General features: G+C 38.2%; 2 protein-coding genes across 2 annotated transcripts; one reads left to right on the top strand and one right to left on the bottom strand.

Annotated features, from left to right (window-relative positions):
• Positions 1–20,586: 20,586 nt before the first annotated feature.
• On the bottom strand, positions 20,587–21,033 carry LOC142162783 (uncharacterized). Its single transcript, XM_075219542.1, has one exon. The coding sequence runs from the start codon at positions 21,031–21,033 to the stop codon at positions 20,587–20,589; it is 447 nt and encodes a 148-aa protein (XP_075075643.1).
• Positions 21,034–39,688: 18,655 nt separating this feature from the next.
• LOC107768045 (uncharacterized) lies at positions 39,689–44,236 on the top strand. The gene is made up of 4 exons (XM_016587151.2): positions 39,689–39,810; positions 39,955–40,029; positions 40,236–42,860; positions 43,721–44,236. The coding sequence occupies exons 3-4, from the start codon at positions 40,364–40,366 to the stop codon at positions 44,071–44,073; spliced, it is 2,850 nt and encodes a 949-aa protein (XP_016442637.1). The 5' UTR covers positions 39,689–39,810; positions 39,955–40,029; positions 40,236–40,363; the 3' UTR covers positions 44,074–44,236.
• Positions 44,237–72,089: the final 27,853 nt, after the last annotated feature.

Genomic DNA, 72,089 nt, shown 5'->3' with positions numbered 1-72,089 from the left:
GTTGTCGATTTTAAAACCTTTTATAGACATGGTAAAGAATGCAGAAGCCTTATAGACATGATATCTAGATGCTGAATTTTTGTTTAAGACCTATGAACATGATTGCTAGATGAAGAATAGATATACGGGATTTAGAAGGACCTATAAGCATATTTCTCTATATGCATATACAGAATTCAGATTTCCAAGTACTTATGGGCATGATTTCTATATGAGAGCGTGCAGAGTTCAGAAATACTTATAGACATGGCATCTATCAGAATACCTATAGGCAAGATATCTATGTGAGAATGTAGAATTTTAGAAATACCTATAGGCAGGATATCTATGTGAGAATGCAGAATTTCAGAAATACCTATAGGCAGGATATCTACCCCTTTGCATACATAGTTACCCCTCCTTTTTTCACTAGCCATCCCCAAGAAATTATTACAAATTATTACATCCCAGAAAAAAAAAGTAAAAGAATACATCAGAAAATTGAAAAGTACAACCAAGGAGAGCCTGATTTTGGTTTAATTTCTGAAATATGAGGTAAACCAACTCCAAGATATCATGATCCAAAGCCTTTCTCCCATTTGGATGTGTCAAAGTTCCCTAAGATCCTCAAAAGGGACTCCGAGCAATGCTCACACCCAAATACATTATCAGATTAGGACAAGTGCAGTGCGGAAGGGCCAACCCTCAAGTGTCCAAGTTCAGAGGCAGCTTAAGGTCCCAAGGCAAGGCTCACAAGAGGGGGGCAGAACTTAAGGACTAAGAGAGTGTACAAGTGCAGAAATAGAATTTTGAAAGAGGGAAAGGGAAAAGAAAAACAGTTACAAATAATTACACATAGGGGTACAAGGGGAATAGGGAAGTTGAAAAGACTAGGCAGGCTGTGGGTATACCCAGCAATGGAGAGTGCTGATACACCCAGAAGCCTACTAGAACACATTATTAGAGGCTAGGATCCCGAGGGATCAAGTTTAGTTCATGGGCAATAATTTGAATATTGTCATGCCTTAAACCATAGCTCAAAAACATAGGGGGCAGAAGTTTTGGGATTCATAATAGCAGCAGGTGAAAGAAATCAGCATGTTAATTCAAGTACAGAAACAGTAAGTAGACATGGATACAAAAGCAGTAAATAAACACATTGTTGTGGTGCTAAAGCTTAAATGGACATACCAGTTTCAAAGAAACAAATAGAGAAAAGCAGTAGGTCTTGTAAACAGGCCACAGTGCATACAAGAGAGAATACTATTGTGCATGAATGTGAGTTCAGAAAGATTGTGAATGAGTGATGGTGTATTTGTGAAAGAGTCGTGCATTTATAGTGTGAAAATCAGGCAGAAATAAGTTAAGGAAACAGTTAAGGAACAGATTATCAATTAAGAATCAATTACACGAGACTTCCTTTAATTTAGAAATTCATATTCAAACGGGAAAATTACTTAAGGGAAGAAGTCCAATAAACCATTTGTGCAAAGCATGCAATTAGGGGCAAATACATAAAAAGTTATTTAAGGGACAAAATTTTGAAATACACTGTTGTACAAATAAGGTAAGAAAATCAATTAGTAGTCAGTAAATCAAGAGTCAGAGATTTTGTAATTATTGGTCTATGAATGAACCAAGTCAGAAAAGCTAAGAAAGGTTTTTACTTAAGTCGAATCACAGGGAAATCGGCAAACAATGGAAAGAAATCAATCAGACTTATTAAGAAGGAAGTCTGAAACTAATCAAGATTTGAAAGCCATTTTAGAGGGAAGTTCATCACATATAAAGAGCATACAGACATGTTAAGCTGAAAGAAGATGTCATGTGATTGCAAAATCAGTAGATAATGGGATACAGGAGCATGGTTGTCATATTGGTTAGCAATGTAGAAGAGAAGTAGCAAAAAGATCCAGGGTAAAGCAAAAGTCAGAATCTTATGAAAAACAAGGATTTCAAAACTCAGTTCAGAGACTCGAAACTGGTCTGAAAGAGTTTAGGGTTTTTGAAATAAAACTAGTTCAGGCAAATCACATAGCCAATGGTTTCCAAACTGGACGAACCCCAAATTCTAGGGTTTCTATCATCAATCGAGTGTAGAGATGAGAGGACAAGTAATTGAGTTGGAACAAGTTCAGAGGTCTCAGAAAAGAACTGAAACCTTTAACATGTTCCTTTCAACAACATCAACTTATGAGAAACATGGCAGAAGAGTAGCATACAAAACATAGTAGAAGAGTTCAAAGAAAACATGGTAGAAGAAACTAATACGACACATACTGGAAAGACTGATAAAAATAGTAGGAGAAACACATTAAGACATATTAAAAGAAACTTAACTAGAACATAGTGTAGGAAACTTAATAAGACACACTCAAGAACACAGTAGGGGAACATACAGTAGAAGAAACACACAAGAATCACAATAGAGGAAAATACAGTAGAAAAAACATGCAAGAATAACAGTAGAGGAAAATATAGTAGAAGAAACACACAAAAGAAAGAGAAAATCAGAGAAACATCTAAATATTTTAGAAAAACCCTAGATCGGAAAAAGAGATGGTTTCGAAAGTAGTTTTTTGAAAGAAAATCCAAAAAATCATTTAAAAACTTAGGGAAAGAATAGATCTAGAACAGATCTAAAGAGATCAAAAAAACCTCAAAGCTAGGGTTTTTAGAGGAACCCAAACAGTGAGAAAGGCTTGGATCTAAACAGAAGGAGTCGTAACCTGGCTAGAAACAGACATAGCTTGCCGGAGCAGGGCCGGATATGGCCGTAAAACTTGAATCAATAGAGGTCTGGACCCAAATCTTTGTGGTCGAGTCATGAAGCTTCAGTTAACCAAACTTGAGAAGCCATAGGTGGCTTGGTGGGTGGTGAGGCCACCATTGATTTAGGTTAGAAGGTGGCCGGAGGAGATGAACAGAACTCATCGCAGAGGAGAGGAGGGGGAAGGTTCTAGAGAGAACCAAAAGTAGAGAGATAGAGACGAGTGAGGAATGAGAGGAGTATTGGGGGGTCGTTCGATTAAAAGAGGTAAGGGCGGATCTAGACCGTTGATCAAAATTTATCAACGGCCAAGATTTGATCCGGGTTGAGTCGGGTAGTATTAGGATTGGGCTTGGGTCGAGTTTTAATTGAAATTAGGCTGAAATTGGGGTCCAATTAGGAGTCAGATTTTAGGCTAAAATTATAACGGATTGGGCTATTATTTAAATAGCCAGTTTTTCCCTTTTAAGAATTAAAAAAATAGTAAATTAATTTCTGGAAATAAATTAAAAGTATAAAAATGATTTATAATATATAATTATCAATTTAAAAATATAAAATCTCATTTTATGAATATGAAAAGAATTTAAACCTAAAAAAGGCTAATATTGCAATTATGCAATTCTATCCTTTAAAGTACCAAATAAATTGATAAAAAAATGTGTAAAAGATAAATTAGCTATATTTTAATATAAACATGAGACTCCAATAAATGAATCACCAAAAATGATAATTTTGGGATAATTATTGGGTTTTTCATGATAAAATAGGGCAGTAAATTGATTTAAAAATCTTTGAAAAATTAAGAAAACAAAATGTAGCCTTGGGGTATACTTATATATGCATATAGATGCTATTTGAAAGGTATTTTGCATATAAAAAATATAGGAAAAAAATGGGTATCAAAAGCTACCCCTCTTTACCCGGGAAGGATAAAAGAGTTGTCGGGTAAAGATATGATGGCCAATTTTGACCGAACGAAATGGTTTGAAAAGGCTAGTCGTGCCCTGACTTCTGAGCTACCTACATATCCCTGGTCTTATAGGAATCAGGCCAAATGTAGTTCAGGATCCATCGGCGGAGTATGCTGATAGAGATTTTTCAAGAACGAACGCAATATTTAGGTTGGGTGAATGGTTAAGGTCTAGTAGGGGTGCGGGAACTAGAGAGAGATTGCTCTTGCTGAGATAGCCATTGCTCGCTGGTTTACCTGCAAATAAGCAATACAAGCATAAATTGTGCGTAAATTTAAACATGATGCAAGTTCCCGTCGGACCATGAATGTTGTCTTTGGATGGTGAGGATGACGTCCTCAGACCATGATGTCCTAGGCCATGAAGTGTATAATAAAGGATCCGCAGGCCATGAAATGATGCTCTCTGGCCATGAGAATGATGCCTCCGAACCATGATGCCTTTGAATAATGATATGCAAAAGATTAAAAAGGGGTCCTCAGGTCATGATATGGTGTTCTCGGGCTATGAAAATGGTACCTCCGAACAATGACGCCTTCGGATGATTTGGCGATCTTTCAGCCCATGAGATGTAGTAGGTGGCGATCTTTTAGCCGATGAGATGAAATGGGTGGCGATCATTTACCCATGCAAATGCAAGTAAGGTGGCAATCTTTCAGCCATGCAAATGTAGAGGTGGCGATCTTTCAGCCATGCAAATGTAGAGGTGGCGATCTTTCAGCCAATGCAAATGTAAAGGTGGCGATCTTTATGCAAATGTAAATAAGGTGGCAATCTTTCAGCCATGCAAATGTAGAGGTGGCGCTCTTTCAGCCATGCAGATGGAGGTAGAGCTTAACCTCAGAAGGAAGAATGGTAGCCTTATACAATGCAAGAAAATGCAAATGGAGGTAGAGGTTAACCTCGGAAGGCAGAATGGTAGCCTTATGCAGTGCAAGAAAATGCAGATGGAGGTAGAGCTTAACCTTAGAAGGCAGAATGGTAGCCTTATGCGATGCAAGAAAATGCAGATGGAGGTAGAGCTTAACCTCGGAAGGTAGAATGGTAGCCTTATGCAATGCAAGAAAATGCAGCTAGAGTTAGAGCTTAACCTCGGAAGGCAGAATGGTAGCTTTATGCAATGCAAGAAAATGCGGATGGAGGTAGAGCTTAAGCTCGGAAGGCAGAATGGTAGCCTTATGCAATGCAAGAAAATGCAGATGAAGGTAGAGCTTAACCTTGGAAGGCAGAATGGTAGCCTTATGCAGGAAGTAAAAAGGGCAAACGACAATAGAGTTTTCTTAGCTGATAGCGGATTGTGGTATCATGATTGCTAGGAATATTGTGCCTGCTGGGAACACTGTTGTGTGCGGATTTTACAGTTGCGAGCAAGTGCAACGGTTCATAGAGTTGTATTCCTGAACTATGTGAGTGAGCGTATAGTATATTTGATGATTTTTCAACTCAAGTGCCTGCATCCAAAGAAAAATCGTGAGTTTTGTAAAGGGGGAGGTTAGTTTGTATCCCTGGTGGCTCTGCTTGACTTGCTTGGCTCTATTTCGGTGATATTGTATGTATCATTGGGGTAGCATTGCTAAACAAAGCAATTTCGGTAACAGACATGCATGATTTAGTAAAAATATAACATAAATACATAATCGAGAATAATTTTCTTTAGATGAACCAACGACTGCGATGTGGTTCAAGACATTGCAACTTCTCTTGCTCCAGAATTTTGAGGGTCCTCCTCAAAATTGTGCCCCAGTTTACTAGGATGCTACTTCTGACTGCTGCTGGCGGTGACTGGCTGAAATTAACTTCGGAATTTTGAGGGTCCTCCTCAAAATTTTGCCCCAGTTTCCAATTGCGGGGGGAAATGGAAGTTTTGTTGAATTGTGACTGAATCCATAGGGCTGCCTACATACTCCCTCTTAAATGGGAATTAGGTCAGGCGTAGTTCAAATTACATCATACGGGAAAGCATAAAGATTACACATAGTAGAGCTTGACTGCATCTGAATTGATCGGTTTTGGCCAGACTTTTCCATCCATTTCCACAAGTATGAGGGCTCCTCCTGTTAGAACTCGGTGAACCATGTACGGACCTTACCAGTTGGGAGAAAATTTCCCTTTGGCTTCATCTTGATGCTGGAAAATTTTCTTTAACACCAGCTGCCCTGGTGCGAACTGTCCTGGATTGACTCTTTTATTGAAGGCTCTGGACATCCTGTTCTGATAAAGCTGACTGTGGCAAACTGCATTCATTCTCTTTCCATCTATAAGAGCTAGCTGCTCGTAACGATTCTTTACCCATTCTGCATCATCTAGCTTTGCTTCCTGTATGATTCTTAATGAGGGAATTTCCACCTCGATGGGAATGGCAGCTTCTGTACCATAAACCAACATATAGGGGATTGCCTCGGTTGATGTCCGGACTGTGGTGCGGTATCGAAATAAAGCAAATGATAGCTTTTTATGCCACTGCTTATGCTTCTCTATCATTTTTCTTAGTATCTTCTTAATATTCTTATTGGTGGCTTCTATTACTCCGTTCATCTGAGGTCTGTAGGCTGTAGAATTCTTGGGTTTTATCTTGAAGGTTTCACACATGGATTTCATTAGGTCGCTGTTGAGATTGGAACCATTATCAGTGATGATTGATTTCGGAATCCCGAACCAATAAACGATACGGTCGCGGACGAAGTCTGCCACGACTTTCTTAGTCACTGCTTTGTAAGCTATTGCTTCGACCCATTTGGTGAAATAGTCAATTGCTAGTAGGATAACCTGTGCCCGTTGGAGGCAGCAGGCTCGATTGATCCAATAACATCCATTCCCCAAGCAGCGAACGGCCACGGTGAGCTTGTTGCAGTAAGCTCGCTTGGAGGTGCCTTTATCATGTCTGTATGTATCTGACAGTGGTGGCATTTCCAGACATACTGGATGCAGTCCGTCTCCATAGTCATCCAAAAGTAACCAGCACTGAGTATCTTCTTTGCTAAGACAAAACCATTCATATGTGGGTTGCAGGTCCCGGCATGGATTTCTCCTAGTAGTTTAGATGCTTCCTTCGCATCAACACACCTTATTAATCCTAAATTAGGAGTCCTCCTATACAGGATTCCTCCGCTGTGAAAAGAATTGTTGGATAACCTCCAAAATGTGCGCTTCTAGGAAGGATTCGTGAGCTCCGGGTATTCTCCTTTCGTCAAATATTCCTTAATATCATGAAACCAAGGTTTTCCATCTGCTTCTTCCTCAACATGAGCATAATAAGTTGGTTGATCATGGATCTTTACCGGAATAGGGCCAATGAAATTCTTGTCTGGATGTTGTATCATGGATGATAGGGTAGCCAATGCATCGACTCATTCTGGATTCTGAGAACATGTTGGAATTCCGTCTTTGTGAACCTCTTTCTCAATTCCTGTACATGATGTAGATAAGGGAGTATCTTGGAGTTCTTGGTCGCCCATTCTTCTCGGACCTGATGTATAAGCAAGTCTGAATCTCCGATCACTAGCAACTCTTAAATGTTCATGTCGATGGCCATTTTGAGACCTAAGATATAGGCTTCATACTCAGCCATATTGTTGGTGCACGGGAATTTGAGTTTGGAGGACACCGGATAATGCTGACCGGTTTCCAATACGAGGACTGCTCCTATGCAACCCCTTGAAGTTTGTTGCTCCGTCAAAAAACATTCTCCAACCGACATAGGATTCTGCAATATATTCTCCTATGAATGATACCTCTTCGTCAGGAAAATACATTTTCAGGGGTTCGTATTCCCCATCCACGGGGTGTTCAGCAGGGTGATCTGCTAATGCTTGCCCCTTGATTGCCCTCTGAGTTACGTAGACAATGTCAAATTCACTCAACAATATTTGCCACTTGGATAGCTTTCCAGTGGGTGTGGGCTTCTGGAAGATGTACTTCAAAGGATCCATCCTTGATATGAGATACGTAGTATAGGCACAAAAGTAGTGCCTCAGCTTCTGAGCTACCCAAGTTAAAGCACAACAGGTGCGCTCTAACAGAGAATACTGGGCCTCGTACGGGGTGAACTTCTTACTGAGGTAATAGATGGCCTGTTCCTTCCTTCCAGTTTCATCATGTTGCCCCAGAACACAACCGAACGCTCCATCCAATACTGCGAGGTAGAGTAATAGAGGTCTACCTGGCTCGGGCGGGACCAAGACTAGTGGTGTTGATAGGTACTCCTTGATTCTGTCGAAGGCCTTTTGGAAGTCATCAGTCCATTTGGTAGCGGCCTCCTTCTTCAACATCTTAGAGATTGGCTTATAGATAACTGTAGATTGTGCTATGAACCGGCTGATATAGTTAAGTCTCCCAAGAAACTCATCACGTCCTTCTTGTTCTTTGGCGGTAGCAACTCTTGAATAGATTTGACCTTTGATGGATCCAGTTCTATTCCTCAGTGACTTACAATGAATCCAAGTAGTTTTCCGGTGGGAATCTCAAATACACATTTTGCGGGATTCAGTTTTAGGTTGTATCTTCTCAGTCTATTGAAGAACTTCCTCAAATCTTCCATGTGATCAGTGGCTTTTTTGGACTTGATGATAACATCGTCTACATATACTTCGATCTCCTTGTGTATCATATCAAATGGTGGTCATGGCCCTCATGTAGGTGGCCCTAGCATTTTTTAATCCAAATGGCATCATCTTGTAATAGTACAACCCCCATGGCATAATGAAAGTCGCTTTCTCAACATCTTCTTCATCCATCCAGATCTGATGTTACCCAGCAAAACAATCTACAAATGTCTGCAACTCATGCCTGGTGCAATTGTCGATCAGGATGTGTATGTTTGGCTAAGGGAAGTCATCTTTCGGACTGGCTCAGTTGAGATCCCGGTAGTCGACACAGACTCTGACCTTCCCATTCTTCTTTGGCACCGACACGATGTTGGCTAACCACGTCGGATATTCTACTACCCTGAGAACCTTGGCTTTGACTTGCTTAATGACTTCTTCTTTGATATTCAAGCTCATATTTGGCTTGAACTTTCTGAGTTTTTGCTTTACCGGCGGACATGCCAGATCAGTTGGCAGTTTGTGTGCCACAATAGATGTACTCAGACCAGTCATGTCATCATACGACCAAGCGAATATGTCTTCATATTCCCTTAGAAATTCTGTGTATTCCTTCTTTTCTGATGGCGATAAGTGGACATTGATTTTCGTATTTTTGACGTTCTCTACATCTCCCAGGTTAACAATCTCAGTCTCGTCCAGGTTGGACTTAGGTCTGTTCTCAAAATTCTCAACTTCCTTAACAATCTCTTCCGGTATTTCATCTTCCTCTGAATCTGTGTCCATTGGTTGTGTTGTCTCAATGCATGTCACAGTCATTGGTTTATCAAGATAAGTAATAGTAAAGTTGTATAAGTAAAGTAATGAGAGAAAATAATAGGAGTAAGATTTATATGGAAAATCAAAATGCTTTGAAAAATTCCATAATTGTTTTGAACATTGAAGATCTTATTGCAAAATTTTTAAAATGCAAAAGGAGAGTCAACTAGTAAAAATGAAAGATAATGCATGATACTTGTTTAGTCTTGCTACCCCGAGTCTTTCTGGGCTCTGGTGGTTCTGATGGTCCAGTTACTGAGGCATGCTACTCTGCTCACTGCCTGTATGGAAGAGCCTTCCTCCTTGCCTCAGCTGTATAGTCCCATGGTATAGCCTTTGTGTGGAATGTCGTCACGGCTGACATTCCTACTGGGAACGGGGTGGCTATCCTCACCCTGAACGGAGCATGTTCCTTGGGTGGTAAAACTGCAACTTCGAATGGTGTATGTGCATTTGTTGGTGACATAAATTCGACCTCAATCGGCATTGGCGTCTTTGCAGAGGATGGCGCTTCAAACTCAAGTGGTATGGACATATTTACCTCAGTGTTCCCAGAAGGCTGAATCTGGACTTTAATCGGATTAAGGGTGATTATTGGCTCCTTTGGATTGTCACCTTCTATTATCAAACCGATCAATCCATTGGGGTCCCAATTATCCTCTATTTTAATCATGTGAATGTCTCCACTCTTATGGTCTGTGTAGAGGGTTATTGCGGACATTTGGAGCAGGTTCCTTTGCCACAATAATTTTGTTGTCAATCAGAGCCTGGATCTTGTCTTTCATGGAGCGATATTCGTTAATGGTGTGTCGTTTCATGCCGGAATGGTATGCACAGGATTTGTTTGGATTAACCCACTGAGAAGCGTTCTCGAGGGTTATAGTAGGGATAAGGGTGACATAACCAGCAACTTTGAGCCTCTCGTACAACTGGTCAATGGGTTCAGCAATGGCTGTATACTGTTTAGGAGGTCTGTGGTCAAAATTTGGTCGAGATCTAGGGAAGTTTTGGCGTGTAGGAGGTGATTGATAAGTGGGTGGTGGAGTTTGGTAAGAGGGTGAGGGTGCTTGGTAATTCGGAGTAGGGTGATATGTGAGTGGAGGCATTGGATAGGCTTGGTATTTGATAGGGGATTTGGTTTTCTGTGCAACCATTACGGCACCTACATCTCTTTTCTTGGACATACCACCGGACTGTAAAGCCTTGTTAGCAGCTTGGAAGGCTTCAAAATTCGTAACCATACCACTTATGATGCCTTCTTTGATCCTTTCTCCCAGCTTGATAATGTCGGAAAATTTGTGGCTCTCAATCATCATCAACCTTTCATAATATTGCAGGTCCTGAGCTCGGACGAAAAACTTGTTCATTTTTTCCTCCTCTAAAGCAGGCCTAACCTTAGCAGCTTCTAATCTCCAGCGAGTGGCATACTCGCAGAATGTTTTCGTGGCTTCTTCTTTAGGTTCTGGATGTAGAACACATCTGGTGCATTTTATGTGTTGAACCTGAATCTGTCCATAAAGTCGGACGCCATGCTTACCCAATTTGACCATTTCTTTGGATCATGGCCGATGTACCAAGACAAAGCATCTCTTTTCAAGCTTCTCATGAAAAGCTTCATGCGAATTCTCTCATCTTTCCCTACTTCAACCAGCTTGTCACAGTACATTCTCGGATGGACCCTTGGATCTCTTGTACCATCAAATGTTTCGAACTTCGGAGGTTTGTACCCCTCGGGCAGTTCAACATCGGGCTGTATGCAGAGATCTTCATAGTTCAACCCTTCAATCCCCTTACTTCCTTCGACGCCCTGGATCCTGCTTGTCAATTTCTTAAGTTCTTCAGCCAGATTCCTGATGAGCAAGTCTTTATCATCAGACTCGGGTGCTCTTGGGATGGGTTGGGGGGAGTGTGGCATAGTCTCCACATAGATGGGGTGGTTATGATGGGTGTGAAAGGGGTCATTTGTGGAGTTCAAAAGTTCTGGGATGAGTAGTTGAGTATTGTTGGAGGTGTGGCAAGTGTTGCAGTGGTGGTGAGGAGTGGGATGGTTTCGTGACTTTGGGATATTTTGTGGAGGTGTGGGGTTCTGAGCATTCGGGAAATTAATGTCGGGAGTGGTGAGGAAAATGACTGATTCACCAGATTCCGAACCTGATCAAGTTTTTCTTGAAATTCAGCAGCTTTTGTTCAAGCTGGGATGCACCTTCTTTGGAAACCTGAGTACCATGAGTGACCTCTACCCGTTCAATTGAGTTTTCCTTTTTGTTCGAATCTTCCATCTTCCCTTTGTTCTTGTTTCTGATAAGACTAAGAGGAGGAGTGGGTGGAGGGCCCCTTGATCTCGTTGAATAAGATGATATTGCCAGAGTACACGAACTAACCTTTGGGAAGGGGAATAAATAAACAAAAAGTAAAAACAAAAAGGTAACAAGTCAGTGAGGATTATAAGAAAATGTTGCGATATTTAAACACATAGTGCAAGAATGTAAATCGTGTCCTATTTGGGAACCTCTTTGTGCCCGAGGTAGACCTAGCGACAAATTGATTTGGAGAACTTAGGATGCTAAATGCCTCATTTTGTTGATAAAAAATAGACGAATCCTAAATCGACACTAAACAAACAGGAAATAAAAATCACTAATGGCCATTGGCCTTATTACATTTCATAAAGCAAAAAGATAAACTCCTATCTACTTGGTCCCAGAAGGACCTTCATCAGGTTGAATGCTCTCATTGATCAAATCCTCCAGCTCGCGTAGGTTCACCAGTAAAAATGCCTTTGCCAGGTGTTCTCCTTCGTTTCCCTCAGCGTTCTGGCAGTCGGCGACTCTCTTCCTCCCTTTTCCTTCCAATTCCAGCAGACTGTATTATAGATATTTCAACTTTTCGCTAGCTTTGGCGGCCCTCACTTTCCACTCAATGATTTGGTCATTTGATGGAAGACTCCTCCACCAGTCTAGCAAAAGTAAGGGCGTGCTAACCATACCGAAGCTGGGGACCTCATTCTTCATTTTCTGCAAAACAAAAAGGGTTAAGTCCATACCCCCACCGAACTCGACTATTTAATATCAACAATTAGCATGAAGCATTTAGTTCTCCAAACAAATGCACAGAACGTGGTGATGTCCGTTTGGGTTTTAGAAAAACCCAATGAACTTTGGACAAGGCTATCTTAAAGAGTCATTATGCGGATAACATAAGTGACTCGGCTAGGTTTGACCATGATGCATGCACAGTTAAATAGAGTAAGGTTTCTATAGGGTTTTAGACCGGTACCCTTGAGCGGACAACTCAAGGGGGAAAGGCACGGAACCATCGACTACACCGTTGATTGACTGGTTTCACCGCAAATATGCCTTTTCCGGATTTAAAGGGGTGATAATATCGGAAGAGCGCAACCACTCATTATAAGCGTTGCTATGGTATTTTATTTTGCACGAGTGGAATATGATGTTGAGCATGATTATGAAATAATAAAGCAGTTTGTCACGTATTTGCACGTTAGGAAACCAGTAAATACAACAGTTTTTCATAATTTAAAGCTGTAGTAAAGGAAAGCGATAAAGAAAAGTAATAAGGGAAAGAAACAAAAAGACAAGTCAGTTTTGCAATCGAAAAGAAAAATTGAATGCTTGAAAGAAATAAACAGATAATTGCGCATAAAGAAGCATAAATTCACAATAATAGTCTGAAATGATAAAAGCCTAAGAATTCCCCAACAGAGTCGCCACGCTGTCGCGCCCCCTTTTTCTCGAGCGAAATCGGGTTTGTGACATTTAGGAGGACAACTCATTCCCTTTTGGGAATAGTGTTTGAATTTGAAGAGTCGCCACCTAATAATTAAGGTGCATTAGGACACCAAGAGGGTTTGATTTGAGTAACCAGAGATAGGGTAAGGGCTTAAAATTATCCCAAGGGGAAGGTGTTAGACACCCCTCAGGATCCACTAGTGTGGTTCCCGGCCATACTATTGTTATGAACTTAGGTTCAAATGATATGTAAACAAATAAAGCTTCAAATAAGAGGGGATTTTCACATAAGGGTTTATAAACAAATAAAGTTGGAAAGAACTAAAAGAAAGCTGATTTTTCTTTAAAAAGAGTTTGAAATCTTCAGAAGAAACAAAGAAACAAAGGGAAAGGGGAGTCCTAGGTGTATTAATAATATGGATCACCCCACACAATATCCGGTAATCACTCCTCAGTGAGGGGATACACATGATGTTATCGCGTGATCATCATATCCATATCTGCCCTTTTCCACCCCATTAAGGTATTAAAGCGCGGAATGGTCTTGTTTACTTATTGTATGCTATTACTCGTCCCAATCTTATCAGTCCCAGAGGTATTTAAGACTACTAATCCTAAAAGGGAGGGATATTAGGCTTATTTGTAGTTTCAAAGGCAGAATTCTAAGGCGACATACAAAAACATTAATAGCAAGTTGGGGAGGAGCACATAACAAGTAAAAAAGTCTCAGATATACCTCCTTCAATCAAAGAAGCACGTAGTTATAATGACTTACACATACTGTTTAGGGTCTGATTAAGAACTTAAAAGCTGAGGCAGACTGATTTATTACATAATTCAGATAAGAAACCTGAATCAGGCCTGCCCGCTGGTTGTAATTAATAAAAACAAATTCTATTTGTAATTTTCACCCTAAAGCTTGCCTAAGTGTTGGACAAGGATCCTATAAACATGGTGTCTAATGAATTCAGAAAGCATTGAAATAAATTGAATGCGTACTGGTTAAGAAAGATTGCTAGATTATTAAAGAAAGACAAGTTTTTAGCAAAAGGGTTATAAGTTCTACAGATGATGACATGTCGTTATTACTGGTTTTAGCCTTATAAGTGAATGAAGCAATTCAGATTCGATTAATAATTCCTATAGACATGTTTTCTATGCGTTGTCGATTTTAAAACCTTTTATAGACATGGTAAAGAATCTAGAAGCCTTATAGACATGATATCTAGATGCTGAATTTTTGTTTAAGACCTATGAACATGATTGCTAGATGAAGAATGGATATACGGGATTTAGAAGGACATATAGGCATATTTCTCTATATACATATGCAGAATTCAGATTTTCAGGTACTTATGGGCATGATTTCTATATGAGAGCATGCAGAGTTCAGAAATACTTATAGACATGGCATCTATCAGAATACCTATAGGCAGGATATCTATGTGAGAATGCAGAATTTCAAAAATACCTATAGGCAGGATATCTATGTGAGAATGCAGAATTTCAAAAATACCTATAGGCAGGATATATACCCCTTAGCATACATAGTTACCCCTCCTTTTTTCACTAGCCATCCCTAAGAAATTATTATAAATTATTACAGCCCAGAAAAAAAAGTAAAAGAATACATCAGAAAATTGAAAAGTACAACCAAGGAGAGCCTGATTTTGGCTTCATTTCTAAAATATGAGGTAAACCAACTCCAAGAGATCATGATCTGAAGCCTTTCTCCCATTTGGATGTGTCAAAGTTCCCTAAGAGCCTCAAAGGGGACTCCTGGCAATGCTCACACCCAAATACATTATCAGATTATGACAAGTGCAGTGCAAAAAGGCCAGCCCTCAAGTCTCCAAGTTCTGAGAGAGCTCAATGTCCCAAGGCAAGGCTCACAAGAGGGGGCAGAACTTAAGGACTAAGAGAGTGTGCAGGTGCAGAAACAGAATTCTGAAAGGGGGAAAGGGAAAAGGAAACAGCTATAAATAATTACACATAGGGGTACAGGGGGAATAGGGAAGTTGAAAAGACTAGGCAGGCTGTGGGTATACCCAGTAATGGAGAGTGCTGATACACCTAGAAGCCTACTAGAATAAATTATTAGAGGCTAGGATCCCGAGGGATCAAGTTTAGTTCATGGACAATAATTTGAATATTGTCATGCCTTAAACCATAGCTTAAACACATAGGGGGCAGGGGTTTTGGGATTCATAATAGGAGCAGGTGGAAAGAAATCAGCATGCTAATTCAAGTACAGAAACAGTAAGTAGACATGGATATAAAAGTAGTAAATAAACACATTATTGTAGTGCTAAAGCTTAAATCGGGACATACCAGTTTCAAAAAAACAAGTAGAGAAAAGCAGTAGGTCTTGTAAATAGGCCACAGTGCAAACAAGAGAGAATACTATTGTGTATGAATGTGAGTTCAGAAAGATTGTGAATGAGTGATGGTGTGTTTGTGAAAGAGTCGTGCATTTATAGTGTGAAAATTAGGCAGAAATAAGGCTAGGAAACAGTTAAGGAACTGATTATCAATTAAGAATCAATCACACGAGACTTCCTTTAATTAAGAAATTCAGATTCAAACGGGAAAACTACTTAAGGGAAGAAGTCCAATAAACCTTTTGTCCAAAGCATGCAATTAGGGGCAAATACATGAAAAGTTATTTAAGGGACAGAATTTTGAAATACACAGTTGTACAAATAAGGTAAGAAAATCAATTAGTAGCCAGTAAATCCAGAGTCAGAGATTTTGTAATTATTGGTCTATGAATGAACCAAGTCAAAAAAGCTGAGAAACGTTTTAATTTAAGTCGAATCACAGGGAAATCAGCAAACAATGGAAAGAAATCAATCAGACCTATTAAGAAAGAAGTCTGAAACTAATCAAGATTTGAAAGCCATTTTAGAGGGAAGTTCATCACATATAAAGAGCATATAGATATGTTAAGCTGAAAGAAGATGTCGTATCATTGCAAAATCAGTAGATAATGGGCTACAGGTGCATGGTTGTCACATAGGTTAGCAATGTAGAAGAGAAGTAGCAAAAAGATCCATGGTAAAGCAAAAGTCAGAATCATATGAAAAACAAGGATTTCAAACTCAGTTCAGAGACTCAAAACTGGTCTGAAAGAGTTTAGGGTTTTTGAAATAAAACCAGTTCAGGCAAATCACATAGACAATGGTTTCCAAACTAGGACGAACCCCAAATTCTAGGGTTTCTACCATCAATCGAGTACTGAGATGAGAGGACAAGTAATTGAGTCGGAACAAGTTCAGAGGTCTCAGAAAAGAACTGAAACCTTTAACATGTTCCTTTCAGCAATATAAACTTATGAGAAACATGGCAGAAGAGTAGCATACGAAACATAGCAGAAGAGTTCAAAGAAAACATGGTAGAAGAAACTAATACGACACATACTGGAGAAACTGATAAGAATAGTAGGAGAAACACATTAAGACATATTAGAAGAAACTTAACTAGAACATAGTGTAGGAACTTAATAAGACACACTCAAGAACACAGTAGAGGAACATACAGTAGAAGAAACACACAAGAATCACAGTAGAGGAAAATACAGTAGAAGAAACATACGAGAATCACAGTAGAGGAAAATATAGTAGAAGAAACACACAAAAGAAAGAGAAAATCAGAGAAACATCTAAATATTTTAGAAAAACCCTAGATCAGAAAAACAGATGGTTTCAAAAGTAGTTTTTTGAAAGAAAAACCAGAAAATCGTTTAAAAACTTATGGAAAGCATAGATTTGGAATAGATCTAAAGAGTTCAGAAAAACCTCAAAGCTGGGGTTTTTAGAGGAACCCAAACGGTGAGAAAGGCTTGGATCTAAACAGAAGGAGTCGTAACCAGGCTTAAAACAGACATAACTTGCCGGAGCAGGGCCGTAAAGCTTGAATCAACAGAGGTCTGGACCCAAATCTTCGTGATCGAGTCATGAAGTTTCAGTTAACCAAACCTGAGGAGCCATAGGTGGCTTGGTGGGTGGTGAGACCACCATAGACTTAGGTTAGAAGGTGGCCGGAGGAGATGAACAGAACTCATCGGAGAGGAGAGGGGAGGGAAGTTCTAGAGAGAATCAGAAGTGGAGAGATAGAGACGGGTGAGGAATGCGAGGGGTATTGGGGGGGTCGTTCGGTTAAGAAAGGTAAGGGCGGATCTAGACCGTTGATCAAAATTGATCAACGGCCAAGATTTGATCCGGGTTGGGTCGGGTAGTTTTAGGATTAGGCTTGGGTCGGGTTTTACCTAAAATTGGGCTGAAATTGGGGTCCAATTAGGGGTCAGATTTTAGGCTAAAATTGAAACGGATTGGCTATTATTTAAATAGCTAGTTTTTCCCTTTTAAAAATTAAAAGAAATAATAAATTAATTTCTGGAAATAAATTAAAAGCATAAAAATGATTTATAATACATAATTATCAATTTAAAAATATAAAATCTCATTTTATGAATATGAAACGAATTTAAACCCTAAAAAAAGGCTAATATTGCAATCATGCAATTCTATCCTTTAAAATACCAAATAAATTTGTAAAAAAATGTGTAAAAAATAAATTAGCTATATTTTAATATAAACATGAGACTCCAATAAATGAATCACCAAAAATAATAATTTTGGGATAATTATTGGGTTTTTCTTGATAAAATAGGGCAGTAAATTGATTTAAAAATCTTTGAAAAATTAAGAAAAAAATGTAGCCCTGGGGTTTACTTATATATGCATATACATGCTATTTGAAAGGTATTTTGCATATAAAAAATACAGGAGAAAATTGGGTATCAACAATGTGTAGCCTTTCACTACAAACCTAGCTTTAAACCTTTCAATGGTTCTATTTCACTTTGTAAACCCACCTGCATCCAATTGCCTTCTTCCCAAGAGGTAGTGATACTAGGTCTCATGTGTTGTTGGCATAAAGAGCTTCAAATTCCTGAACCATAGCTTCTTGCTAAGCAGGATTGATGGAAGCCTCCTCTAAAGAAGAAGGTTCACTATCATTGCATATGCTACTTACCAAAGATTGACTATTATGAACTAGAGTATTAGCAGAAATATAGTGATGTTTTGAAAATAGTGCATTCAGAGAGAAGTCAGAATGTTGAAGTGCAGCTGTTTATTTATGTAAGGCAGGTTGATGCACAGAATATATGTAATCTTTCAGGTATGCAGGTGTTTTATGTTCTCTTAGTGACCTTTTCAAAAGTGGAGTTGGGCCAGGTGTGTGCTATGTTGAAGGTGAATTGTAGATGTGTGGGATGGAGGTATTCTGCATTGGTGATGAGTCTGCAGTGACAGGTGCAGGTGAAAAGTGTAAATGATCAGAGGGAGAAGAGGCATTAGGGGAAGGTGACATAACATTGGGTGTATTGCATGCATTCCTTTGATCACTCATAGTTCCTTCTGAGAATGGCTCTGTGTTGGTATCAACCGTGGTACTGAGAGGAAGTGAATGAAGAGTTGAAGGAAAAGAGGAAGATTTGAAACTGAAAGTGAAGGGGAAAACAAATTCATGAAACACTACATCTCTGGAAATGTGGATTCTTTTGGTAGCTAAACTCAGCACTTTGTAACCTTTTGTGCCAAAGGGATAGCCCATAAAGACATGTGGTGTTGTCCTCGGTTCAAACTTATCTCTATAGATCTTCGGTATTGTTGGGAAACATAGGCAACCAAAGCTTCTCAATTGAGAGTAATCTGGTTTCCTATTGTACAATACTTCAAAAGGAGACTTATTTTTGAGATAGGTGGTAGACAGTCTATTTATGATGTAGGTTGCTGTCAGAATACATTTCCCCCAGTACTTCAAAGGCAATTTGGACTGAAATAATAAGGCCCTGGCTGTTTCAAGAAGGTATATGTGTTTCCTCTCTACTACCTCATTCTATTGGGGGTATATGGGCAACTCTTTTGGTGAATGATCCCTTTTGATTGAAAGAACAATGCAGCTTCAGTGTAAACAAATTCCAGTCCATTATCAGACCTTATGGACTTGATGGAGGTCTTAAATTAGTTTTCAACTAAGGAAACAAAGACTTTGATAGTCTGGAGGGCATTGCTTTTACATGTTAACAGGTGAGTCCAAGTGGACCTACTAAAATCAGCAACCATAGTAATAAAGTATTTTTACTTGTCATGTGTACACTCATGGTAAGGGCCCCACAGGTCCACATGTAAGAGTTCAAAAATTTTGTTTGAAGTGCTAGTCCTTTGGGGAAAGGGAAGCCTACCCTGTCTAGCCATAGGGCAAATTGAACAATTAAAAAGTTGTCTAGAAGATAAAGAAACTGGTATAGAAGTTATTCCCCTCATTTTCACAAAAGGTACATGTCCTAGCCTGTTATGCCATAGAAGGTTAACATCATTGGCTTGAAATATGCAGGAGTTGGAGACAGAACAATGAGTCTTATTATTCAGAGATGGATTATTTACAATTGGACATTGATGTCTCAAGGGTGACCTATTTACAGATGCATGAGGATGTAGGTCGTTCAAGAAATGACTATTTACATCATAAGAATGAGTAGAAGAACAAACAACAGCTTTGCTAGTCAGACTTTTATTTCTTAGACAATGAGAGCACAGCAGGTACAACCCATCATTGACTTTACCAATCTCTAGAGGCCTCTTCAGTGAAGGGGCCTACAGAAGACAAGTATTGTCAATGAAAGAAGTCATACCTCTTAGGTGTTTACTTAACCAATATACAGAAATAAGGTTGAATTTAAATAAAGGAATGTGAAGAACTTTATACCGAGTGACCTCAGGTGCAAGTTTTACATTTCCAATTTCTGTCACCTTTACTTTATAGCCATTTGGTAAAACAACTAAAAGGCTATAAAGCAAGGTTACAATGTCAGACGGTAGGGATTTGTTAAAGGTGATGTGGTTTGAGGCTCCTGAATCTAGTATCCATGTGTCAATCTTTGATTCAAAGCATCTATAAGATAGTTTATCAAAATCAATAGAAGATGTGCAAACAACAATACCTGCAAAGTTCACAGCATTGGTAGGATTTGAGTTGTTAGAGTTCTCTCTATCATTGCCAAGTTGGAAATGTTGAAGCAGGTTAACAAGTTGTCCATATTGCTCCTTAGTCAGGTTTACATTCTGATTCTCATCTTGGGTATCACACTCATCAAGATTGCTTGTCATTGCATCAACTGGCACTCCTTGCACATTTTCTACCATCCTCTTTCCTCTGTTGGGTCTAAAATTTTGATTGGAGTTCTAAGTACTCTGAGAATATCGTGCAGAGTTCTGTCCATTTTTCGGATAACCATGTAATTTGCAACACTTATCCCAAGTATGGCCTGGCCTCTTGCAAAAATCACACATAGGACGACCTCTATTATTTCCAGAGTAATTGTAGCTTGGTGAGAAATTGGTTCTAAAAGGACTCGGTCCTGCATTGTTCACATTCAAAGAGGTGGACTCAATTGAAAATTGATTATTTGGTTTAATTTCCCTTTGCTTTTCATCCTGGACAAGTAAAGAAAAGGCTTGGGCCATTATGGGCAGTAGATTTATCATAAGGATACTTCCTCGAACTACAGTATGCACTTCATTGAGTCCCATGAGAAACTGTATCAATCTTCTATCTTGTTCAGCCTTGTACATGCTTTCCTTTGCCCCACAACTACAAACACAACTACACCGAGTCCTTTTGTTCAGAGTATTTAATTCTTCCCACAACTTTTTCAGCTTAGTATAATAGTCAATGATGTCAAGGACTCATTGAGAGAGATCATCGATTTCTTTCTGAACTTGATACAATCTAGCTCCATTGGTTTGTTCGCGATCCTCCAGCTCCTTCCATAATTCAACAGCATCACTCACATATTCCACACTATCCGCAATCTCTTTGGAAAGAGAGTTTAGAATCCACAAAGTTACCATGTTGCCACATCGTTCCCACTGCCTATAGTTTGGGGATTGTGGATTTGGTTGTTTGTATTCCCCACTGACAAAGCCTAATTTGTTCTTTATGGATAATCTACGAAGAACACTATGTGTCCAGGATCTATACCCTATCCCATCAAATGGGATAGACACATGCATTGCACCAGGATTATCAGATGGGCGCAGATTCAGAGGATCACTTGGATCAATTCCCGTGCTCGGAGGTATCGCGACACTCGTATTAGCAAAATTCGCATCTTGTTGATCAGTGACAGCCATTAGAGTACTGAATTAGTTGAATTTGATAGGGCAAAAATGATCGGAACCAAAAATCTTAGATCTCTACGTGGTAGGTTAACCAAAATCGAAAAATTGATCAAATTTAGGGCAAATCGATCATATTAGGTCAAAAACAGAAAAGGGAAAGGGAAGAGAGAATCAGTAAATGAAAGAGAAGATGTGATGAGGATTAACCTCGCGATTTTAGGAGGATTAACCTCGCTCTGATACCATGATAACACTGCAATTAGAATGAGCTCAGTGAAGCTCAACTTCAGCTCCAATGGCTGAATCTCGAAGCTTCTGAAAAGAAGAGAAAGACGAGAGCAGAAGAAGAGCTCTTTTGTTTGAAGAATGAAGCTTAACAGAAAATGAGAACTGTACAGCACTATATGTACACATGATTGACAACTGTGCATCTTAACCACTAATTACTGCCATGTGACGACCCAAAGGGTCATCGCCTGTTTTCTTATCCATTCTGTACTTCCTAGGCCTTGAAAACCTCATTTAGAGTCACCTCGATTTGGGTGCACAGTCCGGGCGCGTAGCCAAAAAGCTTAAATATGAAATTTTGTAAAAAATGCTAAGTTTTGAGTCTAAAGGGAATAAATTTGACTTCGATTAACATTTCGGGTAAATGGACCCGGACCTGTAATTTGACGGTTCCGGAGGGTCTGTAGGAAAATATGGGATGTGGACGTATGCCCGGAATCGAATTTCGAGGTCCTAAGCCCGAGAAATAAATTTTCAAGTAAAAATTATTTTCTAAAAATGTTTAAGAAAATTGGAAATGAAATTTGATTAGAAAACGATGGTATCGGGCTCGTATTTTTGTTCTGGTGCTCGGTACAAGTCTTATATATGTTTTAAGTCCTTCCTGTAAATTTTGGTTAAAATTGGACGTCGTTTGACGTGTTTCAGACTTGAAATCCTAAATTTGAAACTTGATGAAGTTTTTGGAAAAATTCTTGATTTTGAGGTTTGATTCATTGTTTTTGAGGTTATTTAGGCGAGTTAATCACACGGATAAGTTCGTATGATGTTGTTGAGTTAGTACATATGTTTGGTTAGGAGCCCCGAGGGCTCGGGAGTGTTTCGGAATGGTTTTAGTCTTGTAAAAGTTGCAGGTTTTCTGCAGTCAGTGCACAGGGAATTTGTTCTTCGCGTTCGCGTGGTCCCACTCGCGAAAGTGTAAGGCAAAGATCACAGGTTCCCAGTTTCATCATCATGAACGCAAGCTTTGGGACGCGAATGCGAAGCTGAGGGGGGAAACCCTTCGCGAACGCGGCCCTACATTCGCGAACGTGTAGGGTTCAGGGGAGGGCCACCCAATTTGTTCATCGCGAATGCATTCGTTTGCACGCGGATGCGAGGGCTCGAGAAGCTGTAGCTTCGCGATCGCGAGCCCCTTGACGCAAACGCGAAGGCCAAAAGGCCTGACCCATCACGAACACGAGAGGTCTGTCGCGAACGCGTAGCTTTAAATCGCCCAGTTATTTTAAGTTTTAAAAACAGAATGCAAACGGGATTTCTCAAAATTTTACAAAACTTCTTCTTCTCCAAAGCTCCAAGACGATCCTTGAAGCACTTTTTCACCAAAACCTCTTGGGTAAGTAATGTCCAACTCGTTTTCTTCCATTTTCCTCAACATCTAATGAATTTCTAGGCCTAAAACATATGATTAAGGGTAGAAAAATTAGGGATTTGGGTAGAGTTAGGGCTTTTCGATTTTTCTTGATTTAGACCTCATTTTGGGGTCAGATTTGAAAATAAATTATATATTCGGGCTCATCGATGAATGGGTGATTTGATTTTAGTCCGAACCTCATGTTTTGACTAAGTGGGCCCGGGGTCAATTTTTGGGATTTTGGGTAGAATACTTGGGAAGCTATAATTAGACATTGGATTCGAATTGTTTAGTATTTATTGATGTTATGAAGTCATTTGTGTATAGATACAATTGATTTGGAGCCGAATTCGAGAGAAAAAGCGGTAATTGAGGATTGAATTAGTCGTGGAAGTTTGAGGTAAGTGTTTGGTCTAATCTTAGCTTGATGGATTAGGAATTGAGTCCTATTTGCTATGGGGTAATTGTTGAGTACGACGTATAGGCATGGTGATGAGTATCTATACGTTGGTGTCTAGCATGAACATGAGTCTTTACATTGTAAATATCCTAATTTTGTTGTGTTTTTCATGCCTTGTGATGATTTCTATATGTTGTGAAAAGCTTGTGAAAGAAATTGTGACCTTTGAACTTCGAGGAGTATTGGCTCGAGTTATATTACAAAGTGTGAAACTATATGAAATGATTGGACCCTTTGGAGCATTGGCTCAAGTGGTAAAGTGAGTTAAGAAGTAAAAGTGAAAGAAAGAGAAAGAGTTATTAAATTTCTCTTGCCGGGATTTCTATTATTATTTGTTTACTCCCTTGCCCCTTTGTTTGTGATTATTGTTTAAGTGAGGAAGAGTGTTAAAGCACGAGGGTGATGTTGTGCATTGTTTGCTATTGTGAGGAAAGAGTGTAAAGCATGAAGGGTGATGTCGTGCCGTACAATGTAGCATTCCGTACCGATTATAATTGACTATATGGTGAGGAAAGAGAGTAAAGAACGAAGGATGATGCCATGTCGTACGATGTACCATTACGTACCGATTATCATTGACTATATGGTGTGGAAAGAGAGTAAAAGCATGAAGGGTGATATCGTGGACACTTTTGTTATAAAATATTTTTTGGTGAGGACGAGAGTAAAAGCACGAAGGGTGATGTCATGCACATTGTTATTATATGATTGATTTGGTGAGGATGAGAGTAAAAGCACGAAGGGTGATGCCGTGCAAATTGTTGAGTTCTAATTCTTGATGATATTCTAGTTATGTGGTTACTTTCCTTACTTGATACTTTCTATTCGGAACCGTTATTCCCCCCATAGCATGTTTCCCCTTCCCACATTTACTTGTTATCTCTGTATTTTCCTTTCCGTTGTATATAAATAAATTGCACAGGTTTATTTGGTAGTCTGGTCCTAGCCTCATCACTACTTCGTCGAGGTTAGGCTAAACACTTACCAGCACATGGGGTCGGTTGTGCTGATACTATACTCTGCACTGTGTGCAAATCCTGGAGCAGCTTACAGACATTAGTTGGAGGGCTTCCTTCAGTCCACCCGGAGACCCAAGGTAGACATGCAGGCGTTCGCGGGCCCTGGCGTCTCCCTCTTTCTCTATTCCCTGTTTCATTTTCTTTCGTTCAGAAATAGTTTATTGTATTTTCTTCAGGCCTTGTTTGTAGTGACTCTTAGACAGTCTGTGACACTGTGACACCAGGTTTTGGGTATTGAGGTTTTGAAAGTTGTAATAGACGTAGTCTTGAGTTATAAAAATTGTCAACTTCTGCTTATTTATTTAGTTCTGCTATTTTCATGTTATCGCTGGTAATTGAAAAAAATGTAATTTATTAATGAAAAAGGTAGTTAAGGGTTGGCTTGCCTAACTCTCATTAGTAGGCCCCATCATGACTCCCGAGGGTAGGAAATCCGGGTCTTGACAAGTTGGTATCAGAGCTCTAGGTTACATAGGTCTCACAGTTCACAGACAAGCTTAGGAGAGTCTGAGGGATCGGTATGGAGACGTCCGTATTTATCCCCAGAGGCTACAGAGTTAGGAAAAATTTCACATTTCTTCTTTCTTGTCGTGCGGACTTATTTCTCAATGCTAATTGGATTTATACTCTATTCTTTCGCAGATGGCGAGAACACGCGCTTCCTCATCTACCACTCAGCAGCCCGAGCCCCCAGCAGTAGCATTCACTAGGGGCAAAGGGAAAGGCCGAGGCCATGCTAGAGGCTGAGGTAAGGGCAGAGCTCAGCCCCGAGCAGTTGCACCAGTGGCGGAGCCTCAGATTGATTTTGAGGAGGAGGTTCCGGCCTCAGCAGTTCTGGTGGGCCCAGCTCAGGTCCCAGAGGGGTTCATTGCCACCCCAGTTTTTCAGGATGCTCTGGTCCGATTAGTGGGTCTCATGAAGAGTGTCACCCGAGCAGGTTTGCTTCTTATAGCACCAGCCACTTCTCAATCTGGAAGAGGGGCTCAGACTCCTGCTACTCGCACTTCGGAGCAGGTAGCTCCCCAGATTAAGATTCCAGTAGTTTAGCCAGCTGGAGCTAGCCGGGTGGAGTAGCTCAGACCGACGATGGAGCGGCTATGTCCGCCGATGATTTGTGGAGGCTGGATAGGTTTACCAAGCTCTTCACTTCTACATTCAGTGGTGCATCTATTGAGGATCCCCAGGATTATCTGGATAGTTGTCATGAGGTTCTTCAGAACATGGGATCATTGAGACCAATGGAGTTGATTTTGCTACCTTTCGTCTGTCGGGATCCGCCAAGACTTGGTGGAGGGATTATTGCTTACCCAGGCCAGCCGGGTCGCCATCTTTGACATGGGAGCAGTTTACAGTGTTGTTCCTGGAGAAGTTTCTCCCTATTACTCAAAGAGAGGCCTATCAGAGACAGTTTGAGCGTCTTTAGTAGGGTTCTATGACGGTCACCCAGTATAAGACCAAGTTCATCGATCTAGCTCGCCATGCACTTGTCATACTTCCCACCGAGAGAGAAAGGGTGAGGAGGTTTATTGATGGTCTTATTCAGCTGATTCATGTTCAGATGGCCAAGGAGGCTGGGAGTGAGATCACCTTTCAGGAGGCGGCCAATGTGGCCCACAAAGTTGAGATGGTTCTGTTACAGGGAGGTGGTCATGGGTCGGATAAGCGGCCCCGTCATTCAGGTAGATTTAGTGGTACCTCGTCTGGAGGTAGAGATTCATATGGTAGAGGCCATCCTCCTAGGCCCTTTCAGTCAGCTCTCCAGGTCTCACATGGTACTTCAGGTGGTTGCGGTTCTCAGACACACTATTTGGATCAGCAGCCTTACAGTGCACCACTATGTCCTATCAGTGCACCGCCGCTTCAGAGTTTCCGAAGTGGTCATTCAGGTCGACAGGGCCAGCAGTCTCAGCAGCCGAGGGCTTGTTACACTTGTGGTGATCCGGGTCATATTTCTAGATTTTGCCTTCGAGCACCGGGTAGCTCTCAACATCAGGGTTCTCGTGCTATGGTATATGCACAAGGTGTTCCACAGCCCGCCCAGCCAGTTAGAGGTGGGGGTAGAGGTGCTAGAGGTGGAGGTAGAGGTCCTAGAGGTGGAGCTCAGGCCGCCAGAGGTGGAGGCCAGCCAGCAGCAGGCCGTCCCAGAGAGGTAGTTCAGGGTGGTAGGGCCCAACCCCGATGTTACGCCCTTCCAGCTAGGCCCGAGGCTGAGGCTTTAGATGCATTCATTACAGGTACCATTCTGGTTTGTGATAGAGATGCTTCAGTGCTATTTGATCTAAGATCTACATATTCGTATGTGTCATCTTATTTTGCACCGTACCTGGTCATGCCTAGTGATTCATTGAGTATTCCTATTTATGTGTCTACACCGGTGGGTGATTCGATTATGGTCAATCAAGTCCATCATTCTTGTATTGTGGTGATTGGGGGTCTTGAAACTCGCGTGGATTTATTGCTTCTAGACATGGTCAATTTCGATGTTATATTGAGGATGGACTGGTTATCACCTTACCACGCTATCTTGGACTGTCATGCCAAGACTGTGACCTTAGACTTACCGGATTTTCCCCATTTAGAGTGGAGAGGGACACCTGGTCATTCTACCCGTAGTGTTATTTCTTATGTGAAGGCTCGGTGTATGGTCAAGAAGGGGTGTTTGGCCTATTTGACATATGTTCGTGATTCTAGTGCTGAGGTCCCTTCTATTGATTCTGTGCCCGTTGTTCGTGAGTTTCCTGATGTTTTCCCTTCATACATGTCGGGTATGCCAACCGATAGGGATATTGACTTTTGCATTGATTTGGCCCCGGGCACCCAGCCCATTTCTATCCCGCCATACCATATGGCCCCGCTTGAGTTGAAAGAGTTGAAGGAGCAGTTGCAGGACTTTCTTGAGAAGGGTTTCATTAGACCCAGTGTTTCGCCTTGGGGTGCGCTAGTGTTATTCGTTAAGAAAAAGGATGGTTCGATGAGAATGTGCATTGGTTACCGACAGTTGAACAAGTTAACCATCAAGAATAAGTATCCACTACCGAGGATTGATGATTTATTCGATCAGCTTCAGGGTGTCAAGGTATTTTCAAAGATTGACTTGAGATCTGGCTACCATCAGTTGAGGATTAGGGCATCCGATGTCCCTAAGACAGCATTCCGCACTCGGTACGGGCATTATGAGTTCTTGGTTATGTCATTCAGGTTGACAAATGCCGCAGCAGCTTTTATTGATTTTATGAACCGAGTGTTCAGGCCTTATTTGGAGTCGTTCGTGATAGTCTTCATTGATGATATTCTGATATATTCCCGCAGCCAGGAAGAGCACAAGCAGCATCTCAGAGTGGTTTTTCAGACTCTGAAGGATAGTCAGCTATATGCGAAGTTCTCGAAGTGTGAGTTCTGGTTGAGTTCAGTTGCATTCCTGGGTCATGTCATATTAGCAGAGGGTATTCAGGTTGACTCGAAGAAGATTGAGGCAGTCAAGAACTGGCCTAGACCAGCATCAGCTACAGAGATTCGGAGTTTCTTAGGATTGGTAGGCTACTATCGTCGGTTCATGGGGGTTTCTCATCTATCGCAGCCCTGATGACCAGGTTGACCCAGAAGGGTGCCCAATTCAGATGGTCGGATGAGTGTGAGGTGAGCTTTCAGAGGCTCAAGACAGCTCTGACTACGACACCGGTGTTAGTTTTGCCCACAGGTTTAGGCTTTGGCCAATCGATTTGTGAGGTTGGATATTTCTTAGCCTAGTCGAGTATTAGCTTGCACGGTCGCTCGTTCTTCGTTATTGGAGCGTATCCGTGATCGGCAGTTTGATGATCCCCATTTGTGTGTCCTTAGAGACACGGTGCAGTGTGGAGGTGCCAAGCAGGTTACCTTAGATACTGATGGAGTTTTGAGATTGCAGGGTCGAGTTTGTGTGCCTAATATGGATGGGCTTCGGGAGTTGATTTTATAGGAGGCCCATAGTTCACGGTACTCTATCCATCCGGGCGTCGCGAAGATGTATCAGGATTTGCGGCAGCATTATTGGTGGCGTAGAATGAAGAAGGATATTGTTGCACATGTGGCTCGGTGTTTGAATTGTCATCAAGTTAAGTATGAGCATCAGAGGCCTGGTGAATTGTTTTAGAGGATTGAGCTTCCCGAGTGGAAGTGGGAGCGGATCACTATGGACTTCGTTACTGGACTTCCGCTGACTCGGAAGAAGTTCGACACAGTTTGGGTCATTGTTGATAGGCTGACCAAGTCAGCGCATTTCATTTATGTGGCAGTCTCCTATTCATCCGAGAGGTTAGCTTAGATCTATATCCGGGAGATTGTTCACCTTCATGGTGTGCCGGTATCTATCATTTCGAACCGAGGTATGTAGTTTACTTCACGTTTCTGAAGAGCAGTTCAGCGAGAGTTGGGCACCCAGGTTGAGTTGAGTACAACATTTCATCCTCAAACGGGCGGGCAGTCTGAGTGGACTATTCAGATATTGGAGGATATGCTCTGAGCTAGTGTTATTGACTTTGGAGGTTCGTGGGATCAGTTCTTGCCTTTAGCAGAGTTTGCCTACGACAACAGCTACCAGTCGAGTATCCAGATGGCTCCTTGTGAGGCTTTATATGGTAGGCGGTGTCAATCTCCGGTTGGATGGTTTGAGTCGGGAGAGGCTCGGTTGTTGGGTACGAATCTGGTTCAGGAGGTCTTGGACAAGGTCAGTATCATTCAGGATAGGCTTCATATAGCTCAGTCTAGGTAAAAGAGCTATGCAGATCGTAAGGTTCGAGATGTGGCTTTTATGGTTGGCAAGCGGGTATTGCTCCGAGTGTCGCCTATGAAGGGCGTGATGAGATTTGGGATGAATGACAAGCTTAGCCCTAGGTTCATTGGTCAGTTTGAGATTCTTGATCGAGTGGGAGAGGTGGATTATAGACTTGCATTACCGCTGAGCTTATCAGCCATGCATCCAGTGTTCCATGTGTCCATGCTTCGAAGGTATCACGGCGATCCATCCCACATGTTAGATTTCAGCACTGTCCAGTTGGACAAGGACTTGTCCTATGAGGAGGAGCTGGTAGTTATTCTAGACCGGCAGGTTCGTCAGTTGAGATCCAAGAGTTTCCCTTCTGTTCGTGTTTAGTGGAGAGGTCAGCCTCCTGAAGCATCGACCTGGGAGTCTGAGTCTGATATGCGGAGCCGTTATCCTTATCTATTCCCCGACTCAGGTACTTCCTTCTTCTGTCCGTTCGAGGACGAATGGTTGTTTTAGAGGTGGAGAATGTGACGACCCAAAGGATCATCACATGTTTTCTTATTCATTCTGTGCTTCCAAGGCCTTGAAAACCTCATTTAGAATCGCCTCGATTTGCATGCACAGTCCGAGCGCGTAGCCGGAAAGCTTAAATATGAAATTTTGTGAAAAATGCTAAGTTTTGAGTCTAAAGGGAATACATTTGACTTCGGTAAACATTTTGGGTAAACGGACCTTGACTGGTGATTTGACGGTCCTGGAGGGTCAGTAGGAAAATATGGGACGTGGACGTATGCCCGGAATCGAATTCCGAGGTCCCAAGCCAGAGAGAAGAATTTTTAAGTAAAAATTGTTTTCTGAAAAATGTTTAAGAAAATTGGAAATGAAATTTTATTAGAAAACGATGGTATCGGGCCCGTATTTTAGTTCCGGTGCCTGGTACAAATCTTATATATGTTTTAAGTCCTTCCTGTAAAGTTTGGTTAAAATTGGACGTCGTTTGACGTGTTTCGGACTTGAAATCCTAAATTTGAAACTTGATAAAAAATTTGGAAAAAATCTTGATTTTAAGGTTTGATTCATTGTTTTTGAGGTTATTTAGGTGATTTGATCTCACGGATAAGTTCGTATGATGTTGTTGAGTTAGTACATGTGTTTGGTTAGGAGCCCCGAGGGCTCGGGAGTGTTTCAGAGGTGTTTCGGAATGGTTTTAGCCTTGTAAAAGTTGCAGGTTTTCTGCAGTTAGTGCACGAGGAATTTGTTCTTCGCGTTCGCGTGGTCCCACTCGCGAACGTGTAAGGCAAAGATCCCAGGTGCCTAGTTTCTTCATCGCGAGCTTTGGGATGCGAACGCGAAGCTGAGGGGGGAAACCCTTAGCGAACGCGGCCCTACATTCGCGAACGCGTAGGGTTCAGGGGAGGGCCACCCAATTTGTTCATCGCGAACGCGTTCATTTGTACGCGGACGCGAGGGATCGAGAAATTGTAGCTTCGCGGACGCGAGGGATCGAGAAGTTGTAGCTTCGCGATCGCGAGCCCCTTGTCGCGAATGAGAAGGCCAAAAGGCCTGACCCATCGCGAACGCGAAAGGTCTGTCGCGAACGCGTAGCTTTAAATCACCCAGTTATTTTAAGTTTCAAAAATAGAATGCAAACGGGATTTCTCGAAATTTTACAAAACTTCTTCTTCTCCAAAGCTCCAAGACGATCCTTGAAACACGTTTTCACCAAAACGTCTTGGGTAAGTAATGTCCAACTCGTTTTCTTCCATTTTCCTCAACATCTAATGAATTTCTAGGCCTAAAACATATGATTAAGGGTAGAAAAATTAGGGATTTGGGTAGAGTTAGAGCTTTTTGATTTTTCTTGATTTAGACCTCGTTTTGGATTCAGATTTGAAAACAAATTATATATTCGGGCTCGTGGATGAATGGGTGATTTAATTTTGGTCCGAACCTCGTATTTTGACCAAGCGGGCCTAGTGCCGATTTTTGGGATTTTGGGAAGAATACTTGGGAAGCTATAATTAGGCATTGGATTCGAATTGTATAGCATTTATTGATGTTATGAAGTCATTTATGTATAAATACAATCGATTTGGAGCCGAATTCGAGAGGAAAAGCGGTAATTGAGGATTGAATTAACCGTGGAAGTTTGAGGTAAGTGTTTGGTCTAACCTTAGCTTGAGGGATTAAGAATTGAGTCTTATTTGCTATGTGATAATTGTTGAGTACGACGTATAGGCATGGTGACGAGTATCTTTACGTTGGTGTCTAGCATGACCGTGAGTCTTTACATTGTGAATATCCTGATTTTGTTGTGTTTTTCATGCCTTGTGATGATTTCTATATGTTGTGAAAAGCTTGTGAAAGAAATTGTGACCTTTGAACTTCGAGGAGTATTGGCTCGAGTTATATTACAAAGTGTGAAAGTATATGAAATGATTGAACCCTTTGAGCGTTGTCTCAAGTGGTAAAGTGAGTTAAGAACTAAAAGTGAAAGAAAGAGAAAGAGTTATTAAATTGCTCCCTTGTCGGGATGTTTGTTACTTTGTTAATTATTTCCCTTGCCAGAATTTCTATTATTATTTGTTTACTCCCTTGCCCTTTTGTTTGTGATTGTTGTTTGGGTGAGGAAGATTGTTAAAGCACGAAGGGTGATGTCGTGCATTATTTGCTATTGTGAGGAAATAGTGTAAAGCACAAAGGGTGATGATGTGTCATACGATGTACCATTCCGTACCGATTATCATTGACTATATGGTGAGGAAAGAGAGTAAAAGCACGAAGGGTGATGCCGTGCACACTTTTGTTATAAAATATTGTTTGGTAAGGACGAGAGTAAAAGCACGAAGGGTGATGCCGTGCACATTGGTATTATATGATTGATTTGGTGAGAACGAGAGTAAAAGCACAAAGGGTGATGCCGTGCAAATTGTTGATTTTTGCTTCCTTGTTGATATTATAGTTATGTGGTTACTTTCCTTACTTGATGCTTTCTATTCAGAACTATTATTCCCCCCCACAACATGTTTCCCCTTCCTACATTTACTAGTTATCTCTGTATTTTCCTTTCCATTGTATATAAATAAATTGCACAGGTTTATTTGGTAGTCTGGTCCTAGCCTCGTCACTACTTCGCCGAGGTTAGGCTAGACACTTACTAGCACATGGGTCGGTTTTGCTGATACTACACTCTGCACTGTGTGCAGATCCCGGAGCAGCTTATGGACAGTAGTTGGAGAGCTTCCTTCAGTCCACCCGGAGACTCAAGGTAGACCTGCAGGCGTTCGCGGGCCCTGGCGTCTCCCTCTATCTCTATTCTCTGTTTCATTTTCTTTCGTTCAGAAACAGTTTATTGTATTTTCTTCAGGCCTTGTTTGTAGTGACTCTTAGACAGTCTGTGACACTGTGACACCAGGTTTTAGGTATTGAGGTTTTGAAAGTTGTAATAGACGTAGTCTTGAGTTATAAAAATTGTTAACTTTCGCTTATTTATTTAATTCCGCTGTTTTCATATTATAGTTGGTAATTGAAAAAAAAAAGGTAATTTGTTAATGAAAAAGGTAGTTAAGGGTTGGCTTGCCTAGCTCTCATTAGTACGCGCTATCACGACTCACAAGGGTGGGAAATCCGGGTCGTGACATGCCAGCTGTATTAACTAATCAACTAACTAACTATCTCCTAACAAAATACAAAATGAATACAAAGAAGGATAAATACAATCTCATCTCAATAAGAACTAATAATTATGGGACATGGTTTCGAAAGCATTAAGGATGTTTGGGGGAAGGCTCTAACAGGAAGATCACAAGGTATATGTAGGAAAGAAGTTACTCCAACATTTGTAATTTTTTTTTTTTTTGGTTGGAGGGATTTTTTGGTGAATAAACCTTGAAGGGGGTTTGGTATATGTTCCCCCTGCTCCCCTGTATATTTTTTTGTATGATGATATAAAAGGACTACGCCACCTAACGGCTTAATTAGATTTTTAAAAAAAGTAATTTTTTCCCCCTGAATTCTACCACCTGATATCGTATATGAAAAATGAATATACTCGTTCCTTATCAATTACTCTCTCTATTTTCATTTAGGGGCGGTTCGGAAAGCCACGTGTAATTATCTGATTGTGTAATTATTAGGAAAGCAGTTACATACTCTAGTAATTAATATTTTCTTCGATCCACTTTAATTGATTTTTAGATATTTTCACACATATAAAGAAATTCATCTTTTAACATTAATTAACAATCAAATTGACCATATTAGCCTTAATTTGTTCATTAAAAATATAGCAAATATTCCTAGGTTCTTTAATTCAGGGGCAACTTTGAAAAAAAGAAGTACTTAATTCCTTCTTGATATTTGAAAAAATCAAATATTATGAACCACAAAAAAAAGGTAAAAAAAAATTAATTAGAGTGGATCTGAGGGAGTACATAATATAGTGATTACAATAACCTGTTTGTTTGTTAGAACGTAGTTACAGTATATTCTCATCGTCATGTTTGATTGGACAAGTATAATTATATAGTTAAATAAACTTTTTTCATATTAACCTGTCGAAATACATTCAATAATTATAAATTAATAAATATATCTTAAAATTAGTAAGTATCTTCCAGATAAATAATATTATTACTTAAATTAATTAATTAAAATTATAATAATAATTTAATTTTTGTACTAACTCATTAATGTGTGATAAATACATGCATATATCAGAAATACTATGTATTATTTATAATCAGGTATTTAACTATATTTTAAAAAAATAAAATTATTAAATAATTATAAATTAATAACTAATATCTTGACTATCTTTCAAATAAATAATATATTAACTTAAAAATTAATAAAAGTCTCAACTATGATTTGTTGGACTTTTCAAATAATCAAATATAAATAACTTAGAAGGTATTTTTTCTTAATGAATAGCAAACAAAGATAGTATACCAAATTGTGTTTAATAACTAAGAAAAAAAAAAGAAAAAAAAAGGAAAAAACAAAATATGAGAAGTTGTAAAATTATATGGAAGCACACCATAACTAACACGTCGGAAGGTTAAAAAAAATAAGAATAAGAGCATCGAAAAATAAACATCATAAAAAACTAGTAATTAATATAGTTGAAAAAAGAAAAATAAATAAATTTAGAAAAGTTACATTACTTGTATTTACACAGTATAATTACCAATAATTCTTATCTCCCCTTGAAATTTGGAGAGTGTAATTATACTCTCTTAATTACACCCAGTTTCATGTTGACTACGTAATTATTTGGCCAAACAAACAATGTCAAACAGTGCAATTACACCCAAAATCCAATTCTTAAGTGACTTTTCAAGCATGCTCTTAGTTGTCAGTTCTGTACATTCCTTTGTCACGACCCAAAAATCCCTAGTTGTGATGGCACCTAACTCGATCCGCTGGTAAACCAACTAACAGTCAATACAATCCAAATGAGATTATAGGGAAAATAGTGAAGAATTATCTGAACATTTATAATTTAACCCAAGAATTGGTAGTACAAATCATAAGCTTCTAAGACTTGGAATTTAGAAGGCTGATACAAATAAATACACGATCTATTTGAAAGTTACATAAACAGATTAGCAGAATCTAAAGCTAATAAGGACAAGTGGCAGGTATATCCGGAATGCACGAACATCTTCAGAGTCATCTCCCGACATCACCAGCAGCCCCGCTCCAAAAATCTGCACGCAAGGTGCAGAAGTGTAATATGTGTACAACCGACCCCATGTACCCAGTAAGTATCTTGTCTAACCTCGTCGAAGAAGTGACGAGGCTTTTTAGTTAAAAGATACTAACTGATAAAACCTACACAAAAAACCAGCAATAGAACTATACTACGATATAACAGAAAGGAATACATGAAACGAATATACAAAACAATAATTGAGTGCTAACAAATATCACAATTTAGCTACTTCCAATACCTCGTCCAACCTTTCCCATAGAATGAAAACCAATGAACCACGACAATCACTTGTTAACTTTTGTAGCATGAGGAACGTACTTAGATATCAAGTCAATTACACGGCAATATCCTTCGTATTTTTATCTCATCCTCACCTAATATACGTATAACAGTACCAACCGGATGACAGAAATACCGATAACAAAAATTACAAAGTAGGAAATACGCAAGTAGAAATAATGAACGAGGATATATATATGGGCAACATAAATAGACTAGGCAGAAGGCATATGAATAATGACAGCAAATAGGAGACATGGAATATCAACTTCAACCAACTAGTATAGTGGAGGCTTAGGTACGCGCATAATAATATAAGAACACATGATCTTTACAAGTTAACAAGTAGAGGCATGAATGACTAGCATGGTAGAAGGCTTGTACTAAAGTGCAACAGAATAGATACGACATGAGTGTAATTATAACAACAGAAAATTGGCATGGTATTTGTAAGTTAAGCAAATAGAAGGTATGAACAATACATTAACAATTGAGATAGAGATCATTGAAATAACAACAACAACAAATCATATCAGATCTATAATTACGACATTAACAACTCAAGGTAAAGACATGAACGTATACACGGAAAACAGATATCACAACCTAATATAGGTCCCTCATCCTCGCCTGCACAGAAACACCCACCATGCCATGATCTCGCGATAATATAAAAGCATAACAATATAAATGAAATAGCACGACATCACCCTTCGTGCTTTACACTCTGATAATATGGTGCGACATCACCCTTCGTACTTTTACTCTCAATGATATGGCATGGCATCACCCTTCGTTCTTTACACTCACATAACACGGCACGACATCACCCTTCGTGCTTTTATTCTCAGTAATATGGCACGACATCACCCTTCGTGCTTTTACTCTCAAATAATATGGCACGACATCACCATTCGTATTTTACACTCTCCCTCACATGATAATGTATGTACAATGGCACGGCATCACCTTTCGTCTTTACACTCTTCCTTACCAAGCATATGTATATCAATGACAAACAAGGCAGGAAGCATAAATAACGTCAAGGATAGTGTTTAAATGAATATTCCAAATGAAACTTCAATCACGACTTTCAAGCCAACAATAGTTCAATAATACCTCAAGGGATTTATTGTTCAAGTATTTCAACAAATCTTAAGAATGATCTATAGCACGAAACATAAAATCTAGTATCTCAAGAATACTGGCCGTAGTAATGTATTAGTGATTAAGCATAATGGTGTCCGAATTTGATACATCAATGTTTATCAAAATTCCGTCCAATTTTAATCAAGTTATAAATAACTACACTTTAGTTCGTAACATTCAATTCCATATTTTAGTGATTTAGGAGTTAGGTAAAACATGAAGCAAGAAGGTCATGTAGTTCTACAAAACACAATTATAACATAATTTACCACTGAGCATGATTAAACATGGCACATGCATATATGCTCGTCACCTCATATATGTATCGCCCTCTATGTAGCAATCAATGTCAAATAGTAGGAAAAATTCCCTCACCAAAGTTAAGCAAGACACTTACCTCAATTCGGATAACTCAATACTCAATTTAATTTTTTTCTTTACAAATTCACCTCCCCTTAGCTCAGTCTAGTCAAATACGACTTAAATACATCACACAATACAAGAGAAAATATTTTCAATTAATAAAGCTATGATTTTTATACAATTTCTAAAAAGTCAACAAAAGTCAACCCCCGAGCCCGCCCGGTCAAAACCCGGGTCCAAGGGTAGGTCTTGATTACCCATAGCCTCACGAGTCCATATACGTAGTTTATTTCCAAATCTGAGTCCTAGTCAACTCTCATATCCCAAATTTTTATTTTTCAAGGTTTTGACAAAATCCCCAAATTTTTTCCTAGATTCTAATGAATTTGATGTTAAATCTTATATATAATCATGAAATATAATGGAGAATTAATTAGAGATACTTACCCAATAATTTGGTATGAAAATCCCTTCACAAAATCGCCTCCTATCGAAGTTACGGTTCAAAATATAACAAATCGAAGCTAAGTCTCGGAATTCTCAGTTATATGCATGCTGCAGATGTCGCATTTGCGACATGGGATTCATAAATGCAAATCCCGCAAATGCGAACAACTCATCACAAAAGTGAAGTTTTGAAATTCTCCGTTGCCTTCGCAAATGCGAGCAAAAAGGTCGCAAATGTGAACATAGGTCCTTTGCAGAAGCGACCAGTTGGTCGCAAAAGCGAACTATCTCAGTCTAGGCCTTTATCACAAATGTGATACTGAGTCCGCAAATGCGAAGTCAACAGGCTTCACAAATGCGAGTCCCTGCCAGCAGCTCAGCTTCGCAAATGCGAGGTTGCTTCACAATTGCGATAGTCGCATTTGCGACAAAAACATCGGAAATGCGATGACACCAGTACCAACACTCAAAATCATGAAAAATCATTCCGAAACCAATTCGAAACTCACCCGATGCCCCGAATCTCCAACCAACCATGCACCCACGTCCAGAAACACAACCCAAACTTGCCCGTGCAATCAAATCATCAAAATAACCTCCAAAAGCACGAATCGGACGCCAAAACGCATGCAGATCAAAATAAACTTCAAGAATTTCTAAAATCGCAACCAAGCGTCCGAACCATATCAAATCAACTCCAAATGGCGCCAAATTCTGTAGGCAAGTTCTATATGACGAGACAAACCTACTCAAGGCTTCAAATCTTGTATGACAACCTCAAAACGACGAATCTCACATCAAGTCAAAATCAATGAACTTTGAAACTTCAACTTCTACAACCGATGCCGAAAAACGTCCAATTGACCTTAAAATTTGCACACAAGTCACATTTGACATTACAGACCTACTCCAATATCCGAAATCAGAATCCAACCCTGATATCAAAAAGTGCACTCTCGTTCAAACTTCTCAAAAATCCAACTTTCGCCATTCCAAGACTAATTCGACTACGGAACTCCAAATTATAATCCACACGCGCTACTAAGTCCAAAATCACCCAACAAAGCTAACAAAATCGACGAAATTCCATTCCGAGGTCCAATACTAAAAAGTCAAACTTCGTCAACTCTTCCAACTTAGAGCTTAAATCTTGAAGTTCCTTCTTCCAAATCGATTCCGGATAACTTAAAAACCAATACCAACGATTTACGCAAGTCATAATACATCAAGCAGAGACATTTGGGGCCTCAAACCACAGAACGAAGTGCAGATACTCAAAATGACCAATCGGATCGTTACACCCTTAAAATAAAAAATTATTAAAAGTGTAATTTGACTAATCTACCCCTTATTAATTCTTTAATATTTATCTAATTTTAGAACAATTAGTACTTTTATGTTTTAGGATACAAATATAAGGGAACACTTATTTTTAATATACATGACAAGTAAATGGGAACAAAGGATTAATTATCCGATTTAATGAAAAAAAAGATTTCCCAGGCTGCTTCTCTTTAACAAATTAAAATTAAGGGTTAAATAGTACTTGATATTTGACTTAAAGTATATATATTTATATGTATATCGCCTCATATTTTACTCGTATTTCGTAAATTTCGGATGTGAAATGTATTGATTTATGCTTATTCGAGGTATTTTTATATGTAAGAATCATCTGGAGGCATTAGGGGGTGAAATGTACGAGATTAGAGCTGAAAAGAAGCAAAAGGTTGAAAATTAGTCATTGTGGCACCACAGGCAGCGTGGGGCGCTACCTGGTGTTGGGAAAATAAACTTTCTGAAAATTGCGCCACAGGTAGCGCCCAACACTACCTAGGTGCTGGTGACGGGAAACATCTCCAACTTTGCTCGGGACAAGGTTATTTCGGCCGAAGACCTACCCAACGCCTATAAAAGCAAGACTAATCTTATTTTGAGAGGGGAGACGACACTTTGAAGAAAAAATACACACGAGGAACATCTTGGAGCGAGGAGTATTACTTGTATGACCACATGTATACTTGCGTGTGCGTTTGGGAGCGATAGTACTCTATCTTATAAGTATATGGTATAGTTCTACTCCCTCTGGTCCACAATAAGTGACCAATTTGCTTTTGGCGTGACCATTAAGAAAATACTAAATTCTATACAAAAATACCTAGTATGACTAAACTACCCTTAATTAAATATGTAATGTGAGGAGTAAGAAAACTTTTTTGAGATATATACATAAGGGTAATTTTGTAAAAATAAATTAAATTCTTTTTTGATTATATAAATAAACACTTATTTTGGACCAAAATAAAAAAATGAATTGGTCACTTATTGTGGACCGGAAGGAGTAATATTGAAAGCTGGAGTAAACTACCATACTAATGTTATTTAGGGTACACTTAATCTGGATGAACTAGAATTTAGCACATTAAAAAGTAATCCAGCTCACTGTTTAAAATCTCAAAATCTGAAAGATGACAGTTGAAAATTTCCAAAACTTGTTGGGATTGTCATTTGCTAGGTTTTGTTTATCATAATTATCGAATGTAATTTAAAGGATGAAAAAGAAAAAAAAACTCACATGGCCAATAAACTTTTTCAACGGTTAGAGGAATCCTTTTTTTGACAATCCCCAAAGGCAGTCAAAAGAGCATTTTGGTAAAATCCGACAAAAGCTTAAGCTTTTCTCCAACATATGTTCCTTCCCTTTCTTCCTTTTTCACTTCCAATCCATTCGTGTTCAAAACTTCAAATACAGGTCAAGGGGCACTCTCGCAATTATTCGACAATTCTCTGCCCTTTTTCATTTTCCCATCATTCCTTCTATTTATACTCTCAAATTCTCACTCCCAAACCCTATCCAACTATCTTCTTTTCAAACCCTCGATACTAAAACTCTACTTCTATGCATTCAAGCTCAAAAAAAAAAAAAAAAAGAGCCAAGCAAACCTTCATATATTAATTTATAGTTCACTTTTGGTAATTACTCTTCATCACCTTATATTAAATTCATATTTTATTGCTCATCTTTCATTGTTTTTATTCACTTTTTGTAATTACTCTTTGCAACATATATCCATTATATATGCTTTTTGATCCAATTTCAACCATGTCTTTTTTCAGGATCTACTTCTTATTTGTCTGGAAGATATAATAAATCCTGGGGTTCTTCATTACACAAATTTTTAGTGCTCCCTGGTATGTTTTCATAATGATGATATAAATAGGAGTATTTTTTATAGTTATATGTAATGTCAGATGTATATATCAAAAGATTCCACATAGAAAGCTGAGATTATTTTAGCTTTTAGTCCACTTTTTTTTAAAGAAACTTTTTCTTCTGTAAACCACCAGATCCCAATGTTTTGTTATATTAACAGAGAATTTTTTCATGTTGGTGACAGAAAATGAAGGATCATTCCTCTTAGCAGAAAGTTGGTTCAAGCTTTATTAGTCCATCTTTAAAAGTTCAGGCAGCCACTTCCCTTTTTCCATGCAACTGATGATATAGAGCTTTCAGCTAGAGAAAAAAATGGCCAAGAGAGGATCAAAACCACGCGATAAGTTGATTATGTTCGTGTTCGTGTTCATGCTATTTTACATGCAGCAGGGCAGATGTTCTGAGCTCGAGCTACTTTTATCGATGAAAGTATGGATGAAGGATCCGTTAGGGTCTCTCCATAATTGGATTCCATCTCAATCTTTTTGCCATTGGAATGGTGTTATTTGTGATGAGTTGTCCCATGTTACGAAAATTGAGCTCTCGGGCAAGAATTTATCTGGAAAAATATCTGAGAGTATTTTCAACTTGCCACATGTTGAATCAATTGATCTCTCCAATAATCAGCTTTCTGGTGAAATTCCAAGAAATTTCTCATCTTGTTTGGCACTTAGATTTCTCAATCTTAGCAACAATAACTTCACAGGTCCACTTCCTCAAGGCTCAAGAATCCCACTTCTTGAGACATTGGATCTATCAAACAACATGATTTCAGGGAAAATCCCCGAAAATATTGGACTATTTTCGAGTCTTAAAGTTCTCGATTTTGGTGGAAATGTCTTGATTGGGAGCATACCAAAGTCTATTTCAAATATTTCTAGTTTGGAATTCTTGACTCTTGCTTCAAACCAATTAATCAGAGAAATTCCTCGAGAACTAGGTCTTATGAAGAACTTGAAGCTTATTTACTTGGGATATAACAATTTCTCAGGTGGAATTCCAAAAGAGATTGGTGAATTGACTTCTTTGTATCATCTTGATCTTGTGTACAACAATCTAACAGGTGAAATCCCTTCATCTTTAGGTAATCTCACCAATCTTAAGTACCTTTTTCTCTACATAAACAAGCTCACTGGCCCAATTCCAAGATCCCTATTCAATCTCAAGGAATTGGTATCACTTGATTTAAGTGATAATTTCTTGTCCGGTGAAATTCCTGAGCTTATATCACAATTACAAAATTTGGAAGTTCTACAATTGTTTGCCAACAATTTCACTGGTAGAATTCCAAATGCTTTGACTTCCATGCCTCATCTCCAAGTTCTTCAACTATGGTCTAACAAATTATCAGGTGAAATTCCTAAGGACCTTGGAAAATACAACAATCTCACAATTCTTGACCTATCCACCAATAACCTCACCGGAAAAATACCCGAAAACATATGTTATTCCGGCCATCTTTTTAAACTCATACTCTTCTCAAATTCCCTCCAAGGCGAAATCCCGGTGAGCTTAAGCCATTGCAAAAGCTTACAAAGGATCCGTTTGCAAAACAACCAACTCACTGGTGAATTGTCCCTGGAATTTACTAAGCTTCCACTTGTTTACTTTCTTGATATCTCGGGCAACAATTTTTTTGGATCTATTAGTGGAAGGAAATGGGAAATGCCAGCACTTCAAATGCTGAATTTGGCTAGGAACAAGTTTTTTGGTACCTTGCCTGATTCTTTTGGTACCAAGAATCTTGAAAACCTGGATTTATCAGGAAATGGTTTTTCGGGTAATATTCCTCGAAGTTTCGGGCAATTTTCAGAACTAATGGAGCTGAAGTTAAGTAGCAACAATCTTTCAAGTGAAATCCCAGATGAGTTATCTTCATGCAAAAAGCTTGTGACACTTGACCTTAGCCAAAATCAGCTATCAGGTCAAATTCCAATGAGTCTTTCAGAAATGCCAGTTCTTAGCCTTCTTGATTTGTCAATGAATGAATTATCAGGCGAAATCCCACCAAATTTGGGAAAAGTTGAATCACTTGTCCTAGTTAATATTTCTCACAACCATTTCCATGGAATTTTACCATCCACTGGAGCTTTCTTAGCCATAAATTCAAGCGCGGTAGTCGGAAATCAACTTTGTGGTGGCCGTGGCGACGAAATCACAAGCGGTTTGTCGCCGTGCAAAGCCGTCAAGAAAAGCTCAATTTGGTGGTTTTTCTTGACTTGTCTTCTTGGAATTCTAGTCTTGTTTGTATTCTCGGCCTTAGTTGTATTATTCATCCAAAGGAGAAGAGAATTAAAGCTCAAGAAAGTTGAGAGTACTCAAGATGGTAATTGGGATATTCAATTCTTTGATTCCAAGGCTTCAAAATCCATCACCCTCAATGATATCTTATCTTCTGAAATAAGCAACACACAAATCTTTGTGAAGAAATTCAATCATGTGAATTTGAACATTCCAAAAAGTTTTTGGACAGATATTCAAGAACTAGGGAACGTTCGACATCCAAATGTTGTGAAGCTCATAGCTGCATGCAAATCGGAGAAAAGTGGAATTTTGGTTTATGAGTACGTAGAAGGAAAAGATTTGAGCGAAGCAATTGGAGGCATGAATTGGGAACGTAGACAAAAAGTTGCTATAGGAATTGCTAGAGCTCTCAAATATTTGCATTTTTCTTGTTCGCCAAGTATTGTTGTTGGTGACATTTCTGCCCGGAAATTTATCATCGACGGCAAAGATGAGGCTCACCTGAGATTGAGTCTTCCCACTATTTTCTGCAAAGGTTTCAGCTCTTCAACCTACGTTGGTCCAGGTAATTTTACCATTTTACCCTTGTCATAAGTCCATTACGTACGAATAATATCTATGGGTTATTTGTTTGCTGTTTGTATACTTCTCCTTTTTTGGAATTTATTAGTAAGAGTTTGTAAACACTATCCTCCCCAGATCCTATTATGGGGATTACACTTAGTATGTTCTTGTTGTATTAGCAAGAATTTTTGATTAAATGGAAATAAACCATCCCTATGTCAGTAATAGAAATAAAAGAACATGTTTATTTTTTAGTTTTGCCGTAGTGATAGAAGTATGTTTTAAGAATTTTTTTTAAACATACTACACAATACATAATTCTGAAGAGGGTAGCTAAGATTTTGATAGCAATTATTTTTCCATCTTAGGTACGATCCGATATTTTTAATTTTTTTTTTTTTGGGTGCGATACGATATGATAGAGCTGTCATGTTATGCTGAAAACTAATGTGCTAACTATGAAAATTAAACATTTAGATGCAACGTTCTTGGTCTTTATCTTGGTTCTGCTTTAACTTTGCTTTATTATAGTCGCTAATATTATGATACTTTTTGGGCCATAACAGTCATTATGAGGTCAAGGAAAATTACGCAAACAAATTTCATGGAGGCAATCATGAATGTTTTTCTTCTTTGCTTCATGAGTATTAATGTAGAGACATGATTCTAAGCTTTATCAATCTTATCATTTCGTTCTTTACGTAGAAAACAATAGATCTAGTCATGTAACAAAATCATATCATAATCCTATTTCATGGCCCTTTATGCCATGCACGTATGATAGCAATAGGACTAAAACATAATAAAATCTTTCCCATTCTAACTGTAATTTTCCCTTCTTTTTTTCGGGTGTAATTTCAGAATACAAAGGAATATCTGAGAAGAGTGACATATATGGATTTGGCCTTCTGTTAATTGAGCTATTGACTGGAAAAAACCCTGCTGATACTGAATTTGGCTTGCATGAGAGTATCGTCGATTGGGCACGATATTGCTACTCAGAGTGTCATTTAGAGACATGGGTGGATCCAGCAATGAAGAATGATGCAGTGAATAATCAGAATAAAATGGTGGAAATGATGAATGTAGCACTGCAGTGCACTGCTAGTGAAGCAGCAGCAAGACCCTGTGCTAGTGATGTTGCAAAGACATTGGACTCTTTTGTGAGATCAAATTCTTGTGGTTTAGGCTTGAAAAGGTGTTCTAGTGTTTAGATTTTGGGACTTTTAACTCCAAGATTTTTGTTCTGCCTTAATTACTTTTTCTTTCAGCTTCTGAGTGTTGCTCAATGTTTTGGGATGTTATGTGGCATGCTATTTGAGTGTAAAAATGTAGATATAAAACTAAATGCTAATATATAGATTGCAACTTTTATAATTTTCTTCTCATAGTATTTTATTTGTAATATATCCATTGTGCATGCAACATAGTGGAACTCCATGCTTCTTATATATAGATAATTACTTATATATAGATAACTAGAGGGAAAATGGTTTTACCAATCTCCTGGACTTTAATATAAATATTAATCTACCACTCAAAATACTCCTATAAGGAAGTATACGTGTAGCTAATGCCCTCTCTTCTTATTTTGATGACTATTACGACTAAGTGAAGGCTATTCTTTTAGCCTTATGGTGTTTAAAGTTTTTTATTCGTATCTGTATATATCTTTTACTATGTCATTTCTTTCGTTTCGGCTATTAAATCAGATTTGCTTGCTATGCTTACTATTTGTTGTTTTTGTTTCCTTTTTAGTTTTACTTCTTGAGTCGGGTTCTATCGAAAACAGCGGTCTGCGTGCATTCTATCCTCCCTAAACCTCACTTTGTGAGATTTCCCTAGGTTTATTGTTGTTATTATTGTTATTGATATTTAAAGTTTTATTATGGTCAACCTATATTTATGGCCTGTATAGATTGGATCTGCTTGAACTGCCCCTCTCTAAGATTTGAACAGAGGAAGCACAACTTTTGAGAACTCTTTTAATGTGTAGAAGCCTAATAAATAACTAACAGTTTTAGGCTTTATTTAAACCTGTATAGTAGGTTGACTTTTTTATTCAGTTTAAATTTGGATGCATGAAAGTTCAAATTCATCTCTGTATAAATGTTTGGTTCTGGAGATTAATACAAATAGCCAGTGGTATTGGAATTTGATTTTTAAAAAAAAGGTCAACATATGTATATAATACTTAATGAATCCAAAATTAATATTGGCATGCAATTGAAGATTTAGTAGAAAGGGAGCTTAAATGGATACTGATTTATTATATAATTTAGGAGGCATTTCATATTAAAACAAAATTTGAGATGTCATTGGTTTTTCACTATTAGTAAATTCACTTGACGTGCTATTGATTTTGGGAAATCATATCCCTTTCATCTTTCAAAAGGCCAAATTTAGTACTCCCTCCGTTTCAATTTATGTGAACATGTTTGACTGGGTATGAAGTTTAAGAAAAAATGAAGACTTTTAGAATTTGTAGTCCTAAACAAGTAAAAAGGGGAACCAGAGTATTTGTGTGGTTATAAAAGCTTCTCATTAAGGGTATAATTGTAAGTTTAAGCTAAATTGTTATCAAATTTAGAAAGTGGTCATTCTTTTTTAAACGGACCAAAAAGGAAATAGGTTCACATAAATTGGAACAAGGGGAATATGTATTATAACCACACACAAAAAAAAAACAGCAACAAAAAATTGTAAAGGGCGCATATATAAAATTAAAATTTCACACCTCTGGCTTTAGTAGTGTTTTGAATTTCAAAACTCATTTTGCTTCATCGGATTGGAAATCGTATGGGAAGAATATGTCTATCGCTAAAATTGGAGGTAAAATTGATTTTAACACTAAGTTGGAGGCAGAAACAATTATTTTCACCCATTCATTTTGACAATGGACTTTTAAGTCAAGGGAATTTCCTAAACTTTTGGTTTTAATGACTGGCAAACAGTAAATACCATAGCTTCTTTCATTTAATCATTATTATTCCTTTTAGCAATAGAAAAAGCGAGAAATAATATTTATACACATACATTTTGTCACTGACAAACAGAAAAGACATTACATTCCTTCACTTAATCATTATTATTCCTGTTGGCAAAAACGAAGAAATAAATATGTATATTTACACACACATACACAACATACACTGACATACACACCCAAAAAAATTCATGCTAAAGATTATGTTTCTTAAAAGAAAAGTTCAGTTGTTGTGCTTCTCGCCATAAAACGCATTTCAAGAAAAAATGTCTCAAAGATAACAGTCAAGTCGACCACATATGTATATAAAAAATCAAATGGCAAAAGAATATTCTTTTATTTCTGAATGACAGCTTTTGTTCATAGATATTGCTTATCTGAGAGCAAGCAAATGGTCCTCTCTCTGATCTAAAAGAATATTTTCATCAGAGAGTAATTAGGGTCAATAGATAAAGGGCCAAAAAGAAAAATTCTCAATGTTGGAGGGGACCATTGTACTAATTTCTGAAAATTCCGATGGTCCGATCGTATAGTTTGTCCTATTGTCGGATAGTCTTCCATTGTTACAAACAAGTCCAATAAAAAGACTTTCACATACCAAAAAAGCTGCATGCAAACTTGTAAAGTTTCTTTTAGGGCAGCAGATAATTCTTAAGATAGAGCTTTTATGCTTTAATCTCACATTTTTCTAGATTTTCAATAAGCCAATCGGTCAAATAATCTAATCATTAAAGTCTAAAGATATAGATTTCTCTCCCATGCGTAAATAATTGATAGGATCGAAAACAATATGTTATTGTCCAACCTTGATAAAAACAACTCAGCAATCAAACTTTCATCCTGCTCCTTCTGTTTCAATTTATATGAACTCATTTAACTAGATATGAAGTTTAAAAAAGAGAGAAGACCTTTGAATTTGTGGTGTAAAATGAGACGCATATATTTTGTATGACTATAAATCATTTCATAAAGATAAATTATTTTCAAATAGAGAAAGGGGTCATTCTTTTGGGAAGGAACTAAAAAGGAAATACGTTCACATAAATTAATAGGAAGGGAGTACTAATATTTTGGTCATACTAGTTTTCACAAATCTTACCCCAACATGGTATATCTTTAATATAAATATTTGTAATCTGGCTATATATTTTTTATAGTATAATATAAAAATATATATTATACTATATGATAATCAACAAAATTATTGTTCAATTTTGAGGGTGAGTATTTTTATCGAAAAGTTAACGCTTTATTATCAAAATGTATCACGTAAGATTAAGGTTGGAACGAACCATGTGATATTAATGTTTAAATTTCATTAGAGCAAAAAACATTAAGCGAATTCCTTTGATTTATTTAAGTACTGATGGACAAAGAAATGTGATATCTGTGTTAACAGGACGTAACAAATATCGGATAGATTAATACTCCTTCCGTTTCATATTAAATGAGGTACTTTCCTTTTTAGTTTGTTCCAAAATAAATGACACATTTTTAAATTTGGAAATAATACTTTAAACTCTTTTATTTTACCGATTTACCTTTAATGAAAAGTTTTTATAGCCACACAAATGTCATGGCCCCTTAAACTTTTTACCCCTTAAACTTTTAAGACCACCAATTTCAAAAGTCTTTTCTTTTTTCTTAAACTTTGTGCCGAGTCAAACTACCTCATTTAATATGAAACGGGAGTAGCAAATGGATTATTATTGCTTGAAGGCACTATAACACATGGTAGACACAATTTATGAAAGCTCAATGTTTTGTAGTGATGGCACAAACGGCTATGGAACTAATGGAGCTGCGACAGTCATAATGTCGTATCATGTTTCTTAGATTTGAATATTTGAATGGTGATGATTGCACGTTTTGTGCTATAATTACGTGAAATTCTCTTCTAATGATTAGGACAGACTGTATATTTGCTTCCAAATTCAGACTCATTAGTCACTGGACAAATGCTATGCCACATGAGTTGACATTTTAATAAAGCTTTAATAATTGACTAATGTTTTCAACTCATGACAAAGTGAAAGAATACACTTGTAAAAATAGAGCCCATTAATTACGCAGATTATGTGGAGGTATAGTATTATGCATGTCTCCTCCTACAAGTATTTACATATTAATTTCTCTTATTAAGTTGGTTCGAGATGCTAACTGTTGATTCATGAAGTGTTTTAATGATTAACGAATAATTGTACTTGTACATAGTTCCCCGTATAGTGAAGTAACTGGTTAATTGCAATTGATAACATGGTTGAATATTATAAATTTGGGCTAAATCAAGTATTGAACCAGATGGTATAAGTGAATTATATGAAAAGTATTGGTAGCTAGAAAATTTCTGGAGAAACTTATGAGTCCAGATGAAAATAAATTTGGTTCAATTGGCACTCCTTTTTGTATTGATGCATATTAATGTATAAAAAGGTAGTCCCTTTGAACGAAAAAAAGTTACAATGCGAATTAAATTAAATATATCAAATAAAGAAAAACAAATCTACCCTTTTTAGTAATATTAATTATTAAGTTAAGATATTTGTTTACCCTAAAATCGGATTACAATTGAATTTATTCGCGGTTTTAAGGATACATGATAAAATTTGACACAAATTAAGAAGAATAGATTAATATTGAAATTGACGATAAAAAGAATAAATGCAAACCACATGAATCAAATAGCATTGGCCCTCGAGTTCAGTCACCCTTGAACCAAAAGATGTTTCAACTGACGTATTAATAGAATAACAAGATAATGAAAGCTAGATAATAATATTATATTGTTTTGTATTGCGTAAAAAAATGATCCCCTCTACAAATGATCAGACCCCCTTTATATAGTAGGGGAGTCCTATTCTTGATATAGTTCTATATGAGGTAAGAAATCTCATGATTAGCTAATTAATCGGCCTCTTCTTGATACGTGCCGGAATTTCTGCCGTGATCCTCGCCCGATTGCGGATATTTCGGCTTTCCTCTATTTGGCTCGGTAAGTTTTCCTCGATCTTGCTCGATCTCGATCTCGGCCGACTTCGATCTTGATCGGTCTCTGGGTCACGAGTTCGACGATCTAACTTTGCTCCATGGTTCGATATAACACAAGGTCGAATCTTGACCTATCATATTCCAGTCTCGATTAGTCACACAAAGGGCGAGACCGGTTTTGACCGTATACAGATAGTCCCCTCGTTTCTCGGAGAGAAGATGACGAGAAACGATATGAACTTCCAAATCCCGTCTCGATGGGCCATGACGTAAGTGACGAAAGGTCGCTAAGATACCCGACTATGACATAAGCAACAAATAGATACTGAAACATATAAGACGGCACTGAAAAATATGGTTTCAGTTTTCTAGAGGCACTTAGCAAAGCGAGTGCCAATTTTTCTAGGTGAGGATACCTAGTTTCGGCCTCACCTAAGGTCCTGCTAACATAATAAATTGGAAATTGCGTACGTTGTTCTTCCCGAACTAGGACTCCACTTACCGTTATTTCCGATACTGCTAGATATAAGTATAGTCATTCATCTGCCCTCGGTGTGTGAAGCAATGGCGGGCTCGATAAGTATCGCTTAAGTTCTTCTAAGGCCCGTTGGAATTCCGGTTCCACGTGACGTTGTTTTTCTTTTTCAGCAACGAGAAAAATCGATGGCTTTTATCGGACGACCTCGAGATGAATCGCCGAGGGCTGCAATACGCCCTGTTAGCCTTTGTATAGCCTTCACATTATCCATTACCGTGATATCCTCGATAGTTTTGATCTTGTCGGGGTTGATCACGATCCCTCGGTTGGATACCATGAATTCGAAAAATTTATCGGAGATGACCCCGAACACACACTTTTCTGGATTCAGCTTCATGTTGTATTTCTTCAATATACTGAAGGTTTCTTGCAAATGCTTTAAATGGTCCTCTGCTCGCAAGGACTTAACTAACATATCGTCAATATAAACTTCCATGGTTTTTTCTATTTGTTCTTCGAACATTTGGTTTACTAGTCGTTGGTAAGTGGCACCAGCATTTTTTAATCTGAATGACATTACGTTATAGCAGTTGTATGTGCCATAGTTAGTGATGAACGAGGTTTTTTCACTACTAGAAATCCGGTAAAAAGCGACCAAAAAGCGTCCAAACAGGCCTGGTCGCTATATTGCTGGTCCTTTTATCTTAGGGACCAAAGTTGGTCGCTAATTAGGGACCAAAGTTGGTCACTAATTAGTGACCAACTTTGGTTTCTAAGGTAAAAGGATCAAATATTCCGGGAAAAGAAAAAAGCGACCAACTTTGGTCGCTTTAATATTTTAATAATATAATTTTAGCAACCAAAATTGGTCTCTACATGTAAATTACATTTTTTTAATTTATTATTAATCAAAATATAGCGACCAACTTTGGTCTCTAAACCAAATATTATATTTTAAAATATGGAAAATAGAGACCAATGTTAGTCATTTTTTATTAATTTTTTTTAAAAATAAGCGACCAAAATTGGTCGCCAATTTCAAGAATTTAATTATTTTTTAAAGATAAGCGACCAAAATTGGTCGCTATATTTCCAATTTTTTTTAATGGAATAGAGACCAAAGTTGGTCGCTTTTTAAGAAATCTGGGTTAATTAGCGACCGACTTTGGTTGTTATTGCCCAGAAAATAATTTTTTAATAGAAAGCGACCAACTTTGGTCGCTTTTCTGGGTATTATTTTGGCAGAAACTGCCTGTTTTGGCAGCTACACCACCTGTCAGCATACCAAATCCCTATTACAGGCAACAACAACAACAACAACAACACAACAACAACAACAATAACAACACAAAAACAACATTAAAACCAACAAAGTTTAAAGTTCAATAGAACTACCACATTAAGCTAACCAAACTAAGTTAACTCTTATTACAAGCCCATTCGAAAACCGATTCTATTTGTCAAGTTCAAAGTGTATAAAAATCAATGAGTGTTTTGTACATCATTATCATCACCGTCTGATGAACTTTCATCACCATGACGGTATCCAGAAGGGTCTACTTTTCGAGGACGGGAAGAACGATCATGGGGAGGACGGGAGGAACGAGCACTTGGAGGATGGGAGGAACAAGCACGGGGAAGGCAAGCCTCTGGTGATGACTCACGAGACCGGGGAATCGAAAAACCTCCAGAAGCTAGGAGAGATTTGAGCTGCTCTTGCATGCCCTGGTACTGAGCTTGCATGCCAATGTACTGAGCATCTCTAAGCTTTTCTCTTTTCTTGGCCGCTTCTAGCTCGGATGTGAGCTTTATCACAGTCTCCCGCATAGCGGAGAGGCTCTCCCCATCAAATTGCTCGGCTTGCGAGGAAGTCCCTATTCCTTGCATTCCACACTTATAGTGATGAAATTTCTTAGTAGGAAGCTCGTAAACCTTCCCCCATTTTGGACCACCTGCAGCCTCCGTCCACATTCTTTCAGCATCATCGTCTGAAGGTTGGATTGGCTCTCCCGACTCATTAAGTGGCTGACTGCATATGAATTCCTCCACTTCAGAAAACTACATTGAATTAGTATTTCAATATTTATATAAAAGTAAATCAAAATACTTAAAGAAAAGTGAAAACTTACATGTACAGTCGAGACTCGTCCCTCAACCCACCTTTCTTGATCCGTCTCTTTCTTTTTCTCACGATATTAGTCTCCATGTATAGCTCATCTTGATTCATCGGACGCCCAACTTCTTTTCCTGAAAACCCATAAATTTTAGTTAATAAATAGAATAGATATACTTTGAAAATTAAAATAAATTAAGCAATTACGTACCATTCCTCTTTTTATTGTCCCTAGGCTGATCGCACCTCCAGTGTGCAAGGATCCTCCCTTTGAAGATGCACGAGCTTTCTTCCCTTTTTCGCTCTTCACTAAGAACTTTGCAGTAAGCCATTGCCTTTGCAAATCCTCCATAAATTCTGAAGCAACCAGTCAGGCTTCTGGTTCAACTTTCTAGCTTTGGAGAAAGTATGTGACAATCGCTTGCGAGCTTTGAGATGAAAATTTGCAGCCACGTCCGCGCTATAGCGATGTTCCCATACACACTTGCTCTGTATTTCAAAAGTTAAATATTATATGGAAATATCATAAATATAAATAGTTATACTGCTTAAAAGAACATTTATACCTTAAATTCATTGAAAATTTGCTCCTTCAGCGAGAATGGGAATTCACTCCAAGGCGCATAAGGGCCATCATAAAGCTTTCTGGTTGCTTTGGTGATTATCCTCGTAATAATATTACTCGGGATGAACCTGCAATTTAATAAAAAAAATACATTAATATCTTAGTAAAAACTGTACAAAACAATAAACGTAAAAATAACAAATAATTCTTACCCATCACCCTCAGGGACTGTGACATAGCTGGATGGACCGCAAGTGGCTGTGATACTGATTGCTGTGACCTGAGTGGCTGTGACACTGATGGCTGTGATCCATATGGATGTGACATGGATTAATGCGATCCATGTGATGCTGATGGGTGTGATCCACGTAGTCGTGAGGCAGGTGGACCGTATGTCGGATGTATAGTCCTATTGCCCTGTGACGAAAGACCTGGTGTCTGCACGAAGGTGTAGGGTATGTGATGTTGTGGCAACTCAGAATAGCCCTGGGGTGGAGGCAAAGACATAGGCATAGGCATACGCACATCTAAAGAGGGTGTACAAGATTGAGTATTATTTTCTACCCTCCTCTTTGGTTTCCTAGCCTTTTCTCCAACCCGAGAACCACTAGGGTCATTGTTACCTCGACCCTTGCCTGTCATCTGCATAATATAATACATATTTAGATTGAAACATATAAAGAAACTAGCTATAAACGAGAGTTATTAAAGAAACCAACTTTTTAAAGCTCATCGACGTATTGTTCCTCGTCAGAGAATTCTTCTTCCTCACTAGTTTGAGCTTCATCATTTGATTCTTCTTCCTCATTTTCTATAATTATTACTTCATTTATATCAACTTCTTCCAATATGTATTCAGGATGTTCCAAATCATTTTCTAAAAGTTCGTTCACTATTTGGTGAACACTGGAGATATCGTTTTGATATGCAATATCTAACACATTCTCGACTTTCACCCTACCTACAGGCTTAGTTTTGATTACAACCCACCAATCGGACTTATTCTGCCGCAATAGATAAGGAGCATAATACACTTGCCTAACATTATGTGCAATTATGAAAGGATCATAGCGATCATACTCCCTCGTATGATTAACCTCAATTATGTTGTATTGATTGTGTACTCTTGTACCTCTTGTTGGATTTGGGTCAAACCACTTGCATCTAAAGAGTATCAATTTCTTAAATGGCCAACCTGTATATTCTAGTTCTATTATTTCTTTGAGCACACCATAATAATCAATATCTCCAACTTGGTTGCCATCACCACCTTGAACCCACACCCCACTGTTGTTGCTATTTTTATTTTTAGAGCAATCCTCTATATGAAACATATAACCATTCACAACGTACTTAGACATTGTTGTGACCTAAAGCCCAGGTCCCCAAGATATATCTTTCAAAAATTGATTTACATCATTATTTGGATCATTTATCTACATATTGTTAAAAAAATTCATAAGTTAGCATAACTTCCAAACATTGGTTACCTACATAGTGTTAGAATAATTTAAGGATAAACTTACAAATTGTTTGAACCACGTATCAAATGTCGTATATACAACATCATGGCCAAATTGACCCACGAAGTAACTGTGACACATCAAATATTTTTAGTATTGCATTGAGATGTAATCACAGTAAATTTTATATTTTGATAACTACTAAATCAATACTTACTTGAGAAATTGTACAACTTCGGGACAATTTAGCAACACATGAAGTGTAGTTGACTTGTACTCCATATCACTCAAACTTCTCTTTCTAACATCCTTAGAACATCGGCCTGGTTGATTGAATATGGACATAGGCGGATATAATGGATCATTCACATATTCGACCGTGTGCCTATTGGGCCTATTCCTAGCACATGGCACATTACTCTCAAAATAATAAGAACAAAAATGAGCAGTTTCCTTTGCAAGATAAGCTTCGCATATAGATCCTTCAATCCTATTCCTCTGCTTAACAAATTGTTTGCATTTGCTAATTGTCCTACATAATTTCAGGTTAGCCAAAAGTATTCAAATAAAACAGAAAATTACATCAAACTTATAATATTACCTCTCAAAGGGATACATCCATCTGCATTGAACAGGCCCTGCAAGTTGTGCCTCGTGTACAAGGTGGATTGGAAGGTGTTCCATCACATCAAAAAACCCACATGGAAATATCTTTTCCATCTTACTAGAAGTTACACGAATGTTTTGATCCAAGCGGAGTAGGTTTTCTTCCCTTAATGTGGAAGAACACAAGTCTTTGAAAAATAAACTAATCTCTGTGATGGGTTTCCAGATTCTTTCAGGCAAACCACAAAATGCAATAGGCACTAAGGTCTCCATGTAAACATGACAGTCATGACTTTTCAAATGGCTCAACTTCCCTACCTCCATATCAATGTTTTCCCCAAGATTCGACGAATAACCCTCAGGCATCTTCAATTTTGTTACCCAATCACAAATTTGTCGTCTTTCCTCCAAAGTGAATGTGTAACTTGCTTTGGGCTTGAATATCTTACCATTGTTTGTTGTCTGCAAATATAATTCAGGCCGCCTGCAATATTTTTGTAAGTCCATTCTAGCCTTCGGGTTATCCTTTGTCTTACCTTTAACATCCATCACTTTATTGAACAAATTGTCAAAATAATTCTTCTCAATATGCATGACATCAAGGTTGTGACGGAGAAGATTATCCTTCCAATAAGGCAACTCCCAAAATATACTATGTTTCGTCCAATTATGAGTAACACCATATCCGGGGAATCTATAAGGTGGAGCTTCAGTAACTTTACTGAAGTTTTGGACCCTCTCCCAAATTTCCTTACCTGAAAGTATCGGAGGCGGAGAATCATATTCCATTTTATTCTTTTTGAATGCATTTTAATCCTTCCAAACTCATGATCAGGAGGCAAGAATTGACGATGACAATCAAACCATGATTGCTTTCGGCCATATTTCAAAGTGAACGCTTTACTATTTTCCATGCAGTAAGGACAAGCTAGCTTCCCAGCAGTCATCCACCCAGACAACATTCCATACACAGGAAAATTGTTAATTGTCCACATTAAATTAGCACGCAAATTAAAATTTTGCTTGGTTGATATGTCATATGTTTCAACACCGTCGTACCACAATTGTTTCAGCTCATCAATCAAAGGTTGCAAATATACAACTATCAAACTTTTCGGATTACGGGGATGGGGGATAATACAATTTAAGAATATATATAGACTAGTCATGCACAACTCGGGTGGTAGATTATAAGGTGTAAGAAAGAAAGGCCAACATGAGTCCGGTATCGCAGATACAGAAAAAGGCGTGAAGCCATCCGCACACAGACCTAACAGAATGTTCCTTGGTTCACTAGCAAAATCTGGATATGCCCTATCAAAGTGCTTCCAAGCTTCTCCATCTGAAGGATGACACATAACACCAGGTGGTATTCTATTTTCAAAGTGTCATCTCATATAAGGAGCAGAACTCATCGACGTATATAACCTCTTTAACCTAGGTATAAGAGGTAAATAATGCATCACCTTGATAGCAACCATATTCCCGTCGGAAAGCCTCATGAAACGAGGCTTTTCGCAAAATTTACAACTGCTTAAATTTGCATCATCTTTATAATATAACATGAAACCATCTTCACAACAATCAATTCTCATTGACGAAAGTCCTAACTTAGAAACTAATTTCTTTGCCTTATAGAAATCAGCAGGTAATTTGATATTGGAGTCAACTAGTTCACTCATAAGATCAATGAAAGAGTTAATGGCTGCTTGAGAAATATTCCAGTCAGATTTGATACTTAGTAATCTAACTGCAACAGACAGCTTAGAGTGCGGACTTCCATTACGTAGTGGACGACTCGCTGCCTCTAACTATTCATAAAAATGTTTTGCGTCATCATTAGGAGTTTGTTCAACATTTTCATTGGGCTCACCCCCTAAGTGCATCCCAAAAGCATCCGCAACCATATCATGAATTCTAGAATCAATTCTCCACCGACATACTACTTTCACCTACAACCATGCTATGAAATATCTCATGGCTACCATCGATCTCTCCATGACTAGTCCACACAAAGTAATTTGCTATAAACCCCTTAATATAAAGATGATGCTTAACTTCCGCCGGTTTTCCAAACTTCATACAGTTGCACCTAACACAAGGGCACCTAATTACTCCTTCACTTAGGTATGATGGAAGTGACATTGCATGTCTAATAAAGTCATCCACCCCTTCTACAAAATCCTCCCTCAATCCCTGCCGATTAGGATAATTCCTATTATACATCCAAGTACGATGTTCCATCTATACAAATAAAACAAGAACAAATTAATTTAGTTAATTCATATCCTAATCTTTTTATAGTTAACTAAAAGTCCAATTCATATCCTAAAAGTCCAATATGACCTTAAGTTCATAATTTATACATTAATAAACTCCTCCCTTTAATTCTTTTTCTTTCTCTATTGGATTAGAATCTATAGCAGCCCTCGATGTTTTTTTATCTTATAAATGTATAATTCATAGTTTAAAGCATGAATTTAGTCAAATTAATTTTAGTCCTATATATTTCATTGTTATCTCAAATAAAGAATAATATTAAGACAGAAAACCCAACAAATATGAACAATATTTCACAATTGAACTCAATATAAATTAATACAAGAACTAAACGTTCATAATTTCTACCTTAAGTTCATAAATCTAATGTAATTCAAACCAAAACCCTAATACTAAATAGACAAATACTCTTATTTAGGTATTGCTAATGTTATCCCCAAATTAGTAGGTAAAACTAAATATTTTAGCTACTAGCAATTATCATAGATTTAATTTAGCTAAGAACAATTAATTTTTACAAATCAAACTAGGAGGAATTAAACAAAATCAGTATATTTCGAAAACAAACAACAAAGGAAGGAGAGGAAACCTACCTGGGAACTGGAGGGTCGCCGACGATGGAGCTGCTGCCGTCGGTGGGGCGTCGGTGGCGCTGCTGTTGCTGGGAGACGGAGAGGGGAGGTTTGAGTGTGAGAGAGAAAAGAGAGAGTTTGGGGAAATTTTTTGAAGAAAATAAGAGAATGGGAGGGGAAACCCGATTTTGACTCTGGAATTAGAAATAGCGACCAACTTTGGTCACTATTTTGGTAGCTAATTAAGTTTTGACTGTTTGACTAAAATAGCGACCAAAGTTGGTCGCTATTTCTAAAAAATGAATTTACTTTTTTTTTTCTATTTTGTTTTTTTTAAATATATATTCGATATTAAATATTGAATATTAAAATTTAGGATTTTAATTCAATTTAAAATTATGTACATATGTAGTATAGTACATATATATATATATATATATATATATATATAGTGTATATATATAGGTATATATAGCTTATATATATATAAGCTCTTATATATATATATATTAAAGCTATATTCGATATAATATTAGGTATGTATATATAAGAACATGAAGCGCTCGGAACACATGGACGGGTTCTTTTAGGTATTGATACACTTGTAAATTGATTCATCGACTTATAACCTACTCATATGCATGTATATATATTAACAATAAATTAAAACGTCTTGACTTATATCAATTAATATATATATATAAGCTATATTCGATATAATATTAGCTAATGCACTAATACTTAGTGCATAGTATAGTATAGTATATATATACTAAGTGTATAGTATAGTGTATTATATAATACACTATACTATATATATAGTATAGTGTATTATATATCAAGGTATATTCGATATATATAGTATATATATATATATATATATATATATATATATATATATATATATATATATATATATATATATATATATATATAGAGAGAGAGAGAGAGAGAGAGAGAGAGAGAGAGAGAGATAGTGTATTATATATACTAAGTGCATAGTATACAAGGTATATTCGATATATATAGTATAATATAGTATATAGTATATAAGCTACATTGAGACGACCTGGCCGGTCGTCTTAAGAATTAACGCCCTGATCCCTTATTAACTGCTTTGTCCAAGTTTATTTCTGCTAATGTGAATTGCCGGGATGTTCGGTTTTGAATTTCGGTGAGTTTATATATATATAGAGAGAGAGAGAGAGAGAGAGAGAGAGTATTGATTAAAAATAAAACGTCTCGACTTATATCAATTAATATGTTATAATTGATTCATCGACTTATTGTAACAGAGTTAATGAATTACATTCATTCATCACTAGGTTATAAGTCGATGAATCAATTATAACATATTAATTGATATAAGTCGAGACGTTTTGTTTTTAATATATATACATGCATCTAAGTAGGTTATAAGTCCATGAATCAATTTACAAGTGTATCAATACCCAAAAGAACCCGGCCCTGTGTTCTGAGCGCTTCATACATACATACATACATATATATATATATATATATATATATATATATATATATATATAGACACACACAGAGAGACACTTCATTGTAATACTATAACGTATATATAACTTGTTATAGTATATGTTAGTGTGTGTATATATATAACACACATACTTCGTGCTACTTTAACTACATATATAGCATGTTATAGTACATGATACTGTATTCATTATTTGTATTGTAACAGAGTTAATGAATTACATTCATTCATCACTAGGTTATAAGTCGATGAATCAATTATAACATATTAATTGATATAAGTCGAGACGTTTTGTTTTTAATATATATACATGCATCTGAGTAGGTTATAAGTCGACGAATCAATTTACAAGTGTATCAATACCTAAAATAACCCAGCCTTGTGCAAGTGTATCAATACCTAAAAGAATCTGTCCCTGTGTTCCGAGCGCTTCATGTTCTTTTATATATATATATACACACACGCACACTTCGTTGTACTATTTAACTGCATATATAGCATGTTAGAGTATATTTTAGTCTATTCATCCTTTGTATTACAAAAGTGTTAGCGGGTTACATTTATATTATTTAGATAGTAAATACAAAAGTGATTTTTAATTTTGACCATTGTTGACCTGAAAAGAGACCAACTTTGGTCGCTAAATATACATAAATTTAAATTAGCGACCAAAGTTGGTCGCTAAATTTAAATCAGATTTATTTATATTTTATATAATATTTAAAATAATAATATAATTGTTAAACATTAGAACTGGGTCCCAGATTAGCGAATCTCTATCTGCTTCCCCTTTTGTAAGCGACCAACTTTGGTCGCTAACTTTGAATTATATTTATTTATATTTTATAATTTTTTTAAATAATAATATAATTATTAAAATTTTATAACTGGGTCCCAGATTAGCGACCAAAGTTGGTCTCTATCTGCTTCCCCTTTCGTAAGCGACCAACTGTGGTCGCTAATTTTAAATTATATTTATTTATATTTTATAATTTTTTAAATAATATTATAATTATTAAAATTTTATAAGTGGGTCCCCCTTTAGAGACCAACATTGGTAGCTAATCTCAGTATTTCTTTGACCAAGCAAGTCTTACCAGTCCGGTCAATATTTTGACGAAATTATCGACCAAAAAGTGACCAACCTTGGTCGCTAATGTATTTAGAATAATTATTTAATTATTTTCTCCAATTTAGCGATCAACTTTGGTCGCTTTTGTTGACAGACCAATTTTGGTCGCCAAATTTTGGTTGCTTTTTCCGGATTTCTAGTAGTGTAGACTATTCACTAAACAACTTACAACTTATCCGCCTATAACTAGCTTCTAACCATGCGATCGATGTTAGGCAAAGGGAAAGAATCTTTGGGACATGCCTTATTTAAATCTGTATAATCTACACACATTCTTAGTTTGTTCCCCTTTTTAGAGACTACTACTACGTTTGCTAACTATTTCGGGTATTTGACCTCCCGGATGGACCCTATTTTAAAGAGCTTAGTTACCTCGTCCTTGATGATGACATATTTGGTTTCAGACTGGGGTCTCCTTTTCTGCTTTACCAGATGGAACTTCGGGTCCAAGCTCAGCTTGTGAGTAGTGATCTCCGGCGGGATCTCTTTCATATCGAGATGGGACCAAGCAAAGCAATCCATATTAGCTATAAGAAATTGAATGAGCTTTTTCCTGAGTTTGGGAGTTAACCTCGTGCCCATGTATACCTTTCGATCGGGCAGATGTTCGATCGGGCAGATGTTCGATCAGCATGACCCGCTCTAGCTCTTCGACCGTTAATTTAGTAGCGTCGGAATCATCGGGAGTTATAAAAGATCGATGAACCCTGTAATTGTCGTCTTCGTCAATCCGTTGCTTGTCCGATTGGGTCAAGGTTGGCATCGGTGATTGCTATTTGACTTCTTGTGTTTGCCTTCGATCTTGAGTCCTTTGTCGATGAGAGTGTTGATATCTGAATTACTTCATCAACAACAAATATCTCCTTTGCGGCAGGCTGCTCCCCGTAAACCATCTTTATACCTTCTGGTGTTGGAAATTTTAATACCTGGTGAAGGGTCGTGGGCACGACCCTCACATTGTGGACCCATGGCCTTTCGAACAGGCGTTGTATCTCATGTCCCCTTCGATTACATAAAACTTGGTCTCCTGAGTGGTACTGGCTATGTTTACCGGCAGCGTTATTTCTTCCATAGTAGTTTCACAAACCATGTTGAACCCGTTTAGTACTCGGGCCGCAGGTACGATTTGGTCTTGCAGGCCGAGTTGCTCTATGACCCTCGATCAAATGATGTTGGCCGAGCTACCTTGATCAATTAGCACACGTTTAACTCGAGTTTTATTCATGAGTACAGAAATTACCAGTGCATCATTATGGGATTGTATGATTCCTTCTGCATCCTCGTCGTTGAAAGATAAAGTTTCTTCTGGTATGTAATCTCGAGTCCGATTTTCTCTTGTGATTGATACTTTGGTGCACTTTATCATCGGACCTTGAGGAACATCAGCCCCTTCGATAATCATATGAATGATATGTTGGGGCTCATTTTGTTCATTTTGTTTATTAGAATCCCTATTTTTGAAATGATTTTTAGCTCGGTCACTCAGAAATTCTTGAAGGTGCACGTTGTGAATAACCGGGCTACTTCTTCTCTCAATTGTCAACAATCCTCTATTTTGTGGCCATGTGTGCCATGATATTTGCATATTTGGTTGGGATCCTTTTGTGTTGGATCGGTTTGTAAAGGTCGAGGCTATTTGGTATCTTTGATGCGTCCGATAGCCGATACGATGGAAGTCGCATCAACATTAAATTTATACTATCATAATCGTGGTACCTCTTTGGGTCCGATAGATCTATCGAAGCCTTTCTTGATCATGAGCCCTCGAGAGCTTTGACCTCGATCACTTCTCCTTTCATTTCGTGCAGAAGTTCGGCCAGATCTGTTGCTCCTAAGATCTCTATTATACTGCTGATATCGATCTCTATTCAACCTCGGTTCTCGATCAATATCCCTCTTGATTCTATCGACGGGTCTGATAGGATAAATGGACCCAAAAGGAGCCCCAAGTTGATCGTCCTCAACCCTGATCTTTGATTGATACCGATTATGCACATTGGCCCAAGTAACAGCGAGGTATTCTATCAAATTCTGCTTCAACTATTGTGAAGCCACTGAGCTTTGAACATTGAGTCCTTGAGTAAAAGCTTGAACAACCCAATCATCAGCGACTGGTGGTAAGTCCATCCATTCCATTTGGAATCGAGACACAAAATCCCTGAGCATTTCGTTCTCCTTAGCCTTACTTGAAAAGATCTGACTTCCTGATTTCGACCTTGATGGCCCTGGCATGTGATTTTATGAAAAAATCTGCAAGCATAGCAAATGAGTCAATAGAATTGGTGGTAAATTATGGTACCATATCATAGCTCTTTGACAGGGTCTCCCCGAATTTCTTTAGCAAGACAGATTCGATCTCGTCATCTTCTAGATCATTCCCTTTGATAACACACATGTAAGAGGTGACATGCTCATTCGGATCCTTCGTTCCATTATACTTAGGAATATCGAGCATGCAGAACTTCTTGGGGATTGTCTTTGGAGCCGCGCTCGGGGGGAAAGGTTTTTGTACGAACTTTTTAGAATCTAATCCTTTCAATATTGGTAGTGCCCCCGAGATTTGATCGACCATGGAGTTGTAAGTTACACCTTCTTGTCGTTTGCCTCGATCTTCTTTTCCCCCGATTCAATTCGCTTTGTTAGTTCTTCGAGCATCTTTATGATCATAGGATTGGTCTCCGACTCTTTTTCGCTCGATTTTCTTGAAACCGATTCGACCCTGTGTATAATTTCCTGGGACGGCTCGAGCTCGACCCTGCTCGATGTGTGATTCTGGTTTTGGAGATGGGCTATTGCTGCCTGCTGAGCCTGCAATATTTCGAAGATCACCCGTAGGCTGATCCCGCCATCTTCACCACCACGTGTGCTTTGAGCAGCTGATCGAGCATCCCTACGGACGTTGCCTTCAGGATCGACGGCGATTTTCCGTTGATGGCTACATGTGAACTGATGTTGATTGAATCTACAGCTGGAACTCCATCGAGGCCAACCGGGGTACAACGTTCCCTAGTGCTATGTTATCATTTTCGTCATGGTGGTCGAAATCATTGTCAATGTATAGAGGTGCTGACTGAGAGTTTGAGATTTTTTAGTCCTGTAATCAAAGATACTTCAAAGAACAAGTGTAAAATAGTGTGTGTCACGAAAGTTTGTACCAGGTAATCACTATTATTCTTAGCCCCACGGTGGGCGCCAGACTGTTTACCCTAAAATCGGATAATAATTGAATTTATACGCGGTTTTAAGGATAGATGATATAACTTGGCACAAATTAAGAAGAATAGATTAATATTGAAATTGACGATAAAAGAATAAATGCAAACCATACGAATCAAATAGCTTTAGCCCTCGAGTTCGGTCACCCTTGAACCAAAAGATGATTCAACTGACGTATTAACAGAATAACAAGATAATGAAAGCTAGATAATGACAGTATATTGCTTTATATTGCGTAAAAAAAATTATTCCCTTTGCAAATGATCAGACCCCCTTTATATAGTAGGGGAGTCCTATTCTTGATAAAGTTCTATATGAGGTAAGAGATCTCATCATTAGCTAATTAATCGGCCTCTTGTTGATACGTGCCGGGATTTCCACCGTGATCCTCGCCCGATTGCGGATATTTCGGCTTTCCATTATTTGGCTCGGTAAGTTTTCCTCGATCTTGCTCGATCTCTATCTTGCTCGGTCTCAATCTCGTCTGACTTCGATCTTGATCAATCTCTAGGTCACGAGCTCGACGATCTAACTTTGCACCATGATTCGATATAACACGAGGTCGAATCTTGACCTATCATATTCCAGTCACAATTAGTCACACAAAAGGCGAACCCGATTTTGACCATATACAAATTAAATAAAATTAATTACTAATTCTCTTAATAATAGAACCAAACTTAATGGAGCCAAGCCTTAATCCAACTTTGATTGACTTGAGCAGATTTGGATCAAAGTCGAGCGAGTTAAAATGTCCAATCGAACCCTAAGCTGGCTCGATTCTGACTTACTCGTGAGTTTATATTCTTCGAACGGGAATTTTGGAACAATGGTAAAGTTATTTTTATATGATTTATAGGTCTCGTGTTCGAGCCGTAAAAATAGTCACTAATGCTTGTATTAGGTTAGCTTGTCTACATCACACTCCTTAAGTGCACCCTGCATAAACGCGAGATGATTTATGCAATGAAATTTTTCAAAGTTTAATTTCTTTCTTGCTTTTACTAAATGAAATTTAGCACTAATTCATAGGTGGACTCCACGTTAGGTCAAAAGAAGCGGATTAAATCTCTACTCTTTCCAACCAAACTTGGCCACAATCTTTCTAGTGACCTATTTTACTTCCAAGTTCTAATGATGATGCTTCATTCTTTTCCCTTCTCTTTTTAAATAAAGAAACTGGATATTCCTTCATGCAATGATCATTTTGACAAGAACCCTTTTTTCTTATGTGTGATCATTGACAAGAACTCTTTTCCTTCCTTTAGCTCAGTAAGGCTTTTAACATAGTTAGAAGATTCCATCCTAAAGATGAGTCTAAGCAAATAAATACTATGAGAAGCTGACATTTTTATAGGAAAGCAAACAGCTAAGATTTGCTGTCTTGGATTTGATATTTGAAGTTTTACTTTCTTTTTCTTTTAACTCTTTTCTTTACATTTATTAGGCCAAAAAGTTTCAATGTTTCAATTATTGTTCTTGGAGACCATGCAGAATTAAAGGATCCTTGCCTTCCTTCTTTTCCTCCAAAAAGCTCCTTTTGCTTCCAATATTTTTAAGAGGATTTAAGTTCTTGGGATATTCAATGGTTCATAGCCTACTACTACTTTATTTTCATCTTTCTCTTCTTTTTTAGTTCCTTTGTAGATCATGCAACAAACATTTTTCATGGCTGTTTCTATCATTTAAGACAGATGTTTTTATTTTATTTTGAAGATTCTTTTGTAATCATGATCATTTTGTATACACGTGCAAACCCTTGGAATGCATAATACCAACCCATTTTCATAGCTCTTTCGAAGTCTTGACATGAAGATAAAAGGATTTTGAAGTTTTTCATTTTGACCTTTGGAGGATAATTCTTTATTTCAAGCATTAATTACCTAGTTTACAATTATATTCGTATTTTTTTTTCTTTTTTCCTTTTGCAAATTTTCTTCTTTTAATCAGAATTCAATTGTGGTATTAGTTTGACTCAAAAGATATTAGAACTTTTTTGAACAAATCAATCAAAGAGAATGAAGGGGTAAATCCTAGTTAAAGATAATTAACTCTAGATTCGAGATGAATAATATGAATAAAAAAAATATAGCCGAGTATAAATATTGACAGTGATTATGGCTAGATTTAATAGCATAAAGAAAGATGCATTAAGTAACATTAAGTGACAATAAAATATAAATAAAGGAAAAGATTCACCCAATCTTGAGTGAGACGGATCTTCTTTCATTTGATAAAGATGAATGATAGACAAATACAAGAACCTTAGAACCTTTTTTGGATCTGATGAAGGTATGGGATCACAGATCCTCCCATCTCTTTAGAGAGGTGTGTTTACATATTTTCTAGAGAGAGGGAGAGGGAGAGGGAGAGAGCCCCCTTTATGGGAAGTCCTCTCTCTCTATTTATAAGGGGTATTCCTAGAAAAATCCAAAAAAAAAGGTACAATTAGAGAGAATAATCAGTAGAATATTCCTTTTGAGGATTCCAAAGCAAACTAGTTGTTTCATCATTGTCCGACCTCGACCTTATTGATGACTGTCCGACCTCAGCCTTATTGATGACTGTCCGACCTCGTCCTGTCTGACCTCGGCTTTATTGCTGATTGTCCGACCTTGACCTGTCTGACCTCGGCCTTATTGATGACTGTCCGACCTCGGCCTGTCCAACCTCGGCCTTATGTCTCCGCGTGCCGAATTTCTCTGATCTAATTTTGACCCATACAGTTAGTCCCTCCGCTTATCGAGGTCGTCTCTAAGTCGAGCTCGGTGAGCGGACTTCATTAATCGTAGTTCGAGAAATTCGGATGGGGATGTCGACTAGTGTGGATCGCGGTTGAGGGTGCCGAAAAGTGGTATCCCCGTGGGCTGAACTTTAGCAGAGTTCGATCAGGGCCAATGACTCGAGTGATGAGTTGATCGAGAAGACGGTAAAGTTGGAGAAGACCGTCGAGGCCAGGATAGCGGTTTTGGCAAGGATGGCGGCATCAGAGGAGGTCATTTGCATCCTTGGATCTGGAGGGGCGAGAAGGTCGAATGTGAATTCGGACGAGGTCACTGAATGGGAATTCAGGCGCGGCTCCGAATGTGAATTCAGGCAAGGTCGCCGAATGTGAATTCGGGTGAAGTCGTCGAATGTGAATTCGATCGAGGTCGTCGAATATGAATTCGAATGAGGTCGTCGAATGTTGATTCGGGCGAGGTCGCCGAATGTGCATTCGGATAAGGTCACCCACTGTGAATTCGGACGAGGTCGCCCATTATGAATTCGGATGAGGTCGCCCATTATGAATTTAGATGAGGTCGCCTATTGTGAATTCGGACAAGGTCGCCCATTGTGAATTCGGGCGAAGCTGAAGTTTGATTCGGACGAGGCTGAAGGTTGATTTGGACGAGGCTGAATGTTGATTCGGACGAGGCCGAAGTTGATTTGGACGAGGCCGAATGTTGATTCACACGAGGTTGCCCATTGTGAATTTGGGCGAGGCCGAAATTTGATTCGTACGAGGCCGAAGGTTGATTCGGACGAGGCTGAAGTTGATTTGGACGAGGCCGAAGTAGATTCGGACGAGGCCGAATGTTGATTCAGACGAGGCCGAAGTTGATTCGGACGAGGGAAGATTGATTCAGACGAGGCCGAAGTTGATTTAGAAGAGGCCGAATGTTGATTCAGACGAGGCCGATGTTGATTCAGACGAGGCCGAAGTTGATTCGGATGAGGCCGAAGATAATTCGAACGAGGCCAAATGTTTATTCGGACTAGGCCATCGTCGTTGTTCGAAATAACACCCTTTAAGTCCAAGGGCCTTCGCCAAAAAAAAAAGAGTTCGACCTCGATCGAACAACGACGAGTTACTATTTTGACAAGTTCGAAATAACACTCTTTAAGGCCAAGGGCCTTCGCCGAAAAGAAGAGTTCGACCTCGATCGAACAACGATGAGTTACTATTTTGACAAGTTCGAAATAGCACCATTTATGGCCAAGGGCCTTCGCCAAAAAGAAGAGTTCGACTTCATTCGAACCATGACGGGTTAACATTTCAACCAGCTCGAAATAACACCCCTAAGTCCAAGGACCATCGCCAAAAAGAAGAGTTCGACTTCATTCGAACCAAGACAAGTTAACATTTTGAACAGCTCGAAATAACACCCAACGGCCAAGGGCCATTGCCAAAAAAGAAGAGTTTGACCTCGCCTGAATCAAACTTCAGCCTTGTCCGAATCAACATTCGGCCTCGTCCAAACAGCTTCGGCCTCGTCCGAATCAACATTCGGCCTCGTCCGAATCAACTTTGGCCTCATCCGAATCAACTTCCGGCCTCATCCGAATCAACTAGCTTTGTCCTCATTCAAATCAACTTCGGCCTCGTCTGAATCAACATTTGGCCTCGTCTGAATCAATCTTCGACCTCGTCCGAATCAACTTCGGACGAGGCCGAATCAACATCCGGACGAGGCCAAAGATTGATTCAGATGAGGCCGAAGCTTGATTCGGATGAGGCCGAAGCTTGATTCGGACGAGGCTAAATGCTGATTCGGATGAGGCCGAAGTTTGATCTGGACGAGGTCGAATTCTTCTTTTTTGGCAATGGCCCTTGGCCATCGGGGTGTTATTTCGAGCTGGTCAAAATGTTAACTCGTCTTGGTTCGAACGAAGTCGAACTCTTCTTTTTGGCGATGGCCATTGGCCGTAGGGGTGTTATTTCGGGTTGGTTGAAATGTTAAACCGTCATGGTTCGAACGAAGTCAAACTCTTTTTTTTTGGCGAAGGCCCTTGGCCTTAAAGGGTGTTATTTCGAACTTGTAGAAGTAGTAACCCGTCGTTGTTCGATCGAGGTTGAACTCTTCTTTTTGGCGAAGGCCCTTGGCCTTAAAGGGTGTTATTTCGAACTTGTCGAAATAGTAACCCGTCGTTATTCGATCGACGTTGAACTCTTTTTTTTTGGCGAAGGCCTTTGGCCTTAAAGGGTGTTATTTCAAAGTTGTCGAAATAGTAACCCGTCATTGTTCGATCGGGGTCAAACTCTTCTTTTTAGCGAAGGCCCTTGGCCTTAAAGGGTGTTATTTCGAACTTGTCGAAATAGTTACCCATCGTTGTTCGATAGAGGTCAAACTCTTCTTTTTTTTTTTGGCGAAGGCCCTTGGCCTTAAAGGATGTTATTTCGAACTTATCGACATAGTAACCCGTCGTTGTTCGATCGAGGTTGAACTCTTCTTTTTGGCGAAGGCCCTTGGCCTTAAAGGGTGTTATTTCAAACTTGTCGAAATAGTAACCCGTTGTTGTTCGATCAAGGTCGAACTCTTCTTTTTTTTTTGGGCGAAGGCCCTTGGCCTTAAAGGGTGTCATTTCAAACTAAGATCGTAATGTTAACCCGTTGTCAGTCCCAGTTTTTGGAGAATATTAGTTGTTCCCTGTGGGAGTCCCAGTTTGCTAAATTTTCCTTGAATTAGGGAGTACGACGTATTTCCTGGGTGATTGCTTCTGCTTCTATTCCACTTAGAGAAATAGTCAGTTAAAACAAAAAGAAAGCGTTCGTTACCTCGATTTGATTGGTCAACGAGTGGAGAGGAGTGACCGCGTTCCCTTCTCCGGTTATGCTTTCAGTGGTCGCTACCAATTTGGCGTGGTTGTCCGCTTTACTAAAGTTTTATGTCTACGGTGAAAGTTTTGAGCAGTGAACTCCGGTGAGAGTTTTGAGCAGCGAACTCCGATGAAAGCTTTGATCTTTTCTGACGACCCATATGTTCTCCGATGTCGGAAATATCTTTCTTCTCTTCACAACTACTCTGTTTTCGATACACATGTTTACTTTTGGATAACAGACCCCTCTCCTTGTTCTCATCACTTTATCTTCGTCTCATATCCTTAAGTCCATCCTCAACGATGCTTGCTTTTTTGCCCTTTATTACAAGAATCTTCTATTCATTAAGTATGAGGTTCGATTTTCATCAAATTCTTTTAGTCTCGGCTTTAGTGCCTGTTACTCAAAGAGCCAAAAAAGAAACTCTTCTTTCGTGCTTTTGTTACAACAATATATGTCAATAAGAACTTAATTATATTGGTGATTCTTTATCTAATGATGAATAAGAAGCTGGAGTTTTCATATAATTTAATTGCAGTTATTTAAATAGAAATAAGGGAAAGAGAAAAGGGAAGTTGTTGTTCTGTTTATTGGTTCTAATTTCTACGGGGTTTGTTTTAGAAGCGGTTAATTTTGTTGTGATTAACTAAAATATGCAACTAACTTCATTTAATATATTTTCGAATGTAGAACAGTATCTGCTGTTCCAGAAAGTGAGTAAAGCAGCGCGTCAATCCTACGAACAAAGCCATAATAGAAGGTGACAATCACGTCTATGGATGAAAAGTTTTGTACGTTGTAACAAAATTCAGGTAGCAACTTTTGGGGTCTCGATGACCCATCCACTTAAAAGGTTAAAGGGGGGTGATTCAGCAATTGCAGAAGTTCTGTTACTCCAATTTTGTTTTTACTTGCCTTAATTTATTGTGAACAGAATGTAACTAGTATGAATGAAGATTTACCACGTAACTAGTATGAATCGACATACGTGGTAAATCATACTTATGAACAGAATGTGGAACTAGAATTGAATTCTAGATCTAGAGGAAACTAAAATTTTAACTAAAAAATTCCTACAGACGACGCCAAATTGTTTGACTCAAAAGATATTAGAACCTTTTTGAACAAATCAATCAAAGAGAATGAACGGGTAAATCCTAATTAAGAATAATTAACTCTAGATCCGAGATGAATAATATGAATAAAAAAAATATAGCCGAGTATAAATATTGGCAGTGGTTATGGCCAGATTTAATAGCATACAGAAAGATGCATTAAGTAACATTAAGTGACAATAAAATATAAATAAAGGAAAAGATTCACCTAATCTTGAGTGAGACAGATCTTCTTTCATTTGATAAAGATGAATGATAGACAAATACAAGAACCTTAGGACCCTTTTTGGATCTGACGAAGGTATGGGATCACATATCCTCCCATCTCTTTAAAGAGGTGTGTTTACATATTTTCTAGAGAGAGGGAGAGAGCCTCCTTTTTGGGAAGTCTTCTCTTCATATTTATAAGGGATATTCCTAGAAAAAAACTAAAAGAAAAGGTACAATTAGAAGGAATAATCAGTACAATCACTGCCCGACCTCGACCTTATTGATGACTGTCCGACCTCGGCCTGCCCGACCTCAGCCTTATTGTTGACTGTCCGGCCTCGGCCTTATTGATGATTGTCCGACCTCGGCCTGTCCGACCTCGGCCTTATTGATGATTGTCCGACCTCGGCCTTATGTATCCGCGTGCCGAATTTCTCTTATCTAAGTTTGACCTATACAATATTTTTCAAGAATATATATATATAGAGAGAGATCATAAATGGATCAATATAGTCATAACTTTAATTGTTTGTAATTGATGTTAACATAGTTGAGTCATTATTTGTCACACAACCTCCTTATGCTGTCACAAATCAGATCTAAGGGGATTCAATTAAAATCTTGTAACTTTTAGAGATAACTAAACATTTAGGGGGAGCTACCATTAGCGAAAGGTTGAATCCTTTAGTCGTAGTCATGTACACTTTGGTGATAAAAAATGGTCCCATTTATGAATACTTTTGACCATTCCCAGTACAAACTGAATCATGCTTTTGATTACCTAGAAATTGATGAATTCAAAAGTGTTACTCAACTTCTACTAGTTAGCAGTTGAATTTCTATACATAGTGGAGTTATAAGAAAAAATATGAGAAACTCAACATCAACGTCAAATGAAAAAACGACAACACAGTGAAAAGTCTCTAAAGTATCAAAAAATTAAGATTTGGCCCTGTAGGTCAGAGCTGTCAATCAAGAAATCAACTAGAATGAAGAATATTTCGAAATATTCAGATACATATAGAATCTCATAATTATGAACAGAAGAGGAAGAAGTTGAATAGGAACAATGATAACAGTGTGAGTAGTGCACTTGCGGGGAAGAGGAAACATCTCTCTCGTCTCTGTGAAAGTTTGATAAGAACTCCCAAAACAAAAAAGAAAGAAAAATAATGAAGTAAAAGCACTTGCGACGAAATAAAGTGCCACTCTTATGTACATGTATTAATGGAAAATGTTCAATTTTGTTCATGTACCAATTTGAAATTATTGTTATAAATATATTATATTATGGATGTTCATTTAGTACTCCGTTGTAAATAATCTTCTTGAAGAAGCTTATTCATATGAGACTCCACCGTAAATATGTTTATCTATTTAGTACTCTATTGAAAATAAGCTTCCTGAAGAAACTTATCACTTCGGTACCCGGTTATGGATAAACTTTACCCTAGGTAGAAGATTATCCATACCGGGTATAACAAGCTTATCCATTCGGTACTCCGTTATGGATAAACATTGCTCTCAGTAGAAGATTATCCATATCCGGTAGAGTAGCAGCTTACACAGCAGCTTGCGTAGCAGCTTACACATCAGCTTGTAATAACAACTTACACAGCAGTTTGTAGTAGCAGCTTACACATCAGCTTCCTTTCTTCTATAAATAGAAGAGATTTCAGTTCATTATGTACATCAGTTTGAATTCGAATAATATATCAGTTTATCTCTATACTTGTCTTTACTTTACAGTCTTTATTTTATAACACGTTATCAGCACGAGACTCTGCCATCTCGAGCAAATATTTTGAAAGTATTTGAGGTAAGAACTTTCTTTTCCTAAATAATGTCAAATCTTTCTAAACTTGAATTTGTAGCCCTGGATATATCGGGCAAAAGCTACATGTCTTGGGTGCTTGATGCTGAAATTCATCTTGATGCGATGGGTCTGGCAGACACCATCAAAGACAAAAATCAGACATCAAACCAAGACTGTGCCAAAGCAATGATATTCCTACGTCATCACCTTGATGAGGGCCTGAAAATGGAATATCTTACTGTTAAAGATCCAGTCATACTGTGGAATAATTTGAAAGATAGATATGACCACCTGAAGATGGTCGTTCTTCCACAGACACGATATGATTGGACTCATCTAAGGCTACAAGATTTTAAATATACCAGTGAGTATAATTCTGCTATGTTCAGAATTATTTCCCAATTGAAATTATGTGGTGATAATATTAGTGATCATGATATGTTGGAGAAACTTTCACCACTTTTCATGCCTCGAATATGCTCATGTAGCAGAAATATTGAGAGATGAGATTCAAAAGGTATTCTGAACTTATCTCACATCTTCTTATAGCCGAGCAACATAATGTGCTATTAATGGAAAATCATGAAAGCCGACCTACTGGTTCT

The sequence above is a fragment of the Nicotiana tabacum genome, chromosome 1 (assembly GCF_000715075.1).
Source record: "Nicotiana tabacum cultivar K326 chromosome 1, ASM71507v2, whole genome shotgun sequence".
In the NCBI taxonomy this organism is placed as follows: Eukaryota; Viridiplantae; Streptophyta; class Magnoliopsida; order Solanales; family Solanaceae; genus Nicotiana; species Nicotiana tabacum.
This window is presented reverse-complemented; position numbering and strand designations above follow the sequence as displayed.

Bases quoted from the DNA above. Each gene is read 5' to 3' on its own strand.
- LOC107768045 (XM_016587151.2), top strand. From the start codon at position 40,364: ATGGCCAAGAGAGGATCAAAACCACGCGATAAGTTGATTATGTTCGTG. The intron at 42,861-43,720 runs GTAATTTTACCA...GTGTAATTTCAG, and splicing joins TTCAACCTACGTTGGTCCAG to AATACAAAGGAATATCTGAG.
- LOC142162783 (XM_075219542.1), bottom strand. From the start codon at position 21,033: ATGGCTGTCACTGATCAACAAGATGCGAATTTTGCTAATACGAGTGTC.